At 35.8% G+C, this 72,089-nt stretch overlaps 4 protein-coding genes across 5 annotated transcripts; 3 read left to right on the forward strand and 1 right to left on the reverse strand.

Moving 5' to 3' along the window:
* The first annotated feature begins 20,098 nt into the window (after nt 1–20,098).
* Nucleotides 20,099–27,410, forward strand: LOC147504823 (protein ULTRAPETALA 2-like). 2 transcript variants are annotated; one of them, XR_015193141.1, is made up of 4 exons: nt 20,123–20,690; nt 22,092–22,413; nt 26,814–26,928; nt 27,031–27,169. XR_015193141.1 is itself a non-coding variant. In XM_086557543.1 (3 exons), exons 1-3 carry the CDS (start codon nt 20,474–20,476, stop codon nt 27,212–27,214), a joined length of 723 nt encoding a protein of 240 aa, XP_086413669.1. In that variant the 5' UTR covers nt 20,099–20,473; the 3' UTR covers nt 27,215–27,410. The 2 variants fall into 2 exon arrangements, 1 of the variants encoding a protein (XP_086413669.1); XM_086557543.1 differs by lacking the exon at nt 26,814–26,928 and having other exon boundaries at nt 20,099–20,690; nt 27,031–27,410.
* A 257-nt stretch (nt 27,411–27,667) lies between these two features.
* LOC147504824 (phytohormone-binding protein-like) lies at nt 27,668–32,181 on the reverse strand. The gene is made up of 2 exons (XM_086557544.1): nt 31,813–32,181; nt 27,668–28,154 (listed from the first exon to the last, which is right to left on the reverse strand). The coding sequence occupies exons 1-2, from the start codon at nt 31,991–31,993 to the stop codon at nt 27,871–27,873; spliced, it is 465 nt and encodes a 154-aa protein (XP_086413670.1). The 5' UTR covers nt 31,994–32,181; the 3' UTR covers nt 27,668–27,870.
* A 558-nt stretch (nt 32,182–32,739) lies between these two features.
* Nucleotides 32,740–35,334, forward strand: LOC147504825 (uncharacterized). Its single transcript, XM_086557545.1, has 4 exons — nt 32,740–33,236; nt 33,426–33,543; nt 33,643–33,795; nt 34,779–35,334. The coding sequence occupies exons 1-4, from the start codon at nt 33,226–33,228 to the stop codon at nt 35,049–35,051; spliced, it is 555 nt and encodes a 184-aa protein (XP_086413671.1). The 5' UTR covers nt 32,740–33,225; the 3' UTR covers nt 35,052–35,334.
* Nucleotides 35,335–52,837: 17,503 nt separating this feature from the next.
* On the forward strand, nt 52,838–57,130 carry LOC147504826 (uncharacterized). Its single transcript, XM_086605374.1, has 6 exons — nt 52,838–53,597; nt 53,775–54,034; nt 54,080–54,254; nt 54,688–54,950; nt 55,592–55,669; nt 56,006–57,130. Exons 1-6 carry the CDS (start codon nt 52,838–52,840, stop codon nt 57,128–57,130), a joined length of 2,661 nt encoding a protein of 886 aa, XP_086461500.1.
* The last annotated feature ends 14,959 nt before the right edge of the window (nt 57,131–72,089 follow it).

Raw genomic sequence — 72,089 nt, forward strand, 5'->3', positions numbered from 1 at the left:
ACCATGAAAGACTTTTGTGCATAACTTTGGCATAAAAGTCCTAATTGGTGGCATGATTAGGTGGCTTAATTAAGTGAAAAAAAAAACTCCTAATTGGTGGCATGACTAGGTGGCAAACAAATTTATTTGATTTTTGCACAAAAGTCCTAATTGGTGGCTAAATTAGGTGGCTTAATATTTTGATTAGGAAAAAAAATCAATATTTCTCATTTATGGATGTAGTTGGATGTTAGAATTCAAGTGGATGTAAAGAAAATGAGCATTCTCATTTGTTATAAATAGATGTCTTCATGAGCAAAAAAATAACTTTGGCTCCATAGTATAGCTTTTAGTCGAGTTTAAAGGTTTCCACGTAAGGTTTAAGTTTTGTAATTTGGTTAATATGTAGTTGTGAACAAAAGCTTTTTTTGTCTTATTATATGTTCAAATATTGTCTTTATATCTAAATTAGAAGTTATTGTCTTTTTGCTATTTTCATTTACAATCATTAGAGTTATTGATTAGGTTCACATTTTAGTAACTTGCAAATTAAGTCACTTTGGAAAATAGTTTTAAAATATTTGTAAAATCCTACTCACTAAATCTCCTCTTAGAGAAACCTCCATTTGGTTGTTAATTAGAGTTTTAGCCTTTTGGTTTGGAACGAAACCCTCACTCCAATTAAATTACAACCTGCACGTGTGTGAGGTCTTTGAACAAGTGTACTCGAGTGTGTATTAAGAATAAATTATTTAAAACGTGCAAAAGTGCAACTGTCAATGCTCTTTGTAGAGGTATGCATTATTTATCACAAAATAATCATTTAAGACCTCTTACTTCTATTCGAGGCTTTGCTGCTCCAACTCACCTGTTATTTGCAGACAATATTATCATTTTCTCAAATGGTAGTACGTAACATCAGATATTTGAGAAATATTATTACCCTGCTCGAATCCTATGAGAAAGTTTCAGGTCAAGCTATGAACAAAGCCAAATACAAGATTTTTATGGGTGGGTTTTCTCAAAGAAGAAAGGATAGAGTGGTGTTTGGGCATTGAAGAATGTACTTTACTTGAAAAGTACTTGGGAGTTCCACTGGATCAGAAGAAAGTCACGAGAGCCCTTGTTGCTCCTGTTTTGGATAGAGTAAAGAGGTAACTTACCAGCTGGAAAGGTTCTATGATATCTTTCCAAGGAAGAATTATCTTTATTAACTTGGTCCTTAACAATATCCCTGTCATCAAAGAAGCTGAGAAAACTATAAGAAACCTCTTATGGACAAGAGATCCATCTCAATCAAGAGCTACAATAGTGAGTTGGGATAAGGTTTGCAAACCACTGAGAGAGGGTGGTCTGGGCATCAGAAGATTGAAGGACATTAATTCCTCAATGATTATGAAGATGGCTAGGCGGATATTGACTAAAGAGGATGACTTCTCCACTTTTCTGAAACTGAAATATTTTAATAGAGATGGTGATATTATCCAATACTACAAAGCTTCATCTATATGGTCAGGTATTCGAGCAACTCTTCAAGAAGGAAAGGATAAAAGTCATTGGGTGATTGGAAATGGAAATAAAGTGGACTTGATTAGAGGTAACTGGCTTGGCACTACCTCCCTTCAAGCAGCTAGCTCTGAACCTCTCCACTTCTCAGCTTAGAGGTTTTAATGCCAAAGTAAGTTCTATTTTAGTCAATAATTCTTGGACCATTCCTACTATTATCCAAAATATGATCAATGCATCGGGCTTGGACATTTTGAAAGTGCACAAAACTGACCTAGAACAAGATGATTACCTGATTTGGTCTCCTGACTTAAAAGGTGTTTTCTCATGCAAGTCGGCTCACAATTCCATCTGGAGACCAGCTAACCTTATTGCTTGGGCAAAATATATTTGGAATCCTTATGTGCACCCTAAATTTGTAGCTAACACCTGAAAGCCTCTCAAAAATTGTGTGGCTACAAGTGTCATGGTTAAAAAAAAGGGCATCCACATGGTCTCTTCTTGCAGGTTTTGCAAATTTGACATCGAATCTCTACAACACATTCTTTAGGAGTGTCCCTTCTCAAAAGGACTATGGTTGTGGACCTCAAGTAGATTTCAAACTCAAATGAATTTCAACTCTTTTAATCAGGCAATGCAAATTGCCAAGTGGTAGAGCCCGAGAATCAAGAATTTATGGACTAATGCTGTTGCGAGTACCATGGTGTCACTTTGGCGACTAAGAAATAGTATCCTTTTTGACAACAAATAGCTGGACATTAACAAGTGTAGATACTATATCACCCACCAGATTTGGACCACTTCACACTTGTCATTAGCTCAATATTTTAATGATGCTAAAGCTATCCATGTAGCATTTGCTTGGAATGTCTCTCTTCGGCCCTCACTAGCTCCAAACATAAAACAAGGTGTATGGATTCCACTTGATCCACAAGTCATAAAGCTTAATACTGATGGGGCTGCAAGAGGCAATCCTGGCCCTACGGGTATAGGAGTTTGCTTCAGAGATCATTCTGGCACACTTAAGCGTTCTTTGTGGAGATCAATTGGAATCAACACCAACTATACTGCTAAATGCTTGGCAATCCTTGAAGGGACTGAACTAGCAATTGCAAAGAATTGGTTGCATATATGGATCGAATATGACTCTATGGCAGCAATACTAGCCTTTGAATCTCATCAACTCCCATGGGACATTGCACCTAGATGGACAATTTGCCTCAAGAAACTCCTTTTCATCAAGATAACACATATATGGAGAGAAGGAAACATCTCGGCCAACGCCCTTTCCAAAGAAGGTGCAAGACTTCAAGACTAACATTCTCGTTTATGGGAAGGTAAACCAGATTATGTAAAATGGTGGGAAGTCCCTTATGATACTTTCTATAGATTTACTTGAGAGCTTGTAGTGAACATATGAGCGTTGAAACTTAGGGAAGGCATCACTGATTATTCCCAAAACCCATGTAATTTTCCATTTTTAATTAAATTCTAACTTACCTAGCAAAAAAAAAAAAAAACTTTCTATGTTTTGCAAAATAAAAAATGGATTGATTGGACCCTCAAAATCATAGCCTACGATAAGGACATCATGATTTTGAGGTTTACCTAGGACACTGTCCACATTTATATTAGAGCCAAAAATGTCATCCTTTTTTTTATAAAAAAACACTAACTTTGTCACAATAGTGGATTATTCCAACTACAATTGGGTTCACCATGAGAGCCACTTGAATATGTTGATCAGTAGGTATTTATTTGTTTGTTTGTTTGTTTGTTTGTTTGTTTTTTTTTTTTTTTTTTTTTTTGAAACAATTACATTATTGTTAGTAACTGTGATGATATCCAAACTATGACACTATGTACTATAAGTTGTTATATATTTTGAATTTAGAATATTAAACTAATTTTTATCGTTCACGCTAATATTATCCTCGTTCGATCTCTCTCAACAACTGTCTTTCCATAAGACCTTCACTCACGAGTATATCACGTTCTTGTGAGGCCTGAACAAACATTTCAGAATCCAACTTAGCCAACTGCCCTCACAACAATTTCAAATATTATTATTTTTTCGTTATTTCAAGCGATATAATATTCACCCGTAAAGGAGAAATATTGAACAATCGTCATTTCATAACATTTTATAATCTTTGCCAATAACTTTAATCAATTCAAACTAAATTTGCTTTACCATTTACCATTTACTTAAAAAACAAACTTTTCAAATTTCCTCCACAAATTGTGATTGTTCCTAATTAATTACTATTTAAATGACCACTACTAAAAAAAAAAGACATATTATGACGGTTGTTTTTTATCTATCTTAACGGCTTTGCTAGAAACCGTCAAGATAGGTATTTTAATAATATTTTTATGACGGCTATTGCAACATTATGTTGTGTATGACACAAGCGTCAAGCAAATATAATAAATTTATGACGGCTATTGCAATATTATGTCGTGTATGACACAAGCGTCAAGAAAATATAATAATTTTATGACGGCTATTGCAATATTATGTCGTGTATGACACAAGCGTCAAGAAAATATAATATGTTTATGACGGCTATTGCAATATTATGTCGTGCATGGCCCAACCGTCAAGAAAATATGTTGATTTTTTTTTCTGATAATTTAAATATATATTTTATGACAACTATTGCAACATTATGACATGTATAACTCGTCACGAAAATATTATGATTTTATGACGGCCACCATAATAAACCGTCAACACCTTTCACGCTCTTGGACCATATTCAACCGTCAATAACTAGACAAAAGAAAAAGAAGAAAACCGAACATCATTAGAAAAGGTGAACCTTCACGATTAAACAAACCTAGCACTGCCCCGAAAACTAAAGCGTCAAAAAGAGCCAATTCGTTTTTTTCCGATTCAAAATGTCGTGAAACAAAAGAAAATGTTGAAATTTCAAACACCCAACCTCTCCCCTTATCAGTTTATACTCTTCAAACCTAATTCACCTCCTTCCTGTCCTGATAAGCTTTACAGTTTCGTCTCCTCCTTTTGCTCCTCTCTCAAAACTAAAGACTGACCACGTACTCTGAAATAAGTTAGCAAATTGACCAAGGAATCGAGAGATTCAGTCCACCAAACACAGCCGCTCTATTGCTCAAACCCAATTCCATTTTTTTTCCCGATCAGTACCCACCCATTTTCATTTTCCTCATGAGTTTAGAAAATTTCATTATTCATACTAAGTGCATCCATCCGGTCGTTCATTTCCTTCATTTGCTCATTTATTTCTGGGAATTTTGAACTTGAATTGAAGACATCGTAATATACCACTTGGGAACGAGGTGAAGGAGCGCAGAGAATGATCAAAGAGTGGGCACTTGAAAATGTTGAGGCCATCTTTGCCCTTCACACAGCTTATAGATGGCCTACAGGTGTTGTTGCATCGAGACCCGGTGAATTCTTAGCAGGATGTGGAGCCTTCAAAGCAAAAATTAGTGGTAAAGGAGGTCATGCAGCAATTCCTCATGACACTATTGATCCTATCTTGGCAGTGGCGGTATCAGTAATTAGTTTACAGAACATTGTTTCAAGGGAGACAGACCCTTTGGATTCTCAGGTAATGTTAGTACTACATTCAAAGTATTTACTGGTTTACTGTTATGAAGCTAGACATCTATCTTGAAAGGATTTTATACAAGTCAAGAAAAACATAACAATTCTATTATTGTCTCATACTAATTTGTTGTGGGACGGTCCAGAGTGATTCCAGAATCATTGCAATGAACTTATTTGGTTATATTCCAACATCATAAATTCATGAATTATGATGTGCTATTAGAGTACAGCTGATTTCCTTAAAACATGCATCTACTTGGTAATAAAAATTAGGCCAAAACGTACAGGCCAAAAATTAGTTGGACTGCACAAAAAATGTGCACAGTAAATCCACTATCTGGTGAGAGAAAGTGTTATTAACCTTGGTCTCATTGCTCGTGTATTCGTGTCTTGTACTCTTATGTCTCTTGTAAATTGAGAATGCGCACATTGGTGCTGCATGGTTTAAGAACTTGAGGTGCATTTCACACTTCAGGTTTCTAAAACAATTACAGTACCTGCCACAGAGTCAATGTTGTTACCTTGGTGTGGGGAGGGGTTGGACTTGTGCATGACTAAGATTATAAAATAGGAAACGGGGAGAAACCTCTTTATATTGAGGAGATTTCTGGCATACCATATATTGCCTACATAGGAAGAGTTGTAATTTGATTTGTAGTTTCAATAGGTAGTAAAACTGGCAAAAGTATAATGTTTATTCCCTCAAGTTAACAGATTCTCTCCTTGATGTATAACCAATTAATGTTTACATACTTAGAGCCTACGTAGTACGCACACTGCCTGTGTTATTTTTAGAGCTCCTTCCAAAATGGTTTTGAATGCAATCAACTACAAATTTCGTTGTTAACAATATTCCTCAACTATTTTTGACTTGCTTGTTCTTCATAATTTTCCCGTCTTCGGATGATGAAGGAATAACTTTAGGTACCTCTTGCAGGATCCAAAATTTCTTGAGAACTCGCAGACAAAGAAATTTGTTCTTGTTCATGGAGAAGGGTTTGGAGCATGGTGTTGGTATAAGAATGTTGCTCTGCTGGAGGAAGCAGGTCTGATTCCCACTGCCATAGATCTCTTGGGATCCGAGATCGATCGAACGGATACATACATTATATCAACCTTGGCTAATTACGCTAAACCCCTAATTGATTATTTACAGAACTTACTTTAAGAAGAAAAGGTGTGAGTGTGCTAGTGATGGTGTGATCCAGATTATTCTTTCATATATTTTGTCTGTAATCTTTTTGGACAGTATTGTGATATCTGTAGTTCTTCCTCGGGTTATTTTAGTTGGTCACAGGTTGTGGAGGTGCAATCATCTCATATGCTTTGGAGTGTTGCCCAAAAAAGATTTCAAAAGCAGTTTTGTCTGCATTACTACAATGGTTTCGGATGGGCGTAAGCCTTTTGATGTGTTTGTTTGAAGAGGTATGTTACCTTTAATTTCTTATGTCATCATAATTAAAACCAAAATATGGTCGTGAAGATGATACACACATCTTTCTCTTAGCTTGGCGTTTCACCAACCGGGTGACTCCTACTTGTGCTTTAAGTTAGTAACTTAGTACAGTCAAATGTCAATCATATATCTTTAAACTAAGAAATAAAATTTACAAACCCCTACCGGCTTTTGATCACCAAGTAGGAGACGAGGCTGTGGGACTCATACAATGATACAAATAATCGGGTGGCCTAGCCTAACGATGTATCGGCTAGTATGTCTCAGAGATGTGTAGTATCTATTGTCTTCCAAAACTTTCAGTCCAACTTGGATGGCGACACCGGTAATAACATATTGCTCTAGGAGTTAAATGTAATTCCAAGCCATAACAAATTTACCTCATGGGATGAGATCAAGGGATTGAAATACTTAAACTTCGTCATATTGTTAGGGTCGGATCATACACATAAAACCAAACTCCTTAGTGCGAAACAACTCACTCAAAAGAAGGTATTGGATCGGATAAGGCAGCCTAAAGTTTTAAATATCATACGATATTTAATATATACTTCTAAAAAATTTGCAACTGGGATTCTACTTTAAATTTTATCTTCTAGTGGGATTAAATTTACTTTGACGCACATCCTCCCCAAATTGTCGAAAATTTTATCGATTGTCTGTGCATGCATGGTTTGTTCTAGTTACTAATGCTAATCAGTTCATTCATATTAGCCTGAAGTTTTTCCACTAGACATTTCAAATTATGGAGAACACAAATTCAACACCATCAATGCATCTCTCCATAGGTCTAATTTCTTATTTTTTTTTGGCTTGGTAATTTCTTACGTTCTTTCGTTTGCATATTAGGTAAAGGGTTATTTGTGTATACAGATCAGATATCCTATAGTGGTGTACGTTTGGGGCTTAACCAACATGATTCTCTGTCATAGTAGCGTTGATTGTATCTATCTCTTTCATTTAGTAGTTATATGATTATATTTTTAGTTTACTTAATTAAACAAACTAACACATTCTTCTTCATATTGTTTTTTAGGTTACAAGTGAGATAGCATGGTAGCTTGATTAAGTTTGTTTGAGATGGATCGGTTGATTAGCAATTTGTTGGATGGGTTATATAAATTGCATTATTGTTGGATTATGACTTGATTTTGAATCAAGTGTTTGAGTTATTTAATTTTTTTTCTTAATTGAATAAATTATGTAATATGAACAAGTTCTTGGAATGATTTATGTTGGTAATAAAAGTATGATTCTTGTTTTCGTAATGGACTTGAGTTGTCAAGGTGTATGAATGCATTGGGTTTATAGGAATTTCAAATTTACAGGAATTTCCAGATTTACAAGAAAAAAAAAACGAAGAAGTTATGACAGCTTCCAAAGAATTGTCGTGTTACATACCAATTCTTGACAGTTTTTAATGTTAATTTATTGACGCTTTTGTTTCTCATGGTGACACTTAAATAAAAACAATCATAAAGAAAGTTTATTTCTTGACGCTTTTTTTAGTAAAACTATAACGGTTAAGTAAAACATGTCACGCAAAATGATCTAATTATGACGTTTATAAATGAATTTTTGGCATATTAAGTTCGAGCATTAATGTCAGCTTCTTCAGAACCGTCATCAAAATTATGACGCTTTTGGTTAACTTTTATGACGGGTTCTATAATGACGGTAGTTTTTTTAATGAAAAAATGTCATTAAACCTGTTTCATCACAAGTCATTTTTTTAGTAGTGGACACTATACAAAGGGATCATAATTTCCACCTTCAGACATTATATATATATTACCTTTAAAAGGGCTCCTCCAAGCTAGCCGAGCTGCACTTATTGGAGGTTTTTGCTAGCTAGTCGTGAGAGCCAACCGATTTTTAACACGTCGCCATTTTTAGCTATCTAAGCCTAAGGAGTAAGGACTGTCTTTTCGAACTTCTTAACCACTCAAGTGCTTAATTTTAAGAGGGCGACTACAATACATGGCCCAACACAAAAAATCACTTTCGAAGTCGGTTGTGATTGGCTGGTTAAGAGAGAGAATAGAGAAAAGAGGATAGAGAGAGAGAGAATTTAACTCATTATTTTATTGCACACACTCAATCAAAGTCTACCTCGCAAGTTTTTTTTTTTTGCTGGCCATGTGTGTTAGTTCTATCATATTCTTAACTACTCAAGCCACAAGTCATAAATTTTGGGGCTCATCTGCAATCATGATAAAAGTTATAATTTAATTTTGTTTTTTCTTTTCTTAATGGGGCCACCTGAAAAAACATATTCGTGCATTAGCACGTACTTTAACTAGTGTATATATATATATATATATATATATATATATATATATATATATATATATATATATATAATCCGGCTCTTAAACAAACTAGTTCGTTTACAGACATGTGTCTTGAACAACTTATGTAGTGTCGTGAACAGCTTATATAGTGTCTTGAACAACTTTTTTAATTTACATTTATTAACTTTTTAATTTATGCTTACATAAGTTGTGCAAGACATTATATAAACTGTGCAAGACACTATATAACATGTCCGTAAACGGATGTCCGTTTAAGAGCTGGGCTTAGTAAATAATTACCCTCCTCACTTAGTATCAAAATTAAAGATTTTGTTTTTCTTTATTTTTGTTGGTTTTTTTTTTGTAAATAATTAAATTATTATTTGTAACTATGATGAACCTGATGATATCCAAACTATCTGATATAAGTTATTATACTAGATTTTGGACCCGGGCATACGCCTGGGATCTATTAAATATTTTGTGTGCTGAAAAGGCTTTACAAAATGTCTCACACAAATTTTCAAATCAGAATATATTTTTATTGAAAATAAACCGAAATACGTTAATGAGCATCGATTATGGTGCATAAGTACTTGGAAACTAAGGAATCAAATTGATATAGCCTATTCACTTTGTGGTTTAGGATATTAATCCATACTTTTCAAATAAAATTATCTTAAACTCGATCTAGATTGTATAATAGTTTTCTTATATTTATGGTGATTTAGCGGCAAATTTTCGAATCATAATATATTTTTATTGAAAATAAACCGAAATACATGAGTAGCGATTATAGTGCATACGTACTTGGAAACTAAGGGATCAAATTGAGATAGCCTCTTCACTTTGTGGTTTATGATATTAATCCGTAATTTTCAAATAGAATTATCTTAAACTCGATCTAGCTTGTATAATAGTTTTCTTAGATTTATGGTGATTTAGCGGCAAATTTTCAAATCATAATATATTTTTATTGAAAATAAACCGAAATACGTTAATGAGTAGCGATTATGGTGCATAAGTACTTAGAAACTAATTGATCAAATTGAGATAGCCTCTTCAGTCTTCACTTTGTGGTTTAGGATATTAATCCGTAATTTTCAAATGGAATTATCTTAAACTCGATCTAGCTTAGTTTGTATAATAATTTTATTAGATTTATGGTGATTTAGCGGTAAATCATCACCCCTCGGCTTACGTACTAATGTGTACAAATCCCTAAAATAGATTGATTGTTTTCATATCCTCAAAGAATATACTACTTCTACTTGAAAAAATTTATCACATGAACGTGTCCTACGAACGGGTGTCATTATATTAAATTATTCTAAAAAATATTAGCAACTATACATAGCTATGAAATATGAAAATTATATTAATTACTCGTTTAAATTTCTTGCACCACTCTCTATAGAAAGAAAATATCAAACATTGATAAAACTCATTGACTTTTTTTTTTGTTAGGTTTAACAATAGAAGTTTGATTGAAGTTTTGTGAAAATGCCCAATGTGGTGAAGATAATATTGAAGCTACTTGAATAGCAAGACATTCTCAATCACAATAAAAGAATTGTGATAAACACTACTTAAAATGCAAAACTATATTTGTCGAGACATTTATTCCCCCTACATATAATAAAAAAAATATTTTAGGGTTATTTTTTTTTATTTTTATTTTTTGAAACATTTATGAGGTTTTGGCTGACCCCAACCTGTATTGATCAAACTCTTTGGTACAACTTACCTATAGCATCTTCCTCAACTATAACATTAAGCTCATACATAAGAGGAGGGATACTTACAACCGTTACTCCAGGATTTATAGTTCCATCCCAAGTTGTACTAGACTTAGCCATCAAATCTGCGCTCTCGTTACGTTCCCTATACACATGAGACACACTAACCGACTCACACCGGTTCATTAGCCTCCGGATGCCTTCCATCAGATCTAGACAAGCATTACCAGGGGCTTATCTCCTTTACGTTTATAACTTGGACTGCCCTTAGTGAAACGGATTCTACCTCGATCTTTTACAATTAACACCTAGAGCTGCCGAAGACCAATTCAATTCCTTTTAGCTCTTGGGTTATCACCGATCTTAAGTTCACTTGGCCCATGTATAAGAGAATAGGAGTCCCCTCATGGTTCCTCAAGATACCACCATAGCCGGTAGCTTTCTTGATCCACCAACCATCCGAATTCACCTTGACGAACCCAAAGGTGGTTTTGGTCCATCAACTTTTCGGTCACTCGCTGCCTTATAGTGATCTCAATCCCAAGTCTCGCGAATCATTCCTTTGTCGCTGGAGAAGAGTCATCGATGAACTTGATTATTCATTTGCAAGTAGGTTTTCATCCTCTCCATAATGTAGTCTTATTATCGACTCTGCAGAGTGTGCTCTATCCCCTGAACCTCCCCGCTATTCCTCTCATTCCAAATCCCGCATACACCGTTGCACAAATCATCACCCTTATTATCTCACTTGATATCAAGTTCGCTCTTGTCGAACGCAATGTAAACCGCCACTCTGCGGTAGATTCTCGCACCAATTCCCAGTTTCTCTTTTACCACAGCCCAAATCTTTTTGTAAACGCCTTAAATTGAAGTAGAGATGCTTCAATTTTCTGCGGTTTGTCGTCACACAAGCAACACTCGAGTGAGATAGGATTTTTCTATGAATCAGCCGATCTTGGGTAGCCGACATCCCGCAAATAGTTGCCGTGATGAAAGAATGTTTCAAAGACATTATATTTGCCCCACACCAGGTTTATACCAACCCACCTTTTCTCTCATCTTCTTGATTGACATGTAAGTCGACTTAGTGGAGAACCTACCCGAACTTGTAGCAGTCCACACGACCAAATCCTCGTGCCCATATTGACATTGATGGGAGTCGATAAGATTTTTTATTTCAGCTCACCGTCAGGCAAGTTGAGTACCTTTTCGTTCCAAATGCCGTTCATAATTAGCTCACTGACTTTTGCATCATCTGGTTCATGGATGATATTTCTAGCTTGTGCATTGTGGATTAGCAGCATCGAGGCAATCCAAGGATCGTGCCATAAACTTGTACCTTCTCCGTCAAGAATCAAGCATCTAATGTATTTCCGAAAGCAATCTTTACGTGTTTCAAGATACTTCTCCACACCCATGAGCAATCCGGACGGAATCTTCATAGTCCGAAATGTTTCGTCGAATGTGGTATGCCCAAGTCCACTTAGTCCACGAGTATCATCCTTAGTAGCAACCTTGAAGACCAACCCACGATATCTTTGCTTTGTTCCATACCCTAGGATCAATAATACTCACCCACCTTCCTCTTTCTGCAACCTCAAAGTTGCATGACTTGCTTTATGCATCTTCGCGCACCAAACCTCCGCACCACGTAAATCTGTTACGAGTTTTGCTACCTTGTCCAAGACACCAACGGGAATAATAAAAGTCTTAGCCCAATATATATGAAACGAGGGCGGGGTAGATCAGATCACCGGTGTAATCTTCCCGCGTAAGATAAAGACCGTTCTTCCAAATGGACATTCTCATAGTGATTTTTTCGATCGAGGCAAGCAATCCTTGGTGCCGATTCTTGCGTAGTGGCGGCCCCGATATTTTATGGGAGGAGTGACCGGTTGTACCCCAACAAGCCCGCAAAGAGAGCAAGCCCATCATCATATGTCATACTACCAAATGAGTATGGACGCGTCTTGAGTATTTATCTGTAGTCCCGTAAGAGAAGAGAACTCATTGATTGCCGACTTGACACCAATATAGATCCGGCTTCCCTTTACGTAAAAGTAGCACATCATCGAAAAAACTCAAATGAGTTATTGCAAGTCTCTTACATCTGGAATGAGGTTTGATGCTTTTCAATCGAAGCCCTTTTTCCAGCAGACCTCCTAATAGTTCCATTACCAGAACAAACAAATACGGAGACAGAGGATCACCTTGCCTTAACCCTCGTTTCCCTTCGAAGTATCCATACGGAGCACCATTGACAAGGACAGAATAACTTGGAGAGGAGAAGCACATAACTAGCCAACCAATAAACTTTTCAGGGAATCTGAATCGTTTGAGCACCACCTGTAGCGCTTCCCAGCTAACTGTATCATAAGCTTTTTGGATATCAACTTTGATAGTACATCTCTGCGGCCCATGCTTTCTGTTGTATCCTCTGAGCAATTCGTGAGCCAATAGCAGATTGTCCTGTATGCATCTTCCAGGAACGAAAGCTGACTGATTAAGTGCTATCAACTGTTCCATATAAGGCTTCATCCTATTACTGAGGACCTTTGCAATGCATTTATACGTAATATTGCAGCATGCAATCGGGCGAAATTCATCAACCTTTGATACAATAGGCTTTTTAGGAACCAGACATAGAAATGTTGCATTAGTGCCTTTATGAATATTGTTTTGACTGAACACTTCCTTGACTGCTCTTAGGAAATCTTCTCCCACTATATCCCATGATTCTTTGAAGAAAAACGTTGTATAGCCATCAGGCCCTGGGGATTTAAAATCCTCCATATCAAATAAAGCTCGAGTAATTTCCCCATTTGTTACCTCTTCTGACAGCTTTTCTGCTTGTACCAAATCCACCACCCCCCTAACTGATATGTCCTCCAATAACAACCTAGAACTCGTCGTCTGAGCCTCAACCCCCAGTAGATCCTGAAAGAAACTGATGAAAGCATTTGACACTTGTGCTACACCTTCATGTTTTAACCCTTTCGAATCAAAAACAGTCCACACAAAGTTACGGTTCCTTCTTTCTTTTATTGCTTGATAGAAAAATGCATTTCCTTTATCCCCGTAATCTAGCCAATCATTTTCAGCTTTAGCCTTAAGTTCCATATACTCCATATCAATTAGTTTACACAGAGAGTTCTAGCTTTTCTTTCCTTTTCACATAACCGAGATCTGTGGGGACCTTTGTAGCTCATTCTATAAACCGTGAAGCTTCGGCTCTTTGTCACCCCTCGGTTTTATATGAATATCGGACATATGCACTCTTGCCCAACCTCGCAGCTTTGGACTTATGAATCTTCAATTTTTGACCCGGTTTATATAGACAACCGCCCGACACCTCTATATCCCAAACTTGTTTGCACCAACTCTTTGAAACTGTCATGGAGGGCCCATGAGTTGCAAAACCGAAAGGAACTCTCCCTTTTTCAGCATCACCAAACAGACTATCATGGGAGAGTGATCCAAATTCCTTGCGTAAGGAATTCAGGTGAGGCATGTACAAAACAACGGCGACCGAAGATGTTGGTAAGAACCCCAATCGATCTTAGACCATTTCCTATTTACTCCTACTCCATAGTTAGTCCACGTAAAATAACACCCCGATGCTTTCAAATCCATCAACCCCTCAGATCAACTAAACAAATCCCTAAAAGGAATTGTTTCTCGCGGATGAACCTCGCTCCCCTATCCTCTCATGAGAAAAAAGCACATTATTAAAATCTCCCCGCACACACCAAGGTCCCAAAAGCTACCGGAAGCTGCCGCAAAATCCTGCCCGCGGACCTAATCTCTCCGCTATTATTACTTTCGCATAGATGAGCGTGGGACGTGAAACTTGGTTTGAGGTAGGGACGAATAGTCACCCCGCAGTGTACAAACCGAAATGACTCTTGAATCTTACTCACGCCCACAAAATTTGGGTTCCAAAGAATCCATATTCTACCCCCGTGATTGCTATTATAATTACTCTCAAAATGCCAATTCGGGGCACATATATCACTAATATTTTTCCTCTTCCCTCCTTAACTTTCGTTTCCGGAAGCACCAACAAGCAAAGATTATTCTTCCAATGAATTTATTAACTTCCTTAGCTTTTTTTATTTCGTTTAGACCCCGATATTCCATGTACCGATCTTAATCATTTTACTTAATGTTTTTGTTTGCCCGACCCCTTTGGTCTCCCTTTTTTTCTTCCTCTCACTACTTGATCATACTTACCCCGAGCTATACTTCCATCCTCTTTGTTTTCCTCCCTTGTTTCTCGCTCTTTTTCGAGCCCTTGTTTTAGCTTTCACCACATATTCCTTAACCGCTCATGATCTCGTGAAGAATTCGGCAGATTTCCTTCAAATATCGCCCTCAATCTCTTCGCCACCGGGTCGCCAACACTGAACGCATTTTGTTCCTTCCGAAACTGTTCCTTTTGGCTAATTTCCGTGTTTTTTCGATGGAGCTGATTAGCACCAAATTGAGACTCTTGATGGATCACTAGTTCTAGTCCCCACTTTGGTTTGGAGCCATACTATCCCTTCTAAAAACGCCGGCCACGCCTACTTGTCGGGTCGCTTGCATAGAACTTCCTGTTCCTTCCTTTGAAATTGTGACATAGTTTACTATGCTCAATCCATTTCCCTCGCTGTTCTCCTGCCCTTCATCCTCACATTCTGCATAGTTAGAGCCCCCATCGGTGGTATCCTCCCCGCTCTTGAACTTCCTCATGTATTTTCTCTCAGACAGCACGGGCTTAACACGCCAAACTTGTTTTGGCCGGAGGACGACTTTGAAAGCTTATGCCCAAACATATGACACCTAGAGCATGACAGAGGTACCCGGGGATATTCAAGTTTTATGTCTACTTCTTCATCTCCCATTTTCACTTGAATCGAGCTCTTATATTCATAGTCTATAGGAACCACAACACGATCTTTGCAAACATCAACCTAGTTCTTTCAATGGTGGCCTCATCGGTTCAGTAAGGGTTCCCCAATTAAGCTAGCTATATATCCCAAACCCTTCAAATTGTCCACAATTCTTTAGGCAGATCCATAAGTTTTACCCAAATTGGGATACTCGTTATCTTGGTCTTTTGAGCTTCGACTTCACGAGACCATTGATTTAATCACAAATAGCTTGCCCGCGCTATAAATATCGGTCCGCTTCCAAAACCTGTTTTTGTCTTCTTCCCCGATTAAACTTGAAGTAGAAGAGCTCACGATCTGTGTGGATATTGAGTAACGCCTTTAACCTTCCACCGCCGAGCCGAGTCGCCTTTAACCATTGGGAAAGGTAGCCATTTTTCTACAAAACCCAACCACATATTCACTCCACAAAGAGACACCTTGCTCTACTATGTTTGCTGGAACTTCGCTATTCCATCCACTGATGAGTCTCATACCTTCTCAGAGAAGTATTTCGTGAACTTGTACCAGATGAGAACAAAGCTCTCCAGGAGCCCTGTCCTCCCATGTCCGAAGGACCATCAACAACCGATCCGAGACCAGCCATAAGGAAACCCCCGAAAAGCCTAATAACAAAACAAGCCAAGAAGAAACAACCTTTCCTACTCGAACTAACTCTGTAAACCAGAGCAGGATTTTACCGAAATAGGAAAGAAAAGAGGAAGAGAAGGATAAAACTATCGATACCTACTTTTTTTTTCCTAAAAAAGGAACTAACAAGGACCACAGGATCATGAAGCAAACTAAGTTAAGTCCCTACTGGTCGCCCACAAATAAGACTCCATTAGTTTATCTCAAACCTTTTTTCTCCTTTTTTCTTCATCTCAAACTAAGTTTAGGGTTATTAGTTCAATGCAATTGCATCAAGTTTTTTATTTTCCATTAATTATTCTTTGAGTTTAGTTTAATGTAGTACGTTGCATCCAGTTTCCAATTTCTCATTAATTATTCTTTGAGGTTAGTTTAATACAGTTGCATCAAGTTTCCGATTTCCCGTTAGTTATTGTTTGAGGTTAGTTCAGTGCAATTGCATCCACTTTATGATTTCCCATTAGTTATTCATTAAAGTTAATTCAGTACAGTTGCATCCAGTTTTTGATGTTTCATTAATTAGTATTTGAGATTAGTTCATTGCATTTGCATCCAGGTTCTAATCTCCCGTTAATTACTCTTTGAGGTTAGTTCAATATATCTGCATCCAGTTTCTGATTTCACGTTAATTGTTTTTCTAGGTTAGCCCGATAGTTTACAATTTCTATACAGTTTGACATATATGTAAGAGTCTGTTTTTATAAACTCATTTTCGTTTTGGGTTCCTAATTACTCATGTGAAAAGGCTAAAAAAACAGATATTTATGTTTTGAGGTTAATGCGATGTAGTTACATCCGACTTCCGATTTCCAGTTAACTATTTTTTTTAGGTTATTTCAAAGTATTTGCATCCAATTTCTGATTTCCTGTTAGTTAATCCCTAATTTTAGTTTAATGCAGTTGCATCTAGTTTTTAGTTTTTCATTAATTATTCTTGGAGGTTAGTTCAATGCAGTTGCATCAAATTTCCGATTTTATGTTAATTGTTCTTTGAGGTTAGTTTAATGCATTTGCATCAAGTTTTCAATTTCCCGTTAATTATTTTTTGAGGTTAGTTCAATGTAGTTACATCAAATTTATAATTTTCCGTTAATTATTCATTTAGGTTAGTTCGGTCACGGTTTCATCCATTTTTAATGTTTCAAGCAATTAGTCTTTGAGATTAGTTTGTTACATTTGGATCCAGTTTCTGATTTTCCGTTAATAACTCTCTAAGGTTAGTTCAATATATTTGCATCTAGTTTCTGATTATTTATGCTTTGAGGTTAGCTCAATGCAATTATATCCGATTTTTTATTTCTCGTTAATTATCCTTTGAGATTATTTCAATACATTTGCATTTAGTTTCTGATTTCCCACCAATTATTCTATGAGGTTAGTTCAATGCAGTTGCATTCGGTTTTTGATTTTCTGTTAATTATTTTTTGAGTTTAGTTTAATGCATTTGCATCCAGTTTTTGGTTTCCCATTAATTAATTATCTGAGGTTTGTTTGATGTACATACCGTTTCCAATTTCCCGTTAAATATTTTTCAAGGATTTGCATCCAATTTATAATTTCCTGTTAGTTATTATCTGACGTTAGTTTAATGCAATTGCATCCAGTTTCCGATTTCTAGTTAATTACTTTTTGAGTTTAGTTTATTGCATTTGTATAAAATTTCCAATTTCCCGTTAATTACTTTTTGAGCTCAGTTATGTATTTGAATCCATTTTCCGATTTCCTTTTAATTATCCAATGTGGTATGTAATACCAACTTCTACTGATCTATCTGTAGTGTCCTTGCAAACATGGCATAAAAATAAATTATGTTTGATTTACTATGTGGGATCATCGAAGATTATCCAGTTCTTGATTTCCCATTAATTATTCTTTAAATTATGCATGACTCACTATGTGGAATCTTCAAAGATTATCTACGAATAGGTGTTGTTATATTAATTATTCTTAAAAATATTTGCAAATATGCAGAACTATTATATATTAATATTATATTGATCACTCATCTAAATTTCTTATAACGTGAAAACCTCACTCTCCATTAAAAAAAAAAACTCACCTTTGATAAAACCCTTCAACTTCATTTTGTTGTTTAATAATAGAAGTTTGATTGAAGTTTTGTAAGATTGCTTAATAAGGTGAAGTTCATATATATTGAAGCTACTTGAATAGCAAAAGTTCCCAATCATACGGAAAGAGATAAGATAAACATCATTTTAAATACAAAATTATACTTATCGAGACATTCCCACAACATATAACCCAACTATGTTTTGAAGCCGGTTAGTTCAATGCATTTGCTTATAGTTTCTGATTTTTCGTTATTTATATTTTGAGGTTAGTTCAATGTAGTTGCATCCAATTTCCAATTTCCATTATTTATTTTTTGAGATCAGTTCTATGCAGTTGCATCCAGTTAGTTTATGATTTCTCGTTGATTATTATTTTCGGTTAGTTCAATACATTTGCATCTAATTTCCAATTTCCTGTTAATTGTTCTTTGAGGTAAGTTTAATGCATTTGCATCTAGTTTCTGATTTCCGTTAATTATTCTGTGAGATTAGTTTAATGCATTTGCATCCAGTTTTCGATTTCTCATTTATTATTTGATAAAGTTGCATTTGTATCTAGTCTCCGATTTCTCGTTAATTATTATTTGAGGTTAGTTCAATGAATTTGCATCCAGTTTTTGATTTACCGTTAATAATTTCTTGAGGTTAGTTTAATGTATTTGCATACAGTTTATTTTTTGAGATTAGTTCAGTGCAATTGCATCCGGTTTCGATTTTTAGTTAATTATTTTTAAGATTAGTTTCACGATTTGCATCATGTTTCCAATTTATAATTAATTTTTCTTTGAAGTTAGTTCAATGCAATTAGATCTAGTTTTCGATTCCGGTTAATTTAATCTTTGAGGGTTAGCTCAATGCATTTCCATTCATTTCGATTTTCCGACAATTATTTTTATGTTAGTTTGATGTATTTGCATCCAAATTTTGATTTTCCGTTAATTATTCTTTGATGTTAGTTTAATGCAGTTGTATCCATATTCTAATTTTCTATTAATTAATTTTTAAGATTAGTTTAATGCTTATATTTGCATACAGTTTTCGATTTCCCGTTAAATATTATTTGAGGTTAGTTCGATGCATTTGCATCCAGTTTTCGGTTCCCCATTAATTGTTTTTTGACATTAGTTTCATTACCTTTTACAAATCACCTATTTTTTAGCTATTTTTTTTATTTGATAAAATATATAAGAATTGAAAATACACTTAAGCTCTCAAAATATAAGAATTATAAATACACTCAAACTCTCCAAAGAGATTCCATATATATGAGATTGTAGGTTATTAGAAAGACTATTTTTTATATTAGAGTGCATATATGAATTTAGAGTATCAAACTGAATATATTCTTAATCAAAATCTGTCGTTCATACTCATATTTTTCTCGTTTTCTTTCAACAATTGTCTTTCCGTAAGAATATCACTCGCGAGTATTTTCTATTTCTTGTCATGCTCGAACAAACATGTCAGAATCCAACTTAGCCAGCTGCATTCCTCACAACCGTTTCAATTATTATTATTTTTTTCTTTCTTTTGAGCGATATGATATTCACTTCGTAGAGGTAAAATATCGAATAATCATTTTGTAATATTTACTAAATCTTTGGCAATAACTTAAATCAAACTAAAATTTCTTTAGCCATTCACCATTTACTTAAAAAAACAACTTTTTCAAATTTCCTAATGAGAAATAGTGATTGTTCCACATTAATGACCCGAGATCCAATTTTTGGTATTTTGGGCTACACATAAACATAAAAATTGTAAAAAAAAGAGTACACAGTACATGAGAATCGAAAGGGGTTAAAAAAGTACAGTCGCCTACTCTTTTTTTTTTTTTTTTTCTCTCTTCATGTCATATCATGCAAACTAGGTCCCACAAGAGCCAGCTTTATTTTTGACTTTTTTGACATATTTACCCCTCTTCCCCAAATATCCCATGACAACAAGTCTTCCCCTATAAAAATCATTTTTTTTTCTCTCTCCTCTTCTTCTACGTTTTTCTCCACTGAATCACTCACTAGTTGTGTTTTTTCTCTCTTGGGGCGTCCTCATTTATCGGTTTTTTTTTTTAATGTTTTTCAGCTTTTAAAACATTCAAAAATGGTTCTTTGAGGTTAAATGCAGCATACCCATCCCATTTTTTCCATGTGTTAGACTTGCGTTTGGTGGGCATTTGTTAGTTTTATATATATATATATATAATAAATAAAATTTGTTTTGAGGAATAATCTAGAAAGTGGTAGAGAGGTGAGAGGGAGAGAGAAAATGGAGAAGAATGGGTTTGAGAATAAAAATGGTGTCTTTTTTATGTTTAGTGATGAACAGTTGAGAGATTTTGATGGGTTTAAAAGATGTGAAGATTGTGTGGAAGTCACTTGTGGTTGTACTAGTCAACGTTATGGTGATGCTATAGGGAAGCTTAGTGTTTATCCTAATGGTGAACTTTTCATCTCTTGTCAATGTACTCCTGGTTGTGAGGAAGGTTTGTTTACATCTTTTGGACTAGTTATTTTTTCTTCTTAGTTTGGAGTTTTCGATGTTGGGTTTGTTAGTTTCATGCATTGCTTGGTTTTGTTGGTTTTGATTCTGTATTGGAGTTTATAAGCTTTTTGCATGATGTCTGTTTTCTTATATTTTTTGTACTTGTAAGTGTATGTAGTTTTGTCTCAGTGATGAAGATTCTTTTTTGAGAAGAAGCGGTATAGAGTTGTCTGGGTCATATGTGATTGTTTCTGGTTCATTTGCATGAACTTGGTTTTTTATTCAAGAGAGCTTTTTTGTGTCTGTTTAAGATATGTGAGAATGTGAGATGTTCTGTTGATGAAAAGAGGTCCTGTTAGGTCTTTTTCCTGCTCTGGGTTATCTAGTATGAGTGAACAAGTGAATAGCTATGCTACATTTGGGCTGCATGGATGTTTTCTTTGGATTTCATTAGACTCTTCAAGTCCACCTTGAAACTTACCCTAATGCAAGATTCTATTGTTGAGTATGGTTGTTTGTACTACCTGTGCTTCTTGATGAATTTTTATGTGTTAATTCTCTTCTGTTATGCTTTTTTGGGTGGAGGATTGTTGATAAAACTAAGAAAGTTCATCCTTGGAGGCATGAGATACTGATTTCTGGGAACTTGATGAATACACAGGCTTTTGGCATGTATATGTTGTTGTTTCGTTTTTTCATCTGTGCATCATATGGGTTCTCCTATAGATTTTTAGGCTGATGGTTTGAAAATTGGACGAGTGATAACGGGATAACCATATGCTGTCTGTAAGATTCCATAAAAAGAGAAGGTTTCTTAATGTTATATATACTTTAGAATTCTGATCTATCATAGTGGCTCTCTGCTAGACTGATACTTTCAGAATGCACAGAGATATTTCCTCTTACCTTCACTTTACAAATGCGATTCCATTTTAACTGAAAAACTTGCAATATCTAAAACCTATTGATTACTGTAAACAAGGAAGATCTCTTTTCTGTTAATAAACATCTATTGTGAACTAGTGATTGTTAAAGACCCTATATTTTTCAGTAATCTAGTTTGATGACCATTTACTTTTTATTATTTTTACAAAATTAATCTCAAAATGAAAATTTTTCCGGCATGATCTGTCTAAGAGTAGGACACACTACATGCTGATTGGATACCTCTGCATTTATGCCCTTTGTACTGCAAAGGTAGGGGGAATGCACACTTTGTGTTGTGGTACATATTGGGGCTCCAGATAATAAGAGACACCATGAAGTGTTGCATCTGTATGTTTTATGGATTAAAATTTACTAAATGTTCCGATTGTATTTATATGTATTCACATAATATACTACATTGCCTTGAGTTAAGCATTCTTCTATGTTTGTAATGAATGATGTTTCTGATGTCTAGATAAGTTGACTCCTGGTGCTTTTGAGAAACATTCTGAACGAGATGGTGCCAGGAAATGGAAAAATTATGTTTGGGTCATAAATCAAGGGCAGAAGGTTCCAATCTCAAAGACAGTGCTGCTAAAATACTATGACCAAGCACCAAAAACTGGTAAAGGGTTTCGCAAGCCACATACTGGACCGGGTCACCGTGATGAGTTTGTTCGCTGTATGGGGTGTAATAAGATGCGCAGGTTTCATCTTAGAACCAAAGAGGAGTGTCGTATCCATCATGATGCAACACTTAATAGCAATTGGAAATGTTCTGACATTCCAAATAACGAGTAAGCTTCTTTTCTTCGCTCATCACTTGCTACCTGCTTCATTTTTCTAAAACGAACTATATTCATGTTAGTATCAACAAGTTATGAGTCCATGTTGTAGACTTTGTGAGATTCTTGCTTTTGTCACGACTTGCTACACGGTAAAACGGGATTTCCCTGTTTTTCCCATTTCTGTGTTACTCACGTCACCAAACTTGTTTTACTTATTGTTGTAGCATCATTTGTTATCCTGTATTAGTTCAGTGCTGTTTTGTTTCTTCGTCAGGGCTTAGGTTCAGACATATATCTGATTCACCGTGTAATACATGCATCACAAGTAACGTCATGTATGACTTGTATAGTCAAATGGGAGTCTAATCACAATTTGTAAATAGCACTATGTAAATAAAAAACTACTATCTGGAAAGGGCATTCTTTTTACTTTTGTGTCAGTTTATAATATTGATATAATTGGATCCATACTAGAATTTAGTTAGTCCTTTGGTATACCTTTATGGTGGATATTTGATGTTCAAGCTGTAAGAGGGTTAATAGATAAGAAACACCAGGGAAGACATGCAGGATACTGTAAATTGGTTACTAAATAGAGAATGAAAGTTCTGGGTATTGGCAACTTCTTGATTTAGAAGGAAGTAGTTTCGACAATCCTGCTTTGTCCATAGATCATAGTCAATACTAATATGTGCTGTTGCAATGCAGCACAGATGAGTATGAGAATGATGGTGGTGCTTTATAATAACCTGAAGGAATCTGTGTTCTTCCTCTTCTAGTGGACATCAGCCAATTAACTTCAGTGACATCACTACTGAGCCTTACCGTCTAGGATCTAATAGCTCAAGGTTGTTTAATAGTTCTCATTTAAGACTGCATCAACCTCTGTGAAAGTGTCTTTATTGGATAGTCTAGTACTCTAGTTATTTGATCTTGTTCCTCATATTGTTTATGATAAAATCCAACTTAGAATTGGGTTCCTAGTCCTTTCTATGAGAGAAAATTCTGTTTAATGATCAGAAGGTAGTTGGTTTCTTAGAAACAGATTCATCTTCTGGTAACCACTAATTAGCGATACAAAAAAGTAACTCCGAATAAGAGGTGGTTCAAGCTTGCCACTTAGCAACCTAAAGCGTCCAATATGGGCACTGCTCCCGTCCCCAGGTCTCACTTTAACGCTTTTAATGCTTAATTGGCAAAAAAGTGCGCACTCAGAATTTGAACTCTAAGTACTAAGCTTATTTAGTGTACTTAAGGTGGCATTCTAGATGTTTTCTGTGTCAAGTATGACTCTTTCCATTGTGTTTGAGACAATAATAGTATTAAATAATAACAAAAAAAAAAATTTAGTGCGTCTAACATAAAAATACATTTTCCCATACATTGTAAATGTACGTTTTAGACATACATGAACTTTAATATGGCGTAAGGTCTACGTGTTTATTGATAATCTCCTTGACGTAGAAAACAGAAGCATATACTAAAAACAATTCTAACTAAAATAGGACCATGATCTTCCTGTGGTCGAACTTTTGACAGTGGACGACACACAGTTAATGGACTTTATGTTCAGATGGGATTCCTTGCTCAGTCATCCATGGAGACAGTTTCTTTGTTATAGTTTCTTCTCAGCTGTAGTTTTTTCATGTATTGCTCATGTTCGACTTTCCCCTTGTATTTTGGTGAGATATCTCATCCTACAGAGTTAGACATTATGTTTATATACATTGTTCTAAAAGTCGGCCAAGGCAGCTGCCTAGGCAGTGCCCAGGTCTAAAATCAGAGAGAAAATCGATGGGCTAATTAGTCGGGAGTAGGAGGTCGTAGGCGGGCCCAATTTTGTTTTGTTTTTGTTTTTTCTTTTCTGTTTTGTTTTGCTTTGTTTTTAAGTCTTTTTGAATGTGTAAGACTATAAAACAAAGCGAAACAGCCAATATGGTACTAAAACCCACTAGCGCTTAAAAGTCTAAAAGATAAAGAACAGACCATTCTTTTATCCCTTCTCTGTCTCTCTGTTCACTCACTTATTGTACTACTGGTCTAGTTGATAGCTTCATTTTTGTTTGTTTGAATTATGATAAACGTTGGTTTGGAGATTCCTCTTCCAATATAGTGGTTTGCAGTCCACTATGTTTTCTGTCCATCTCAATACCATAGTTTGGTGCTCTATTTTACACCCTGCCCCCTTCCTCTTCTCCAGTGGCATCTCTAGTCATCGTCTGTCCGTTATATATTTCAAAGAACACAAAAGGCAAAAGCGGTAATAAATAGTGCTCCGAACAGGTGTGTAATTTGAAATTGAAATTATCAGAAAGTCTCATATTCTCTTCTGAAGAAGGGGTTAAGAGCTCAAAACTAAGGTTTTTCTAGAAACTTGAGCCCATTTGGGAGTAAAACCATTTAAACGGGGTTTTTTTTTTGTCTCATACTCTTGTGCTTCATTTCATGCAATTCCATGAAAAGTAGATAATATCTTGTGTATTTTCCCTAATTTCTTTTCTGTCTTGAATCTATCTCTTATTAAAGCCTTGTTGCTGACTGACACTTGGTGAAAGCTGCCGCACAGTATTGTTCCGAAACCTTAGAAGCTCAGTGCAATATAGACCTCACATTGAAGATTTTCACCGAAAAAAATGATTTTTTTCTTCTTCGTAATAGTCAAGCGAGGTTGTTAGAGAGGTTCCCTACCTCTTAAAAAAAATAGAAATAAAATAATAATGATTTCCACACAAGCTTTGGAGCTATGGATTGATTTCCCTTTTGTTGAATATAAATTGGTAAATAGAAACATTTCTATGGATATAATGTATTTATGCTTAAAGCATTATGGTAGAACTAAGCTAGGAATGTATTCAGTGTGACCCTGTAGGAAATTTAGTTCAAGTGTCATGATTTTAAAAGCGAAGCTTCATTAGAAGTGATAATGTGGGACTGGAAAGGAAAAGTAGTCATATTGAGGGAATTGTGGCTTCTTTGGAGGAAGTAATTTTGTCCATTAAAAGCCTTTTATTCTTCTGGTCTTGGTCAAAGATCTTGAGGAAACTAGTAACATTCCTCTTTAGCAATTTGTGTGTAGATGGGAAGACTTTTTGAGTTGAGGCTTTTGTGTTTCGGAGCTTTGTACATGCTCTTTTTTTTTGGTGGCCGTTTCTCTTGGAAGGATACCTCATCCTACTTTGTCTATAATTAATAACATATCTATTTAGTGAAAGAAAAAGCATCATTAGAAAAGGGATGGTGAAGTATTAGCTAGATGGAGTTGGATTGTAGCCTTTTAATATATGCTATAGTTGATTCTGGATTCCCGGGATCACAGGACGCATTTCAATTTTAAGCTACATTTAGATAAAAGGTGTCCAGGGTTGAGACTTGGGAGGTTGGGCCCAAGGTCTTAGTACCGATTCCCATCTTTACCGGGGATAAACAGATTTAAGGGGTTTAGGGAGGAAAAAGTTCTAATTATCAAAAGAAAAAGACACTACATTTTGTTAGTTGTTGCTTTATTGTGCTGCTTCTCTTTCTTTTGAATGTATAAATCCGTAAAATGTTATTTAAATGTGCTTTTTTGCTTGTCAATGATGTCATGCTTCGTGTGAACTAGAATATGCATCTCTATCTTCGTTGCTCAGGGAGCAGGAATATATTAATATTAAAAATTCTCTAACTACAAGAACTGGATCTTACTAGAGTCTTAGCTCCCTGAAAGAGCACGTAGCTACATTCACCAGTCATTAGGAATCAAATCTAAAGTATGCTAAGTAAGGAGACTCCCGTTAAGGGATTCATGGAAGTCTCCCTTCATACATCTCTAGAACATCCTAACCTCATGGAAGTCTCCCTTCATACATCTCCAGAACATCCTAAACTAACTCCCTATAGACATGTGATAGTAGTAGACTATGTAACCTCTTTGTCATCACCTCCACCTACTACACATTTGCCAATGTATCTCACCAGAAGTAAATGATGCATGAGCATTGATGACATCATGCTGATGTCATCCTAATATCAAGATGGCTGCCTCCTATTTCTTAATTAGTTATTAGTTGAAGAATTAGTAACTAGTTTCTATTTCATTAGTCTTAATTAGTACACCATATTCCTGAGTAGCCAAATTCCCACAGTGCCACCTAGTACCGCACCTCCACACAGATCTTTAATAACTGAACTTCTTTTCTTCACTAGCTTTACTTCATTTTGTGTGTCCTGTGGGTCCCATTTATTCTGAATTTGCTAGCTGCTAAGCTCCAGAGTTGCTTGGCAAAGGGATACTGCCAAAGCAATTGTTTAAGACTATCAGAATTGTTTCTGCTGACACAACACATAGCTGCAAGTGCAACTTTTCTTTGGACATTATCTTTCTTTTCTTTTCTTTTTGTTCATATTCTGTACTCTATTCTATATTCTAGTGAAAACAGAATAGGCATCTCTAGTTTATGAGAGTTCTTCATGTTTTGACCTGGGATGTGGGCGATTGAATTAGTCACTGAATTATGCTGACTCCCATTGATTAATTCATACCTGGTGAGAATAATTGCTTTCAGACACCATCAATATATTTAGTTCAGTTCTCATTTCCTGCAAAAGACACTTATGAACAACACTTGACTATTCTTGCCTTTCCAGGATGACATGTGACCATGATGAAGAGAGAGCAAGTCGCAGAGTGTACAGAGGTTGTTCTCGGTCTGCAACGTGCAAGGGCTGCACCACTTGTGTTTGCTTTGGATGCAACATCTGTCGATTCTCAGATTGTAGCTGCCAGACTTGCATGGACTTCACAAGCAATGTGCAACCAAGTCCCGCATAACTACCATAAGCAAGGTATTGCCTTGTTTGACATTATTTGGTGGCTGTCTCTCATTTGGCACTTATTAGGGCCCTATATTCCATCCACATATCTTTGGACATTTTGTTTCCATATTGACATTGGTTCCTAGTCATGGGATTTTTTTCGTGTTCTTGTGACTGGAATTTTAATTCAGAAATTAATTTTCTTCTTTCCATTCTGGATTTATTTGGGTGTCTAATGTGGTATTCATCTTATTTACAAGGCCTTAAGGTTTTGCAAGTTTCTGTAACTGTATTACTATAGTGGTGATTACTGATGACTGATGACCAAGGACCAAAATTTCCTGATGGTAGTTCAAAAGCCAGAACTTGTAATTGTTTTGCTTCAACTTTTAAGTGACGTGGATTTTCCAAAGAAAAGACTAGAGACGTGTTTCTGACACAAACCAAAGAAGAAAAGTTAGATTCAATATCAAGAAATTGATGAGGTTCATATTATTGATCCAATTTCTTGTCAAAAGTTTTGTGTGAACCCACATTCAGCACAATTCAGTTTGTAACTTCGTACTGTTACAGCAAATGTTATGGCGAACATTCCATATATCATACAGTTCAGGCCATTGTTATTCCCAATAAAAGCACTGTGCCAATGAATTGAAATTTGGGGTTTCAAGTTCATGCATCATTATGCAATAAATATTTTTCAAAGCATTCGATCACAGCCAGAGCTGATCGTGTCGTCTCTAGGGCCATTGTAGCCTTCTCCAATTTTGTATCATATAGCACGGATATGTCGACTTGAGTCTCAGTGTCCCCGATTTCAGTGAAGTGAAAAGCTGTCTTGTATGAAGAAAAACCCAAGTCTAAATGGCCTCCTCCCAATACTTGTATTGCAATTTTGTGATGTGCCTCGTCGAACTCCACTATTTTCTCTTTCTGGTAAGTCACATTTTTCACATCTGCAAAGGAAATTTAGTTATAAATCCTAAAGAGAACTTAAAAACCAACTCTATTACATTGTTTAAGCTTTAAAGGTTTACGTGAATTGTAATGAGTGATGAGAAGCAGCTGGCTGACGCTTCTACTAATTTCTTTAGACTGCACTAGATTTTGGTTGGGTTTGATAGGTTGATATATTCATCATGTACAGGGCTGTCAATGGATAGGTTTGGGTTGGATTATGGAAAATTGGAAACCGAACCGATAAGATAATTGAGTAACCAAACCGAACCGAACCAATTATATATATTACAAACTGAAATTGAAATCGAATTGAACTGAACCGATAAGATATATTATAAACTGAAACCGAACTGATCCGAACTGAAAACTATAAATCTCTAATTCTAAATCAAATCAATTAATTTTAGACAAGCAATTGATAAAACCTATACAAAATTAATCATAAATATTACTAAAATATTATTTTATTGGTTCGGTAGAAGACAAACTCGAAACCATACCAATATCTTATCGGCTCAGTTCAACTTCGGTTCAGTGGAGACCAAACTAAATTTCAAAAACCCAAACCGTTTTTTATTGGTTTGGTTCGGTTATTAGGTTATTGAAACCATTGACAGGTCTAGTCCTAGTTGTGTAACTTAGTAAATATGCCAATTTTCAATTTTCTTAGTAACTGTGTCAAGTTTATTAATACTCTGCTATGCTATCAATATCGGGTTAATTGGTGGATTATTCACCGATTAATTGCGTATCGCTCGTAAACCGATTAGTTTTTACTGATTTTTTTACTTTTTCTTACCGAACTGATTTAATCACTGAATTGACCGATTAATCGGTCGAGATGACCGATTTCTTGCTAAACCGAGAAAAAAAATTATTGAAAATATCGGTTTCCCATCCAAAAAAATATGTAAAATTAACAAATTAGATTCTTAAACCGTATTAATAATAATAGAACCCAATCAATACACAAAGCTAAGAGTTTACTTATTTTCCCCTCTTTAATGAAAGTTAAATATACAAATTATTGTATTATCTCTCTAATAAATATTATTTCTTTTCAATCCTTTTATTCCTTTAAATATTTAACGTAATTTTTGTATTTGACATATCTGTAGTACTCTAAAATTGAGCTAGTTAGATGTGATTATGAGAATTTGATATTTTTTGTTATATCTTGGATCACTGTTTAGAAATATTTGGTATGATTATACTAATATATATTTTGAAAACATCAAATATATACATCCAATGTAATCGATTAAATCACCGATTAACCGATTAATCGCATATCGCTCCTCGACCGATTAGTTTCGAAAACTGATTTTAACTGCTTAGATGCTCTAAGGATTCTAAACTTGCTCCTGTTCTTTTATCTCTATCTGATAAACATCATCATGACTCATGAGGTCTACTCTGATCGTCAGCCTTGTACTTGGTTTTCCTACAAAAGTTTGTCACTGTGACTGTTTTATTATATTTTTCTAGTTACCTACTCACCAATGTTGCACTGACGCGGACGCGGACGCAGACACGACGACTCAACTATATCTCAAAAATATAGGATGCGGACGCGGTAATTAAATAATATTAATATATATATATATATATATATATATATATATATATATATATATATATATATATATATTGTAATAACAAAACAATATAAACTAATTTATTTATGTATTATAAATTCATGAGTATTAAAAATTAACTTTAACAAAATTTCACGTGTCTTAAATCTTAAAAACCAATAAACTCCACAAAGAAAAAACAAAGTAGTGAAAAGGCCTAAAAACGTACAACTCAAATTCTCAAAACTAAACTGACTTGATGACAAGTCAAACACGTTCCTCAGTAAACTTACAAAAAAGAAAAACGTGAATTCCAGTTTCTCGTCTTCTTCTACAACAGTTTACTTTCGTATGAGCTCACCTTCTTCTACAATAGTTTCTCGTCAATGGATTCTAAAGCTCTATTTGAATTACTACATCTAAACAACCTATTGATTATCTATATTAAGATGAAGACGCGTCTAATCAAGAAAGTGTAGCAAAAACTATAAAGAAATATGAGAAGTTGTCTCCAATTCTCCATATTAAGATGAAGAAACCTTTTATCAAGAAAGTGCAGCATGAATTCTTGATTTAGTTCTATTTTCTTTTTCTTTGTCTTAACTATTTAGATCGAGAATTCCAGATTTCCAGGTTCAATTTTAGTTCGTTGTTGTTTGTTTTTGTTTTTTTTTTGTTGACTCTGCGTCCTGACCTGCGTCCATTGCAGTTGACTGCGTCTTGACCATGTTGACCACGTCGGACATGCGTCCATGCCGCGATCGTCCCCGCGTCCGCGTCCGACGCGGACACAGTCCCTTGGTAGGTGCGTCCGTGTATTAGAGCTACTCACATACAATTTTTAAGACTTCCCCTCCTGTCAAGTTTGCTAAAATGACTTCCCCCTAGTTCTTCACTATTTAGACTTCCCTCCCAAGACTCACAGCAGGACCGAGTCAACTAGTGTTGACCGTGATCTTACTGTTTGAGTCATGTAAAATACCCTAAATACCCTTTTAGACCTAAAATTATCTAAATACCCCCTTGACTTCATAACCACATACGAAACACACAAAAACTTTATTAGTAGTCCCCCACTTCATTTACAAAAATTAGTAGTACTCCCTTGCCTTCCCAAAACCAAAAGAAGAGTTAGTGACATGTGTCTCCATCCTATCAACTCAATCCAACGACTTAAACAAAGGGGGAGTAAGGGACACGTATTCCCATCCTATGAACTCCATCTAACGGTTTAAACAAAAAGAGAGTTAGTGACACGTGTCCCCATTTTATCAAGTTAATCCAATGGCATGAACAATTACTTGAATTTACTATTAGTTTGTATCACTTTTTAAGATGTGTAGTTGGTGGTACTATTAATTTTTGTAAATATGAGGAGGGGGTACTAATAATAAAGTTTCTCCGTATTTTGTATATGGTGAGAAAGTTAAGGGGGTATTTAGGTAATTTTAGATCTGAAAGGGTATTTAGGACATTTCACATGACTCAACATTAAGATCACGGGTAAGTCTTAAAAATTGACTCACATGATGATCTCTGAAAGTATCATGCATTGAGATGTGTCCAATTATATCTTTTTCGGCAAACTGGATCATTCCGGTCAAAAAGGTTAGTACATTTTTTACCTTTCTTGGAATAAACAGGGGTTTAAAGTTTAAACACCATAAAAATCTGGAGAATATTGGTGATATTTATCAATACTTTGGGAACCTGATACTGATGTATCCCGATTCCCATTTACAGCAGTGGATTCATTATCTGTTTCTCAGTGACATATACCGAAGATATTGGAATATCGACAGTGGATTTTTAATATTACAATTATTGAATACAATATATATTTCTATGGATGATATACTGCATGAAGTTTTCGGTTCAAGGATTCATAATTATCATCATTAGTCAGCCTTTTGGCCTTGAACATTCTTGAAAACACGGGGAAGAACAACTAGAATGAATTAGGAATGGATATGATGCAGCATGGACATCTAATATATATATATATATATATATATGTGTGTGTGTGTGTGTGTGCGTGTGTGAAGGGAGAACCCTCTATTAAGTAGCTTGGACTTACCAGAACCAAAATTGAAGAGCATGATAGTACCAAGACCCCCATCTCCTTCAAGTAACTGAATGTCTTTCACCATGTTCGGAACAACTTTTGGCAAAATAGTTGTCATATCCTGGACAAAAGCTTTCCATAGGACTTGAATGCCAACTCGGACCATGAGTTCAGCTTTTTCTTCCTTACTCATGGTTCTAGCTTCCTTGTAAGACTTTCTGAAGGGAAAATGTGGATTATAGGAGTTGTTCCACAGCTTGACTTATACGGTTTGGAATTGTGAGAATAGATATACAAGCATCTTTTCGTGTTTAATGAGGGCATACGCTCATAACATTTTTGTTGTTTTTATCTAAAGAATGAATGGAAATGAATTTGGGGCCATGGAATAAAAAATGGAAATGAATTCACTATTGTACAATTTGTAGTTATTTTTTTGCATGAAAAATGCATTTCAATAGGATAAATAGTCTGGAGATTTCTGTCCTTGATCTTAGCAAGTTATTACCATGTAATGCGTAAACACAGAAGGTCGCAACCAAGGCCCAATATTTCCATGTAAGATGATATATTGAAAATATCACTGATATATATCGAAAATTTTAATATAAAAAAATTAGTCAAAGATTGTCAAATATTGGTCAAAGTCAACTAAATCAACAATATATATCGGATCTATCAGTCGATACATATTGATATATTGAAAAACCTAATATATATCGGTTTGAAATTGTGTTAATCAAAGACCATTAATACTGAGTAGTTGAGAATGCTCCCAGTGACCCACGTCAGCCCCACTTTTTTCTCTTAGATTGACACATCAGATTTTATCTAAAAAAATGAATTCTACGCTCTTTTTTGCGATTTCAATTGTTCGTATCCCAAAATACATAAAAACCCAAAATAGATAAGTAGATAAAAACCTATTTCCTAAATCTTATCTCTATTCCTAAATCTTATCTCCATTCTTAAACAAAACGAAACCTATTCTTCCAAAATTAAACTAAGAAATTGTTCTATCACCCAATATCCCCAATATCATGTAAGTCTGTAACAAACTTCTCTTCACAACCAAACCGATCCTTTAGATCAATCAACCTTGCCAATAAAAATCAAAGAAAAACAAACAAACAAACAAAAAAGCCGAAAAGCTAATCAACTCTTTCTCTCATCTCCCATTGCATCTCTTTCTCTCCCATGTCAACAGAAATTCTCGCCTCCATTCTTCACAACCAAAATTTCTTGGCCACACTTCTTTACTCTAATAATAATAAAGGAATATAAATTGTGTTTTGAGATTTTGTTGAGAAGGAGAAAAATTGGAATTGGAAGTAGTAGTTATAGTTGAGGGTCTTCTGTGAAGAATTGGTGTACTGTGAGAAGTGTTCTTCAATGATTTGATGAAGAATATTAAAAGGAAATCTGATGATTCTAAGGTACTATTTCATTACTTCAACTCACTGAAGATTGTGTACTTTTATTTATTTATTTTTGATGTATTCGTTTGTTGTATGAAAGTACTATGAGAAGTAAAGTTATTGGGGTCCTACTTTCGGTCACTTCACTTTCACTGTGGTTTAATAAGTTTGCTTAATTCTCAAAGTTTCATCTACACATACATGTAGATTGCAAACCAATGCTGGGACACTTACAAATTTTGAAGTTCTTGATTTTTTACGATCTAGAGGCGCATCAACGGACTCCACTCGAGTTATTGCCAATGTAGCTCCATCTGAGTTCCAGGTGTGTTTTAGATTTTATGTTCAAATAATAGTACTAATAAGAGTTGTTTTTTGTGATTTTGTTGTTAATTAAGTTTGTTTTAATGGTTTTTCATGTTAGGTTTATGATTATTTGGTTCAAAGTGCTGCTCGCAATCAAACAAGAGAAAGTATTGATGAATTTTTGACAAGTTGGGTAAAATTTGATCCTGCAAAAGCTGAGAAACTTAACCTTATTAATATCAAACCTTCTCCTGCGATTGAAATCGACTCGGTAAGCTAATTCCGATAGTGTGCAAGTTTCTTTTCTTTTTGTCATATTTGTTAGTGTGTTATTGTTTTGCAATATTATGGACTAAGACAATTTTCATAATGCTACTACATATGCTGATTCACCGTTGCTCAAGTTCAACATTGACCACTTCTAATTCGCCTTTCACTTCAACTGATTTTATTCAAAAGTTACCACTTACTCCTATAAACTCAGGGAAAAAGTCGAGTTCTAAGGTGTTACTTTCTTTGTTATGAGGTCAGCAAACCGCCATCAATTTTTGTTCAAATTGTTGTCACTTGGAATTTAGTTGTTCATAGATCCAAGTTTGTCTACACGAGTGTGGTGAAACTTATGTTATGTTATTTGGACTTGCTGAGCATACTGTATCTGTAGCTTAGCTATTCATTGTATTGGCCAGAAAATCCTGATGACCTGCAGATTATATAAAAAAGTACTGTTTGTCCTGTTTCAAGTAGCCAAAGTCAGTCTTAATTAGTGATTCCTAATGGTGTTTATCAGCATAAGCATCTGATTGTAAGGTCATAGTGTATTTTACCAGTTAGGATCTAATGTAGACTTTAGAAGTTCATCTGGATATAAGTAGGGACTTTGCGGTTGCTAAAAATTTAACAGAGAGTACATGTTCCATAGATTCATACATAGTACTAGCTTAATTTCCATTCGTATTGAGACTGACATGAAAATATAACAAGAATTGAAAAGCTGAAGAGTTTGACAAGTCTTTTTATATCATAGCCCAATTAGGGGACATCCGATTCAACCAGATTTTTCATGTTGATAAATTAGGGTATTTAATAGGAGAGATGGTCTGGTATGTTGTTGTTGTTGTTGTTGTTGTTGTTGTGGTGGTGGTGTGTGGTACTATGTGTGTTCAACTATGTGGGAAGCTTACTTTCACCGAGTTTGTGATCCTTCCCTGTCTTCATATAAAATTTCTGATATGTTTGTGTCCTTGCTGGCAGATTGTAGAAAACTGTGAACAACGTATGGGAAATGAAGATGAAGCTTTGGTGAAAATGATAATTGAGATGTTGCCTGCTCCAGGGAAACCTGAAGGGACAAATGAGGATCCTACAGAAGTTGTTGCCGATCAGGAAGCAATGGAAGCAGTGTTGCCCCCTTCAACAAAGCCTAGAGGGACAAATGAGGAGGAGACTGTAGAAACTGTTGGGGATCAGGACTCAGTGCAGACTCTATCTTTCTCTACTGTTACTATATATCTTTATGTGGTGTGAAATTATCTCCACACTTGCAGTTGATGTGAAATGTTTTTGTACAGTTTAAGGGCGATGAAAGTGAAAGTCCCAGACAATAAGATGGTTCTGAGAACGAAGGTCTCATAAATAATAGTTAGACGAGATGTTCTCTTTAATGTTTGTTTGTGCGTTTATTGTATGTATGTTGGAACCTATTGTTGTAAAGCTATGTGTTTAAATATGCACTCAGCATACTCTTTTAAGTATTTTTGTTGATCGAACTGTGTGTTGTTCAAATGTAATAAAATGTTTGTTAGTGCAATTTGTCGGGATTTTGTTTTTCTGTCTTCCAAGTCTTTTTAGGTTTTAACGATTACTGAGTTGACCTTTCTTTCAAGTATCAGTAGTTTCTCTTCAAATTTGTTTTTTCCATGAAAAGGGTGAGATCAGCTGTTCGGGCTACCATTCTAGAGGGTGCAATTTGCCAAATCAAAACTCACAGATAAAATTGTGCAAAGTGTTGAGTTGCACTTTTACATTGTTTGATCTGACCAAAGTTCACTTCACTTTTGGCGATCGGTGCTGTCTTTACATTACGAGGGTTTCAAGCATATAGTTGTTAAATGTGTATGGTCCACACTCCACAGTGATCATGCAATGACAGCGGTTTTGAGCTTTTACGTACAGAGTATCTTTATAACCCATTTTAGATGGTGGTGAAGTGGAGGGCTAAATATTGTCTAGGTTTAAGGCACAATGTTTTGAACACTAGCTATCCCTTCGTATTTTGCAATGCAGCTTTAGCTTCAGGAACAACCCAAGGGCTATTATCTCAACTATGGCAGCTAAATGCAATTGCACATTTAAAAGCCATTAAAAGGTCTGTTTTCCACTGTCGACATGATAAAAGTAAAAACCAAAGTTATAAGAAGCTTTTTATGAAGTTCTCAGACCATACAAAGATTCCTTTGGTTAGGTCGTATTTATAAAATGGGGTAAACCCGATAATTTTATCATGATCAATTTTCACTCATTGATTTAATTTATTGTCTATTCCAATGTGTACGACAATTTCCTTGAATCAATTTCAGTTGTATCATTTAATCCATGTATTGGGGATTTAATTTTAACATTTTAAAATGATCTTTTAGGGCATATTACGAAGGCAAGCAATGTTTATGTTCCGAGTGATTTCACAGAGGAAGTTGTTGGATGACCATTGGTGCTTTGTCTAAGGTCATAATATGTGACCTCTAATAGGGTTCGATTTCAAATGAGCATCTGTCGGTTCCAGAAAAATAAAACATGTGTGTGGGGAAATTATATAGAAGAACTTCCATATACTAAGGCTAGGTTTTTTTTTTAGCTAATATTTATCTTTTGTTTTTTGTTTTTTCAGACTTCCGATTGAATTTTGGATTTTCTAAAAACTGCAAGTAGTGGTTGTATCTAAAACTGCAGCAGTGCGTGTTTCATCTTTGTATTAATAATTAATGTGATCTTGGACCTACGGTTTCTTTTTATCATAATAAACTTGGTTACAAACCTGACGCTTTATTTGATTTTCATGAACCATGTCCAACTTTGTGATTTAGTGTACAAGATCTATCTTGCATTATGATATAGAGTATAGACACACATTTAATGGATTAAAGCATTTATTCTTTTATATGCATAGGTGCATGTTCATTCTATGTGCTACTAGAATATGATCTGAGAGTGAGACTACATTATGATATTTAAGGTTGTAAATAATAATTGAACAACACGGTCTACGAATTAGTTATCCTAAACTATATAATGGGAGTGTTGGACCAGAACAAATGTTTTTCTTTAAATTTGCTTTGGCAAGTCTTCAATTGCTTTGGCCAATATTTCCGTCTACCTTTTGAAGCCTTCTAGCTCCGCATGGTCTCTGTGTAAAATGCATTCATGCGATTCATGGTGATCAGTCCGTGACATTAATTGTGGTTTTTGGGTTTGACATATATATAATAGAATGGAATGTCCTACTTTGGACAGTTACGTTGGACGCTGGATGGCCATGGGTAAGTGTTTTTTAAGTTCTTATATGATTATTTACTGTAGCATACATTTTGGAAGTTATATTATCTATTACATGTTGATCCTCCAATTTGTTGCAAGCAGTAAAGATTGAACCCTAGATTTTCTGTACGTACTAAGAACCGAAATTACTGTTTGTATTCTTTGGGATAAACTTATATTTAGTTTTTATCTCGCATTATCAAGTCCAATTTGGTGGGGTTTTTTTTTTTTTTTTTGCTTTGCAAGGATTTCCTTACTACACCCTGTTTCTCGAAATAGAACAATATATGGATTATGGACTATGGATGAAAATATTTTTCTTTATTAGATGATGCACCAACATGGGTTATTTGATTTTATAAATAAATTAAAAAAAAATAAAAAAATCTCCGTATATATAATTGCAAAATCTACATATATATAATTGCAAAAAAATATTGGTCAATTTCTTTATACTATTCGTCACTTGGTTGTAATTGCGCATACATGAATTCCACCTACAACTCATTTACTCATTCCACTTTTCAGCCATGCACAATTGGATTTTAATAATCTCCATCCTTTGTTGATTATATTTCGTATCTAGCTTAATCATAAGATCATCCACTATTAATGTAGTAAGCCTGGCAATAGCCGGGCCAATTAGCTAGTATATATCAAAATTGTGTTTATTTATTTCATGGACTTGGACTGGTTAACACTTAACACTACTTCCATGCCCTCAACCAACTTGCGGGTACCAAAGCTTGGACGTGGTCATGCGGATTATATCATTCACGGGTCACGGCCTTTAGTTGGCCGAATTAAAGAGCCATACAGTATAACTGGGCCAGCCGGCCAGACAATGACATTATGTCTGAGCAACAAAATCTGCTTTTTGTCTCTTATTTATTTATTTTTCGATAAAATCTTGTTTTTGAGTTGGCTTTTTGTCTCTTATTTATTTATTTTTCGATAAAATCTTGTTTTTGAGTTGGCTTTTTGTCTCTTATTTAGGTTCGTGCATTTATGAATCATATAATACGGGCTACAATCAGATTCCCTCCTTTTTTTCTCCTTTCCAGGATTTCATCACCGACGCCTTTGTAAGTGGGGCAATGGACTCCACTATCTCTTGAGCCGTACCACTATACCATTCGATATATTACATTATTACTTTTAGACCATGCAAAAGTTTTGATAATTGGAAGAAGATCTCTCAATTGAGTCTTTACTTATATTATTTGTATTTATAATTATACAGAATATTACAAAATGAAAATAATATCTCACAATAAGAAAATTTTTTGTTACAGAATATAAATCTACTAAGAATGGATTCAATCATATATTATCGGTATCTCCAGAATTATATTGTGCTCTATTACTCCCCTGCAAATTGATTGTGGAAGGCAGCATTAGTTTGGACCGATGATGAGAAAAAGTGTCTCGGGGCCGCTCTTGGTGAAAATGTCGGCCAATTGTGCATTAGATTGGACAAAGCGAACTTGAAGTTTTCCGTTAACCATAAGGTCTCGCACAAAGTGATAGTCAACTTCGATGTGTTTGGTACGTGCATGTAAAACTGGGTTGGCAGGCATATGAGTCGCACTTATTATGTTGTCACAATGTAGAACTAATGGCATTTGAAAAGGAACACGAAGGTCTCGAAGGATATAGGAAAGCCATAACATGCATCTCAGAAACCGTGATAGCTAAAGCTTTGTACTCAGCTTCAGCACTAGACCTTGAAACTGTAGGTTGCTTCTTTGATCCCCAAGATAGAAGATTTGGTTCCAAATATGTGCAAAATCTAGTAGTGCTACGACGTGTATCAGGGCAACCGCCCCAATCAGCATCAGCATCTGAGTAGGTAGCCATAAGAGAAAGAGTGCCTGGGCGAATAAGAATTCTAAAACCGAGAGTGCCTTTTAGATATCAGAAAATGCGCTTAACCGCTTGAAGATGTTCAGTCGTGGGGTTATGCATAAATTTGCATACTTGATTAACCGAATACGACAAGTCTGGACGAGTTAAAGTCAAATACTGAAGAGAGCCAACAATTTGCCGATATTCACTTAGGATCAATTAAAGGTTGCCCGTCATGTAAAGATAACTTGGAGGCAGGAGCAGCGCAAGAGTACTGTTACAGGTTTACAACCAACCATGTTCATGCGATTAAGCAGATCGAGTGTGTACTTCGTTTGAGTTAAAGTGAGCCCTTGGGAGGAGCGAATAACTTCAGCACCCAAGAAATAATTTAGTTCACCAAGATCTGTAATGGCAAACTCAGAACTAATCCGTTGGATAAAAGAGCTTAGTAGAGCAGGTGAATCACTTGTGAGTATAATATCGTCGACATAGACAAGGAGGACAAGCATACCGACTTTAATTTAGAGTGATGTATGAACATTGACATATCTGCAGAACTTCAAGTGAAGCCAACATGGAGAAGAAAAGAGCTGAGTCTTTGAAACCAAGCTCGAGGAGCCTGTCGAAGCCCATATATGGGTTTATGAAGACTAGTGTGGGTTTGTCTTGGCAGGTGAAACCGGGTGGTTGGCACATGTATACTTCCTCAGTAAGGCTTCCATTGAGAAAGGCATTTTTGACGTCAAGTTGTCTGATGGACTAGTTCCGAGATAGTGCAACAGAAAGAACAGTCTGAATTGTAGCTGCCTTTACAACCGGATTTAATTGATGTCCATGGATCAAAATGCTAGCCTGTAGTTCATTAAAGGTAATGGGTGGGTATCTATTCTCCATAGCAGTAATGAAAGAAGCATAATTAGAACCAAGTCCATTAAAAGTATGACTAACAAGGTCAGAATCTTTCACTTTTTTACTGATTACAGCTAAGGAATCTGCAAGAGTTTTGATACGTTGCAAGTAGGTAAATTGGCATATTTCACCCTCGAACTTGTCAAGTTTTACCACTTACCCCTAAAGTTCAGTTTAGGCAATTTTAACCCTATACTTGTAAAACGTATCCACCTTCATATTTCCGGTACATTTCCGGCACCTGAAGAGTGATGTGGAATTATATTTTATGACGGAATTTCTATTTTTATGGCGTGTCAAATTTTGCCACCACGTCGAAAAATATAATTCCACGCCACTTTTCGTGCCTAAAATGAACTGAAAAAATGGAGCTGGATACGTTTTACAAGTCCAGGGTTAAAATTGCCTGAAGTGAAATTCAGGGGGGTAAGTGGTAAAACTTGACAAGTTCGAGGGTGAAAACTGCCTTTTTGCCTTGCAAGTACTCTGTAGCTGAAGATCCTTCTTTTTGTATATTTTGTAATTCAGTTTTGAGATATGTTTTTCGTGCTGTAGATTGTTGTTGAAAGAGCTCTTCGAGAGAATCCCATGCCTCCTTGGTAGATTTGAGACCAAGTATTTGTGTTGAGAGTGATTTAGTTAAGGTTGCATTGATATAAGCCTTAACAAAGTGATCAATTTTGTAGACATCAATCTTACAGCAAAATTTCAGCCGTTGGATCCAAACAAATCCATATCAAAATTAAAAAAATGAAATTTCAAAATTGACCTCACAAAATACGAAATTTCAGTTTGAAAGCTCACAAAATACGAAATTTTGGTGGAGAGCTCACAGAAACTCAACAAATAACAAACTCACGAGGGTTTTGAATTCTTTCCTCTCTACTCCAAATTAAATAATTTGTGCTGACAAATTAAACATAGGTAAACACAAAATCAAATAACCTTCATACAATTCGTCCAAATCATCTCCAAATTCAAACCACCGAAAATTCAAACCCAAAATCAAGAATTCAAACTGAAAATTCAAACCCAAAATCAAGAATTCAAATTGAAAATTCAAATCACCCCTGCTAGATTTGCCTTTTCCCTTGCTAGCTAGCATTTGAACTCAAACCCAAAATTTAGAAATGGAGTCAATGGGAGATAATGTAACAATCAATATCGACAAGGATGTAGTTGTTGAGTCTTCGTCGAATAAATCCCCGGATAGAGAAACACATAAACTACTTGCTCCGTTTGTAGGTATAGTTTTTAGTAATGTTGACGACGCAAAGACTTACTACAAATAGTATGGTAAACAAAAGGGATTTGAGACTTGTGTTCGGTCGACAGATTGGAAAAAAGGCAGTGTGGCTGGATTTGGCTAGGGGCTGTTTAATAGTTTGTTCACGTGTAGGGGTCCATAACAAGAGAGAAGTGGGAGAAGTGGGTGTTTCTAGAAACACTAGCACTGTCAAGTATAGTTGCCCCGCTAGAACACATGTTACAAAAAGAAAACACGAAGATATATACTATGTAAGCTGCGCTGAAAATGACCATAGCCACGGTTTGGTTAGTCCAACAAAGAGAAATTGCATGAGATCGAACAAAAATATGCCTGAAGCGGGGAAAAGGTTGACTAAGATTTTTGGTGAAAATGGTTTACCTGTTGGTAAAGTTGCAGTTGTTTTTAGTGGGGAAGAAGTTGGGTTTACAAAGAAGGATTGCTGGAACCATCATTATGGTTTGACTAGAAAGATGCCTAAATAAGGTGATGCAACTGCGGTGCTTAAATATTTTATGCAGAAGAGTGCCGAGAATCCCCAGTTTTACTACGCTATTGATCTATATCAAAATGGGACTGCAGTAAACTTTTTTTGGGTTGATGGGAGGTCTCGAGTGCAGTATGAGTATTTCAGGAATGTTGTCTCTTTTGATACCACATATTGTACGAATGCATACTCTATGCCTTTTTCCCTTTTTACTGGAGTCAATCAACATATGCAGTCAATTCAGTTTGGTTGCGCACTGTTACTTGATGAGACAAAAAATACATTTATATGGTTATTTAAGGCCTGGCTTATTTGCAGCCATGGGTGGTCGTGCGCCAACTGCAATCATCACTGACTATGATAGAGCTATGACTACAGCCATTGCAAAAGTGTTCCCTGATACTCGTCATCGTTACTGTCTTTGACATATTATGAAGAAATTTCAAGAGAAGCTGTCCTTTACTAAAATTGAGACACTAGTAACTGACCTGAAAAATACTATTTCTTACTCGTATAAGATTGGTGATTTTGAAAGAAGATGGTGTACAATAATAGAGAAGAATGAGTTGTCTGAAAATCCTTGGTTGACAGAAATGTATAATATGCGGGAGAAATGGGTTCCTTGTTATCTTAGAGACATATTTTTTTGCTTCTATGCATACGACTAGGAGGAGTGAATCGATGAATTCTCATTACGACCAATTCGTAAATTCAAGCACTATATATGCTGATGGAGTTTGTACATGGTAATGAGAGATCTTTGGCTTTGATTGCTAGGAATAAAAGAGATCCTAATTATCGCACTGAGCATAGTTCACGAATTGTGGCTAAAGATGCTTTCCTCCTTATGCATGTTGCGAAGGTCTATACGATTAATGCATTCAATAAATTTAAGGAGCAATTAGACAAGGCAAAGATGGAGTACAAAATTGATGGGGAAGAGATTAAGAACAATGGAACCGGAAACTACATGGTGAAATGGAGATACTCGCAGGAGAAGTTTGTTTGGATGGTGAGTTTCAATAGAGGAACCTTAGAGGGAGACTATGAATGTAAAATTTTTCAGTTTATGGGGTTACTTTGTGGTCACATGTTAAATCTTTTTCTGTGTTACGACATCAAAGAGATTCCAAGGCATTTTCTTTTGAAGCGGTGGATGCAAAATGCAAACACGTATAGAGCGGAGTTTCATACTAGATTTGTGGTCGGCCATTAAAACCATGAACTTTTGAGAGTGGCTCATTGTATCAAGGTTGCTTCTCAAGTGGCTTACGATGCGGGGAATAGTGTTGAGGCTTATTTATATTTTATAGAAAAGATGGATGAAATGGCTAAGCATGTTTCAAAGTTGAATATAACTTCCAACGAAGGAGATGAAGATAATGAAGATGATCTATTTGAAGAGTCTTTGGTTGATACCTCACAGGTTATGATTGTGATATTAATGTTTAATTTGATATAGGTTTAGTGTTTAATGTTATACCGATTTGATTTATTTTAATGTTTAATTTGATATAAAAATTTATTTGATTTTGACTTCCAAATCTTTATTTTAGATATTGATTTTGAATCCCAACATTTCTCAAACAAAATGGAGGAAGAAGAAAGCGAAGAGATGGAAATCCCCCAGAGAAATAGCCCTAAACAATCTAGGAATAATGTATAGAAACTGTGGAAATATTGCTAACCATGACTCGAGAAATTGTCCGGAGAAAAATAAGACGTAATTTGTGAAATGTAAGTATTTTTGGTTGCTAGGTTGCTTGGTTTGTTGGTTAATACGTAATCTATATATGATATGTTAGAGGGGTGCACATGCCGTGCATTTTGGTATTTTTTTGACCATCTACTTGATATATGAAAGTGATTATGTTGTGGTTGTGATCCTTCGATGCTTCTGAAGAATTTATTCTTTGCCATTTTGTGTAAACTGATCCATTGCTTATGAATTATTTAGGTTTTAACTCGCTTAAAGAGTATCAGGGCTTCTAGTTTGTTAGAGATGACATTACTTGCATACCTACAGTTTTGCAGTAGCTTTGGATTGAATCTTGCAGTTTTTACTTGTTGGGAAGACTTCGACACTTACGATGAATGCAGCTGGTGTTGTGAAGGATTGGTTATTGATGTAAGCTGAGTTCTGTCAGAGTTAAGGGTGTGTTCTGTCAGAGTTTTCATTTTCAGCTCTGTCAGAGTTAAGGGTGTGTTCTGTCATAGTTTTCAGTTCTGTCAGAGTTAAGGGTGTGTTATGTCAGAGTTTTCAGTTTCAATTATGTTAGAGTTAAGGGTGTGTTCTGTCAGAGTTTTCAGTTCTGTTAGAGTTAAAGGATAGGGTTTTGATGCTGTAAGGAGATGGGTTATGTTATTTAACAATAAGAATGTACTTTTGCCTTTCATATGTGCATATCTTTGTTGCCATTCAAATACAAGGAATACAATACCATTGTAATAACAACTTTGAAGTGCTAATTAAACCCGAGCAATTTGTTTTCAATGGACTGATGCATGATTGACTTTAGGATGTATTGATCTATAACCTGAATTCCTTTCTCTGTCAGAGTTTATTTTTTTGTTAGAACATTATCAAAGATCATTATAGTTGTTCTAGTCCACGTTCGCTTGACAGAACATGGCATACCTAACTGACCATCTCCTTGTCTCTTTTCTTTAGATGATCAGTTGTGGATGTTCTCCTAGATACTGAAAACGAATTTAAATGAAGCTTTGGATTTGATAGGATATACATTAAATTTCGGAATATAAACACATAAACTATAAACAAGAATCCATATTTCGGAAGTCAAATTAACCAAAGGCTTAAATATAAAAAATATGCAACGTACTTAGGTCCTATTAACACTTGTATCAACATAGATTTTTTTCCCACAAATGTATCAATGTACTATGCCCAATTTCACAAAAATAGCAATCTGTTAGCATCCGTCAGTTAAGTGATAATGTGTCCATTTATTTTCAATTTTCTTTTTTTTTTTTATTTTCCACTCGGCATAATATTAGGACGTGATGTGGCGAAAATAATACACCTAATATAATGGGTGAGATTGATAACTCTTAAAGCCCAAAAAGAATAAGGACCCAGCCCCCAAAAATGACAGAACCCGACCTATGCAACAAAAGATTATAACCTGGCCCAACAATCTAACCCAAATTCTTATACTAAGCAACGACCGGGTGTACAAGATCACCCTCGCCCTCATCTTTTTCCCCAACCATCGAACCAGCAAACCCTAAAATCAAAAACTCTAATTTTAGGGCCGATTGATGGTACCAACCCTGCCACAAGAACTCATCACCGAGATAATTTCAAGACTCCCCTCGAAATCACTTATCAAATTCAGGAGCGTAAACAAGACTTGGCTCAATTTAATTTATGATACTAACTTTACCAAACTACACTTTGATACAAGGAATGATGGAAACGAGGATGTCAATATTTAACTTGTAAGCCCAAAAGGTATCAGAAAACAATGATGATGAGAGATTTAAAGATTACAAGTTCGAATGGAATTGAAAATTTTAAGGGAAAAATGGTTGGTAATTTTCGTAAGATGGAATTATATTGCGTCGGAGGAGATTCTTTTGATAAATCGATTGTAATTGGTGTTTCGTTCCACCAGGTGGTATCGATATTACGAAATGGAATGTAGCTTAGGTTGCACATTTTGCCACATCATGTCCTAGTGTTATGCCGGGTGGAAAATACAAAAAAAAAAAAAAAAATTGAAAATAAATGGACACATCATCACTTAACTGACGGATGCTAACATATTGCTATTTTTGTGAAATCGGGCATAGTACATTGATACGTTTGTGAAAAAAATTCTATGTTGATACAAGTGGACCTAAGTACGTTGCATATTTTTGTATTTAAGCCTTAACCAAAAACTGACCCAATATTCAGTTACATTCTGCTAATTAACTTGCAGCATCACCCGTCCCCCATTTAAACTACCGATTACAGTAACCACACTAGGGGGTAACACCCCATATTATGCTTTGTGAAGTTTCTAATATTGATACCCATCCATCCCTACTACAACATAATTGGCAAAATATTGAGCTTGTAAATCACTTGCAAAGATTTTTGACTCCTCTATTGTTCTCCCAACAGGTCATAGACATGCAATCTCCAAGTATGCAGCAATTCTTCTACCTGTAAAAGTAACTCAACAAAACCTCATTTTCAGATACAGTGAAACTGTTGTCTACTGAAAACACCAATTTTTTTTATTTATCTTGGACTCTAATTATCCATGGTACAATCAAATATGACAATTGCTAAGTAATAATCAACAAGGCAATTCATAGATATACACAAACAATTACAATTTGCAAACTCCGTTCTTACAAACAAGACTAACTTATGAATTATGAAAATTCAATAACTTCAATATGTGGTAGCTATATGGGATAGGGACAACCATGAAACAAGAATCCATAACTCCAACTTCTTTAGCCTTGAAGATAGCAAGATCACCAATTGTAGCAGGGGAATCAAAAGAAGCAGCAGCTCTATTGTTTCCAAACTCAGCAACAACTGGATAAAGATGTGGAAATGTCAAGAAAATACTGTGGACTGCACTCTTGACCAAAAAAAAAAAAAACAAAATTAGTTAGTACAATACAAATAGTTGTTCTCAGGGTACACTACAAATTAATAAGAAAATGAAAAAGGGTGTCAAGGTACACTACAAACGAAATGCCCAACTTTAAGCCAAATTGAAAAAAAAGGTATAACATAAATGCAAACCTTAGCAAATTCTACGATCGACTAACGAAGTCTTAGGTGTTTTTATGCATGTAACCAAGAGGTGAATGTAAGAAATGAAATATAAATTCTAGAAATAAAAAATACAATGAGAACCATTGCAAACTTACCTTCTTAGCTAAGGCATTAGAAAGTGCTCTTTGCCCAATCTACACATAACCAACTTAACTAGGAGAATAACACCTTAACTAGGTACTTAATCAAACACATAACCACTAAGATAAGACAAACTAACAACAATTTAAATATTATACGAATGCCGATAAAGTTAATCTCTGAATTAATCGTTATCCTCCTTGCGTAAATAGAAACCGGACTCTCAGTTGGAGCTGGAGTAGATTCAACATTGATATTCGACGACGAACAACTTCCATAATTGTCCTCGTTATCATTCCACTTGAAGAAAGTACATCTCATTTCTCTCAGAAGACGATACGAATGTTTCTCGTAGACGATGAAACGATGTCTAGGCTTTGCTGATGTTCTTGAAATTCTCTTAAACAATGCACTTCCACATATTATGCACCCCATTTCTTGATGGAATTTCACTATTTATTAAAGAGATAAAATTTTTTTTAATCAAATGAAAAAACAATTAATAAAAAAAACACTAAGGTAAAGCGTTTGTTAATGTGTTTACACTCAAATTTCCCACGATTCCACTGGGTGCCAATATATACCCTCAGAAAAACTTACGAAAAAAACCTAAGCAACATAGGTAACAAGCAAAGCTATACTTGGTGAAAAACAATTTAAACATGGACTCACATTAAGTGAGTCAGATTTCCTATACTTGGTGAAAGTGTGCAGGGTAAAAGCTCATACTAGCCAATTCTCTACAAATCATCAATGCCCATGTCAACCAAATAAAGAATAAAGTCCATTAAACAATAAACCTTCAAGTGATAAAACCTTAAGTACATGAATCTATTGAGTTAATATCCCACACATACAAACCATCAATCTATCATACAAACTTTCTAATATATAAGATTAACATTTAGTAATTTCTTGCTTTCTCTAATTGTCCATTAGAGAAGCATCACTGAATAACAAAATGTCAATTTTTTTTTTGTATGGCATTTAAACTAATAAATATCACACACTTGTAATGTTCAAGAGAGTTTCTCTAAAGAACAATGATGCTTATGATGTGTTTGAAGGATTTGAGATGAAGTAATTCACGCTTATTGCTTAACAATGGTGGTTTACAAATCGCTCAAAATTGCTAACTATCGCTCTGGTTTTTACAAGTTTTGTGGAGATGTATCGAATGGATCTTCTCTCTCCTGATCATCACTTTATATAGTCTTCCAGCTGTGGTCTAGTCCAATTGTGTCTTGACACGTGTCCATTCATTTTCTTCTTCTTCTCCTTCTTTCCCGTGTTTCTCTGTAACACATGAACGTAAAAGCAAGATATCGACAATCATGTCAATATCTCAAGTTATTTATGAAATTACGGGTTGAAATATCGTGTTGACGATATTTGCCCACGACATCACCCCCTCTCGAAACTTCTAAATTTTGAATTCAAAATTTGGAAGTTTCGAGAATCGACCGCGAAAATAAAAGATTAATTTGAAAATATAAATTTTAAAATTTAAAATATCAAGCGGTTACTGTTGGAAATGAAAAGTCATATCGAAAACGTGAGTATAAAAGCTTTCCTTCACTTTCTCTCTCTTAAATTATTTGCAAACTCACACATCCAAAACCCCACCACCATTAACAAACCTGAAAAAGCTTCGGTTTGTATTTATTGTTGTCCTCTTCAACAGATCTTCCTACAAACTTGACAGGTTAGTTAAAATAACAGTTTAATTTGTCCATTTATTATTATAGATTACTTTTTCCTCTGTCTGTGCATCACCAATATCGCGTCTGTTCAATAGATTAACTAAAAAACGGCTAGGGTTAGGGTTAGAACTCGAGCCTTTTAAAATTTTCGATGCTATGATGTTTTAGAATCTTGAATTATATGCCTTTATTGTTTTTAGTATGGCTAGGACAAAAGATTGTGTTAACTTTAGGTCAACTGTCTCAAAATGATTCTAGCTTCGACGTCAAGAACGTATGCTCTTGAGACAAAACCCACCATTTCAAACATCGTCACCACCACCAGGAGATTTTGACATGTGTGTAATAAATAATATTATATATAATTGTACTGAGTATAGTGATAGTAGTACCGATAAGGGATATGCTTCTAATAAAAAATTTATTGTTCCTAGTGATACAGATATGTCAAGTGAAAGTACCGAGTCTGAAGCTAGGGTCATATCATTTTCCTCAGCCTCGACATCGCAAAAGGATGTTCCAGATGAACTAACTTGGCAACCCACTTATCTTGCTGATGGCCTACCATGCCATCCTTTTGAAATCGTAACTTCTGAATCCGAACGGGAGATAACCGAAGACACCAGTGTCTGGAGTCGAGGTCTGAATTCCCATTTCCCAAAAAGACCCAAGTTAGATTTGGTTAGGGCTGCATATCAGATACCAGATAATGTCACTTTTTAACACTATGCTGGAACTAGGAGAGGGACCAGATGCCTACCATGCCATCCTTTTGAAATCGTAACTTCTGAATCCGAACGGGAGATAACCGAAGATACCAGTGTCTGGAGTCGAGGTCTGAATTCCCATTTCCCAAAAAGACCCAACTTAGATTTGGTTAGGGCTGCATATCAGATACCAGATAATGTCACTTTTTGACACTATGCTGGAACTAGGAGAGGGACCAGATGCCAAAGTGGTGATGCCCAGTCAATTATTATTACTGTTGAGCAACTAGCTGCTAGTCTACGACTCCCCTTCACTGACCTCGACCGAGAGGTATTGAACCATTTAACTATCTCTCCAGGCCAAGGCATGGACAATTTTTGGAGATTGATGTATATTTGCAACTACTACAATGCCCAGCTTGATCCAAACATGCGGAGATCCCAAAAAATTAGACTTGATGATATTCTTAACCATTACACTTTTGTGGAACGTACTGAAAAACCCAAGAATGGTCCATCGGAGCCTAGTGGCTATTTTTATCCCAAGAAATGGAGTAACCGACAAGGCATCATAAGAGTTACATATTTATACCAAAATCTGTATGAGTTAGTCTATTTATCTTATATATTTTTCGATTGATTACCGTGTTTTATGGTTTTTGCAGAAATTGACTTGATTATGGGAAAGTGCTAAAAAGGACGGGAAGTTGATTGAAGTTAAAATTGTGAGGCTTGCTTTCCATCAAATAGTTAATGAGCCACGCCAAGGATCTGTTTGTGGAATATGGGCCTAAGAGTTGGCCCATTAGCTAAATACCAAGTGGGTTAAAGACAAGAACCGAGACATAAAGACTGGACCAAACTAGTTAGTAACTAATGGTTGTACCAGTTCAAGTCCACCTGAGATGCACCGTAGTAACACTTATATTTCTCTCCCATTTCTCACGAACAAGAGTACCGAATAGAGAATAAAACATCCCGATAATTCCGGTGATGGAAATGGAATACCGAATGAAACCAAACCATCTGTCTAGCAATCCATACATCCAATCCCACCCGATCACCGACTATGATTCTTACGAAAACAGAATCTCAATAAGACAGCAACTAGTTATTCTCCGAATGGATCGAAGCCGAAACTCTTGCGACCGACTTCGAATTCCATTCGAAATCAAACACTGCTCTAACCAAACCTCTATATATACAAGGGGAAACAAAGAGAAGGGGGCGCTCCAGAACACTGAAACAGAGAACATGAGAGACAGAAAAGTGGAGTTCGAGTTAGTATGCGGAAAAGCTTGGGAACAGAACGAATTGGAGGAGAAGACTTCAACGCGAGACAAAAGTTTTTGCAATGATTAATTCTTCTATTAATTTCGTTTTTCTGTTCATTGTTATCTATAGCTAAACTCCAAGTCTAGGGCAGATGAAACCTTAGGCTAATGTTTGTGTTTTTTGGGATTAATTTCGATGATTACCAGTTAGTTTAAATTGCTATATTCTTCTAGTTTCATGTATTGATAGCTAGCTTATATCTTTCATATAGTATGTCATGCATGCTTTATAGTTCAATATTCGTTGCTATTAGTTAAGCCTGTTTTAACTGTTGACGTCAAATTTAGATATTATTCGTGCCGTAAAAAGACGAGTAATCTTTTGAGTTTGATATGTAGTGCCGAAACTTTAGAAGATACATGTTTAGTTAAGATTATCATGATCATATCATCGAGAAAGCAATGGTTACCTTTCCCTCGTGCTACTCGTATTAAATCTGGAACATTAAAATTACTCTTAGAAATATAAACAGAAGTCTACGGTGGATTCTATAGTCCTAGAGTTCTCTCCATTTGATAAAACCCAATTATTTAAGTTATAGTTTTTGTAGTTTAAATAGTTTAGTGAGTAGTTAATTCCAACTTTCTCTAAAACAACATTGTTCGAATTAGGATAAGTAATATTTTAGTAGTCAATTGTCCCTAAATAGCAATCCCTGTGGGATCGACCCGTTTGCCGTCGCAACTATTTTCAACGATAGCTGCTGCGCTTGCGGTTTAACTAAGGTTAGATTAGTCTATTTAATTAGACTGACTAAATTCCTATCAAGTTTTTGGCTCCCCTGCCGGGGATTGCATTGGTACAATTGAGTTTTAAAGTTTTATTTATCGTGATTCGTAGTTTAAATTTAGTCGTAGTTTTATTATTTCTTAGTTTTCGTGTCTAATTTTGATTTTCACAGGCAGTAAGCAAAGATTTCTTCTTACAAGGTTGATAGTCGTGATTTTGTTATGGACTTTGTGAAGTTGCTTGCTTGTCGTCACCCGGCGTCGCAAGTAGCCCTCGAAGGCTCACGCCGGAGGTACGTCTCTTTCCTTTGTGGGTTGAATTTTGTTTGTTTCGTGTGCTTTGTTTGTTTTATTGTTTCTTGCATTTAGGAAGGTTAAATCACATTGACCAGCCTTAGACATCTTGCATTAGGACAGGCTTTAGCCCGCTCACTAGGAAAACCCTTTTTACACGTGGATCGAGTGATGGTGCTTTTGCACAAGAACTGGGAATCATGTTATTTGGGTTTAGGAGCAAATATATTAAACAATATTTAAAATTCAATCTGGGTTGAAATATTTGTTTGGTATTGTTTGTGTGAGCATCGTTTGTATCATTTATTAGAGTCTTAGGTTTTAGAAGTGGTTTATGATTGAGACTCGATCCGATAATCCAGAGTTAGTACCATTTGATTTAGAAATTGAACGGACACTCCATAGGAAGATTAGAAATCTCGCCGAGTTAGAGATACCCATAACCTTTGTCGACAATACACCAATTTTTGCTGACATGGCTGACAATAATAATGACGTTGTTGCCCAAGTACCTAGGTCCATTAAGGAATTCATATATCCTACTAGGACGACTCGACCGTCTTGCATCGTTCCCCAGCCGACCAATGCTAATCACTTTGAGTTAAAGCCCAATCTGCTTGGGCTACTTCCTAAGTTTAAGGGGACTGATGAGGAAGATCCATATCTTCATGTAAGGGAATTTGAAGATATTTGTGGGACTGTTAAACTTCAATAGTTTAGCGATGAGGCTATAAAGTTGAAACTATTCCCATTTTCTCTTAAGGAGAAAGCGAAGAGTTGGTTTCACACTCTTCCATCGAATTCCATAACGGGTTGGGAAAAGTTATGCGTTGTGTTTTTAAAAAACTTATTCCCTAATCATAAGGCGACTGCTTTTAGAAAAAGTCTATCATCGTTTTGCCAAAATGATGGAGAGTCATTATGGAAGTGTGGAGAGATTTAAGGACATGCTCTTGCAGTGTCCTAACCATGGCCTAGAGAAAGATAGGATAGTCCATATTCTCTATGAGGGTCTTGATTTTAATTCTAAGGCTATGATTGAGACCATGAGTACTGGAGATTTTTGTGATAAGACTGTAGATGAAGCATGGACCTTTTTAGAAGAAGTCTCTGAAAAGGTCCAGCAATGGGAAACTAGCTGTGAGCCTAAGAAGGTGGCTAGTAGCACTACACAGAATGGTTTGTTCCACGTTGACAAGGAATTTGACACGAACGCTAGGATGGCCGCTTTAATTAGAAGAGTTGAAGTCCTCGAGCTAGAAAAAGAGACAAAGTCTCCAGCTTCGGTTAACAATATCGAGGCCCCTGGTTGTGTTTTGTGTGATAGTCTTGATCACGTTATAGATAATTGCCCTGACATAACTGCACAAGTTAATGCTTTTAATTCATACCAAAAACCAGGCAATAATCTTTTTTCTAACACGTATAACCCAGGGTGGCGTAACCACCCCAATTTGTCTTGGTCTAAGGGTATACATCAGGGAGGCCCCGTGGGTAACTCAAACCCAGTACCACAGTATGCACCTCAACCACCTAAACTTTCACCTATAGAAGAAGCCATTGCTTAATTATCACAAAACACCATGAAATTCTAGGAAACAACCCAGCAGTTTATGCAAGCCAGTCAAACTGCTACTCAAGATAATGCTCAAGCCATTAGGAAGATTGAAGTCACCATAGGTCAAATTGCTAATACTTTGAATGAAAGGGACAATGGTAGGTTTCCTAGTCAACCAGTGGCTAATCCAAAGGGACAGTATGAAATAGGCTCTAACTTGAGCCAAGAGCACCACCAGGAGCAAGCTAAGTCTATTACCATTCTTAGAAGTGGTAAACATATTGATAATAGGGTTGAGATGCCTAGGGATGGTGAGGTCAGATCTGATCCTATAGAGTGTGAGGGCGAGAAGAGTGATGTAAGTGGTTCTAATAGTCGTGATGCTTCTAAGAAGTGCTTAGAGCCTCCAACATCTTTCGAGTCTAGTCATGTACTATCTTATATACCAAAAGCCCCTTTTCCTGAGAGGTTAGTTCAGGCTAAGAAAGGAAATACTTTTAATGAGATAATGGAGATATTTAAGCAAGTTCATATTAATATTCCGTTATTGGATGCTATAAAACAAGTTCCTTCTTATGTCAAGTTTCTTAAGGATATGTGTACGCAAAAATGTAAGTTGAACGTGCATAAGAAAGCTTTCTTTATTGAGCAAGTGAGTTCAATCATTCAAAACCGCACTCCACCTAAGTTTAGAGATCCAGGATGCCATACTATATCCTGTGTTATAGGTGATCATATGATTGAGAAGGCATTACTTGATTTGGGGGCTAGTGTTAATTTGTTACCTTATTCAGTTTATTTACAGCTTGGTCTTTGTAAATTGAAACCTACGCCGATTACACTTCAACTGGCGGATAGGTCTGTCAGGGTTCCACGTGGTATTGTTGAAGATGTTTTGATTCAGGTTGATAAATTTTATTTCTCAGTTGATTTTATTGTTCTAGAAACACAACATGTTCAAGATCTTAAACACCATATTCCTGTCATCTTAGGTCGTCCATTTTTGGCCACATCCAATGCCATCATTAACTGTCGTAATGGAGTGTGGAAGCTTTCTTTTGGTAATATGACTACAGAACTTAATGTGTTTAATGTGAGTCAACAACCTCTTGAACCTGATGATCTTTGGGATATTAATCTTATTGACAGTGTGGTTCACAAGACTTTCTTGGAAAGTTATTCTGATGACCCTCTTGAGTCTTGTTTAACTCATTTTGGTGGCAATTTTGATGTGGATAATTCTATTTGTGAAGTAAATGCTTTGCTTGATGCCACCCCAATCTTAGATACTAATAAGTGGAAAACCAAGGTAGAACCTCTTTCTCCTTCTGAGTCTAAACCAGTTTCTTCCATAGAGAGTCCTCCTAAACTTGAGTTGAAACCATTACCTGACACTCTTAAGTATGTCTTTTTGGGGCCTGATGGGACCTTGCCTGTTATTATTGCTTCTAATCTTGATAGTGAACAAGAGAGTAAATTGCTTAGGGTTCTTAGATACCATAAAGACAGACTTTAGGGTGGACTATTCTTGCGATATTAACGGATAAGCCCCACTGATTGTATGCATCATATTCATCTAGAGGAGAATGCTAAACCAACCCATGAATTCGAGAGGCGGCTTAATCCTAACATGAGAGGTAGTAGTGAGAGCCGAGGTTCTCAAGTTGTTAGATCTTGTATCATTTATCCCATCTCGATAGTCAATGGGTGAGTCCGGTTCAGGTTGTCCCTAAGAAGTCTGGTATTACGATAGTTAAAAATGCGAATGGCGAGTTAGTTCCTACCCGTATGACTACTGGGCGGCGTTTTTGCATTGACTATCGTAAGTTGAATCTAGCCACTAGGAAAGACCACTTTCCTCTTCCTTTTATTGACCAGATGCTTGAACGGTTAGCCGGTCATAAGTATTATTGTTTTCTCGATGGTTATTCGGTTATTACCAAATATGTATTACACCTGAGGATCAAGAAAAGACTACATTTACTTGTCCTTTTGGAACTTTTGCCTACCGTCATATGCCATTTGGGTTATGTAATGCACCCGGTACCTTCCAGAGATGCATGCTTAACATTTTTTCTAACATGGTAGAAAGGTTTCTTGAGGTGTTTATGGATGATTTCTCCGTATTTGGTGATTCTTTTGATGAGGGCTTGCACCATTTGGAATTAGTGTTAATTAGGTGCAAGGAGAAGAATCTTGTGTTGAATTGGGAGAAGTGTCATTTTATGGTTCAACAGGGTATTGTTCTTGGTCATATTATTTCTACTAAAGGAATTGAGGTCGATAAGGCTAAGATTGATGTCATTTCTAGTCTTCCACCACCTAAGATTGTGAAACATATTAGGTGTTTTTTAGGTCATGATGGATTTTATAGGCGATTCATTAAGGACTTTAGCAAGATTTCTCGTCCCTTATGCAATTTACTTGGTAAGGACGTCGATTTTGTCTTTGATGATGATTGTTTGAAAGCTTTTGAGAAGCTTAAGCATTTATTGACTACCGCTCCTATCATACAACCACCTGATTGGAGTGTGCCTTTTGAGTTAATGTGTGATGCGTCGGACTATGCTATTGGGGCTGTTTTAGGTCAATGGTTTGATAAGTTGCCCCATGTAATTTATTATGCGAGTCGAACTCTTAATGATGCCCAAATGAATTACACTACAACCGAGAAGGAATTGATAGCTGTGCACTTGTGGTTTAACTAAGGTTAGATTAGTCTATTTAATTTGACCGACTAAATTCCTATCAAGTGTTAGCTATTGTGTTTGCTTTAGACAAGTTTAGGTCTTATCTCATAGGGTCTAAGGTTGTCGTATTTACTGATCATTCGGCTTTGAAGTATCTTCTTTCTAAAAAGGATGCTAAAGCGCGTCTTATTCGTTGGGTCCTCTTATTACAAGAGTTTGACATTGAGATTAGGGATAAAAAGTGTACAGAGAACGTGGTCGCTGACCACTTGTCTAGGCTTATAGTAGAGTCTTCTACCAGTCTTTTGCCTTTGAATGAGTCCTTCCCTGATGAGCAACTTTTTGTTGTCTCCCAGTTGCCTTGGTATGCAGATATTGTTAATTATCTTGTTATAGGTCAGTTTCCTTCTCATTGGAGAAAACAAGATAAATCTAAGTTTCTTGCTGAGGTTAAGTATTTTTTCTGGGATGACCCATACTTGTTTAAGTCATGCCCTGATCAGATTGTTAGGAGATGTGTTTCTGAGAGTGAGTTTCATAGTATTCTCTCCTTTTGCCATGACCATGCATATGGTGGTCACTTTGGTCCTAAGAAGACGGCTGCTAAGGTTTTGCAGTGTGGTTTTTATTGGCCTACTCTCTTTAGAGATGCACATGAGTTTTGTTTAGGATGTGATCGATGCCAGCGTACGGGTAATATTTCCCATAGGAACATGATGCCTCTTTCCCCTATTTTGGTTATTGAGCTTTTTGATGTGTGGGGTATAGATTTCATGGGTCCTTTTCCTCCTTCCTTTGGCTATCTTTATATCCTCGTCGCGGTAGATTATGTTTCTAAATGGGTTGAGGCGGTGTCATGTAAAACGAATGATCACAAGGTTGTAGTTAACTTTTTGAAATATAATATATTTTCTCGTTTTGGTACTCCTCGTGCAATTATAAGTGATAATGGTACTCATTTTACAAATCGTGCGTTTGAATCTTTAATGAAAAAGTACTCTATTACTCATAAACTTGCTACCCCATACCATCCCCAAACTAGTGGCCAAGTTGAAGTATCTAATAGGGAAATTAAACGGATTTTAGAAAAGACGGTACGACCTGACCGTAAGGATTGGTCTCAACGTCTTAATGATTCCCTTTGGGCTTATATGACTGCTTATAAGACTCCCATTGGTATGTCTCCTTATAGGCTTGTGTTTGGGAAGGCATGTCATTTGCCTGTGGAATTAGAACATCGTGCTTTTTGGGCCATTAAAACTTTTAACTTTGACATGCGTAGAGCAGGTTCACAACGTAAGCTCCAATTGAATGAGTTAGCTGAGTTAAGGAATGAGGCATATGAGAATGCCAAAATTTACAAAGAGCGGACTAAGATTTTTCATGATAAATCTATTCTTCGCAAGTCTTTTGAACCTAATAAAAAAGTTTTGCTATATAATTCTAGTTTGCGTCTTTTTCATGGTAAGTTACGTTCTAGGTGGACTAGTCCTTTCATTGTTAAAACTGTTTTTCCTTATGGTGCTGTTGAGATAGAGGATCCTACGGATGGTCGTGTGTTTAAGGTTAATGGTGAACGCTTGAAACCATATCTTGATGGTTTTGCTAATAAGGATGTGGAAGAGGTGGATCTTATTGATCTTGTTTATCATGATTGAATGAGTATGCTTGTTGTATTTTAGTAGTTTAGGTTTTGTTTTTCTTTTGTAAGAGTCGCTTCGCATTGTTCCCAAATACTTCATTCTAGCCCCTAGTCTCCATTTGGGTTAACCAATGAGAAACATATTATTGTGATTTTCAGGTTATGACAGGTGTTATATTTATGAAATGTCAAAAATACAGAGGAGACTCTGTCGATTTTTTTTTGAATTTTAGGGCGTTCATTTTGTGTTTAGTTGGTAGACAAAGTGCTAATCTAAGAATTGGGTGTCTGAAAGCATTAAATGCGCTAGAGACGTTAATCTGTAAGCGCTTATGGGAGGCAACCCATGTTTTTATTTTTGTTGAGTCTTTTGTGCACGTGTATCATGCATTCCACTCTAGCACCTTTTCTCCGCCTTTTTGGAGACGTGTAACTCTATGGGATGAGACACGTGACACATTTTAGTCATTGTAGTAACTTGGTCCTCTTTTCTATTATCATTGTTATATCTTTTGTGAGGTACTAATTTCTACAGGTGACTCAAAGATATTATTTTTCGTTTTTGGAAGCTCTTGGTAACCTCTTTCCTTATATACTTTTACTTGTCCATATTGTTATCTTTTAAATTACGCATCTATGTTAACATTGAGGACAATGTCTATAAAAAGTTTGGGGGTGGGAACAAAATGTTTGTTTAGCGAAAAATAAATATGTCTAACATGGCATGATTAATGGTGATTTTCTATGATGAGAAATTTAAAAAAATTTGATTTCTAAAGCCACTGATTTTCAAGGAATCTATGAAGTTAAGAGTCACTCTTGAAGTTGTTGTTGCTTAGACTATTTTCTACCTCTAGAAATAGATTTTATTGATGAAAGTCTAAGCCAAAGTGAAATTTGCACTATTAGCCACCTGATACATGTCAAATTGAAGAGTAATTTAATCTCCTAGTGAACTAGAAGAGGAATATAGAGACTTAACCCGTGAGACTTGAGCCTTTGAATTTCTTGGAGATTTTTTATGTAAATTCAGAGTCCAGGTTGACTCATTCATTCTTCTGTGCTTAAATTCGTTGTATAGTCTCATTTTTTTCATATTTTGGTTAATCACGAAGTGACATCAACTGGGGAGATAGCCATTAGGTCTTCTAGTCTATTCGAAGCGGAATATCATACTGATAAGTCAAGTAGTGAACCAATTAGCCTTTATTTATACCACCTAGTAGGATTATCATGTTAACCCCTTTTGAGCCTTAGATATTAAGCTTTTTTTTCTTAAACCAACTATCCTTAACCCAACTCCCGATAAGGAGTGTAAACCCATATTATTGGCCTTACCCATATTTCTGAGAATTTCTAAAGGACTAAGGAGAAAGCTAGAAGAAGAAGATTCTAAAGGGAAAATTTACTAAAGTCAAATGAAGAAAATCATTCCTTTTGCTCAAAGTGATTCAATAGAAAAAGAATATATATATATATATATATATATATATATATATATATATAAAAATATATAAAAAAAAAAAAAAAAAAAAAAAAAAAAAAAAAAAGATTGAGCAAGTAAGTGAGAAAGTCAAAGTCAATAATGATCTACAAAGTGAAGAAATTTTCCATGAAGGTCAAGTACAAGATGGTCTTTAGTTTATTCTCAGAAATTTTTGATTCCTTTTTACCATTTTCTTGTCAACCTATCCTAAGCCCCATCTTAATACCCAGACTTATCACAAAAGTATGATATGAAGTGTAAAATAGGTGAGAGGATGCTAAAGTGAAGGACCCGACACTTCACATGTGATTGATATTCTTTTCATGAGACTAATTTGTTTTTGAAATTTCATATGTCCGTCTTTCTGGCTAAGTATGTGGGATGTTCTACTATTTTACTCATTTCCCTGCATACAGAGGTAAAATTAAAACTTATCTAAGAGAGAGACTTTCTTGTGAGTGTATGGATGGTGAGGATTGAGGTTGATATATTCTTTGGATAGTAAGTTAGGAATTCTGTTACTTGTATAAGAGATTGTATCAGTTTGACTAAACACACACACGCTTTGGTTTGGTGCAGTAATCAATGATTTCTATCTTTGGAAGTAGTGATGTGTCTTGGTGATAATGACGTAAACTGTGGTGATTGATGATTTTTGACCTTGTTTATTAGTTGGCAAAAGTTTTCATCTTTGAGAAAAATTATATCACCAATGGTTATGCTATGTTAATGTTTGTGGGTACCGTTTTTGAAAACCCTCACGAGACTAAACTCGTCCACTAGGGGTAACCTATGGGTTTAAAGGCTTGTTACACATGCTAAGTGTAATCGTGATTCCTATGAAAGTGAGTTAGGATTTTTGTTTTTCTTATCAGTTTAATTTTAGTTTTGCTCGAGGACTAGCAAAATATAGGTTTGGGGGTATTTGATAAACGTCTAATTGTTACATATTTATACCCAAATATGTATGAGTTAGTCTATTTATCTTATATATTTTTCGATTGATTAGTGTGTTTTATGGCTTTTGCAGAAATCGACTTGATTATGGGAAAGTTCTAAAAAGGACGGGAAGTTGATCGAAGTTAAAATTATGAGGCTTGCTTTCCATCAAATAGTTAATGAGCCACGCCAAGGATATGTTTGTGGAATATGGGCCTAAGAGTTGGCCCATTAGCTAAATACCAAGTGGGTTAAAGACAAGAACCAAGACATAAAGACTGGACCAAACCAGTTAGTAACTAATGGTTGTACCAGTTCAAGTCCACCTGAGATGCACCGTAGTAACACTTATATTTCTCTCCCATTTCTCACGAACAGGAGTACCGAATAGAGAATAAAACATCCCGATAATTCCGGTGATGGAAATGGAATACCGAATGAAACCAAACCATCTGTCTAGCAATCCATACATCCAATCCCACCCGATCACCGACTATGATTCTTACGAAAACAGAATCTCAATAAGACAGCAACTAGTTATTCTCCGAATGGATCGAAATCAAAACTCTTGCAACCGACTTTGAATTCCATTCGAAATCAAACACTGCTCTAACCAAACCTCTATATATACAAGGGGAAACAAAGAGAAGGGGGCGCTCCAGAACACTGAAACAGAGAACAGGAGAGACAGAAAAGTGGAGTTCGAGTTAGTACGCGGAAAAGCTTGGGGACAGAACGAATTGGAGGAGAAGACTTCAACGCGAGACTACGGTTTTTGCAATGATTAATTCTTCTATTAATTTCATTTTTCTGTTCATTGTTATGTATAGCTAAACTCCAAGTCTAGGGCAGATGAAACCTTAGGCTAATGTTTGTGTTTTTTGGGAATAATTTCGATGATTTCCAGTTAGTTTAAATTGATATATTCTTCTAGTTTCATGTATTGATAGCTAGCTTATATTTTTCATATAGTATGTCACGCATGCTTTATAGTTCGATATTCGTTGCTATTAGTTAAGCCTGTTTTAACTGTTGACGTCAAATTTAGATATTATTCGTACGAAAAAGACGAGTAATCTTTTGAGTTTGATCCAGTCTTTGAAACTTTAGAAGATACATGTTTAGTTAAGATTATCACGATCATATCATCGAGAAAGCAAGGGTTACCTTTCCTCGTATACTCAGATTAAATCTGGAACATTAAAATTACTCTTAGAAATATAAACAGAAGTCTACGGTGGATTCTATAGTCCTAGAGTTCTCTCCATTTGATAAAACACAATTATTTAAGTTATAGTTTTTGTAGTTTAAATAGTTTAGTGAGTAGTTAATTCCAACTTTCTCTAAAACAACATTGTTCGAATTAGGATAAGTAATATTTTAGTAGTCAATTGTCCCTAAATAGCAATCCCTGTGGGATCGATCCATTTGCCGTTGCAACTATTTTCAACGATAGCTGTACGCTTGCGGTTTAACTAAGGTTAGATTAGTCTATTTAATTAGACTGACTAAATTCCTATCATTAATCCTCATAGATAGGATGATTAAGTAAAAGTTTTTAGCGCTCCAGCTTCGTTCACTTCACTTGCTGCTTCAAAGGCTATGTTTATTCGTTTAGGATTTGGAATAGCTTGTCCAGTGAACACACCTTTCTGGGTTTTCTCTTGGGCTAACAAGTTCAGAGATTGTTGCATGGATGTTAGGATTTAGGTTTGTTATTGCATGACAGATAGCATTATTTCGTTAAGCTTATCTATTTGGACACTAGTTGATTGTGTAATAAGAACTAGGTCTCTTTGGTTGTTGATATATGGGTTTTGGTAGTTCTGGTTGAAATAGGATGGAACCAATGCTCTATTTTGATTGTTATAGGTACCTTGTCTTTGTCCATGTTTGAATGTATTTGTTGGTTTGTTGAAACCTGGAGGTGGTTGGTTTTGTGAAATGTTGGTCCATGTGAAGTTTGGGTGTTGTCTCCATGGTGCATTTGGTACATTGAAAGCAAATACTTCTTCTGGCTGAAGCGATGATAGGTTTGTGATCAAGGGACAATTGGCATCTATATGATTTAAACTTAAACAAAAATTGCATGGTGAGGTATTTATGTTCATGACAAGATGAGGAGTTTGGTCTTTTTGTTTGGTTGTGAGGGCATCTATCTTTCTTGTGAGGGTTTCAATTAAGGTTTTGATTTATGGATCTGGTTTCACCTCAAAAATACCGCTAGCCTTAGATGTATTGGGTTGGGTTGTTCTGGAATTGTTTAATTCTCCCCAATGGGTACTCTTTTTAAGAAAGGTTAAGGCTTCAGTTGTACCTCTATCCAAAAAATGACCATTACTCATGATGTCGAGGGTTACTTTGTGTTATGGGAGAAGACCTTTGAAGAAACATTGGACAAGGGTGGATTTTTCTAGTTTATGGTGAAAACATGAATGGAGTAGGTAAGAGAATCTATCCCATGCTTCGGAAAATGTCTCACTCGGATTCTGTCTGAAAAACTGTATCTTTCTTCTTATCTCTTCTGTTTTCTTCGGCGGAAAATACTTCTTCATGAAGGAGAACACAACCTTTTCCCATGTATCAAAAGAATCAGCCTTCTATGAAAGAAGCCAAGCGTGACTCTTACCCGCTAGAGTGAAAAGAAACTGTCGTAGCTTAACCTAATCGTCAGTGACGCCCGGATGGTTAAAAGTATTACATACTTCATGTATCTGGCGTAGATGCTCGTACAATAACTCGTGTTCTAACCCATGGAAGATGGGTAGATGATTGAACACGTTCAGTAGAATGTAAAAATTGCTCATGAGCGGTGTGAGTCGTATACAAGATGGAGGCCTATCTTGCAACGGAGTGTAGAAGTTGGAGAGGCTCTTCAGCTTGCACTACTTCATCGTCCATCTTACTAGGTGGAGGACTAGAAACAGGAGATTGTCTAGGACGATGTGCTCTTCTACTTGAGTAAGTTTTATTCTTGCTAATACTAGTAGTCCTTGAATGCAGTATCATGCACTTTTAGCAAGACCTTAACACTATCTTAACATGCGCAAACGGTGTAATGTATGCTCAAGAAATCAAAATTCATTTTTGCAAGTATGGAGTTCTGAAAACTTTGCTTTGGTCTATATATTACTATGCCCTGTTCAAGGGAACAATTGGGCACGAGACTAGGATGGCTCTACTACATATCTCAGAAGAGTAGGTAGTTACTTCACCAAATGGTGTGTTACCAAGAATCTCACTCACGATGAATCTGGGGGAGGGGACTGAGGAAGGTAGTTGCACAGGAATCTGGTAACTGATTACTCTAAATCCCCATGGCTATATTTTTGTCCTTTTCTAGAGGAACGTGACTACTTTGGGCTCTAGTTGATTGATTTTATTTCATTTTTTTTGTCTAGGGCTTCAAGAATCAAGCAATGTCCAATTTACCTACATTGGGGAATGACTTCCCAATGGTTGTTATGTAGCTCGGGTTCAGCCTTTTGCGTGAATGTAAATTGGAGTGTAGAAATTAAATTTTAAACAATCACGTAAGTATGCCTAAACACACAAGGTATCCTCTTACTTGGGCTTCGAGGAGGTTTAGAATTTACCTCGCCGCTCTCAACTGTGCTTACACGCTACTTGAGGAGAAGGCAACGTCAGTTGGCGCGTGATCTGAGAATCAGGCCCAACCTTTCGAGCTTTATCCTATTTTAAGTTACAATAAATGTCCACTTAAAAAGCCTATAAGTTGGGTTTTTGATAATTAAACAAGTTTGCCTTTAAGGGCCCAATACTTAAAACTAAACTAATACTATACTAATCTAATAGATTAACTAGTTTAGATTGATAATCTAGATTAACTAGAGTTAATTAGACTTAGAGTGTTGATTACCAAGTTGATTCAAAGTGTGTGAGCTATGATTCACAACTTGCCTCACACACTTGAACTTCCTAAGGCAATGAAAACTTCAATCCCTTGGTAAGTATACAACTTCAACAAAGTTAAACTTTTGTTCATCCACAAAAATCAATCAAAAACCATTTTTCCTAATTTTTTTTTTTTTTCTTTTTATCTCTAACTATTACAAACAAGTTCCACTGGTTTATCCTACTTTATTACAAAATCTAGGCTCTTAGATCAACTCAAGATAAAAAAAACATCTGGATTTGGAAAAAACTGGACTCTGGTGTACAAAGGTGGCTCGGCGGTCACGCACAATGCCTAGCACGGTCGCCCCCTGGCTCCGGCCATGTTGCATCGTCTCCTGATAGTCACTTCAGCTACTCTCCATATTTTTATTTCTAAACCTGGTATTGCAAAAAAGTAAGTTAGTAGAGAAAAATAACGCAATAAAACAACGTAAATGAAAATAAGAAGTGAAAAGATGAGAAAGATTCTACCTTCCTTAGATGCTCAACCAAACATTCTCTCTCCTTCAATCCATGATGGCGACGCCATTTGAAGCTGTAGTTAGTGTTAGTAACTTCAAAAGATTGTAAGAAGTGAGGTTCACCATAGATTGTTTAGAGTTTGAATGGTTGGGAGTTGAAGAAAGGAAGGTAGGATCTTAGTTAGGACAAGTTTTTGGTTCTAAGTTATGAAGAACATTGAAAACTAAAGTTGTTTTGAAGATTGGAAAGACATAAACTTGAATGCAAATAAAAGGAAATGATTGATTGAAGAAATAACACAAAGAAATAAGACTGATTGATTAATTGAAAATGTAAAAACAAAAACAAGATTGAATTGAAAAACAAGAAAGTAAATGACTTAATTGAAAAAACTAGACAAGAAAATAAATCCTACATGACAGTAGATTAAGTCTAGGTGCATTCTCTCTCCCTAAGTTTTAGATTATATACCCCTACTTTTTGCTTTTTACTGATTTGCCCTTCTCCATTACTTTTGAGACACCTCACACTTCACTTTTTGCTTTTCCTTTTCCTTTTGTTTTTTGATTTCTTCTTGACCAAGGTAGGTTTTTAAGAATGCCATATTTTGAGATAAAGGCTTCCAACTCTGGTCTTCTGAGTTGAGGGCTTTGACCTTTGATTATGACCTTTGACTTTGACCGTTGACTTTGACTTTTTTAGCACTTTTTCATAGCAGCTTCTGGTCTTCATAATAAGCATGATTAAGGCTGCTTTTGGTGCTAAGATGCAGCTTTTATGATAAGTGGCCTGAATTTCTCTGTAACCTGAAAAATGCAATAAAAGCTATGAGTTGTCTTTTCATTAAGCGTAAGAATGGCTGTAATACAATAATATAAGAGTAATAAAATGCACATTTGGAAGTTGATCACGTATGTGGAGGTGCCTGTGCGGTCTCTCGTCCTGTTCTGGTGAAAGTTTGTCGGTTTTCTTCTCCAACTTTAGCTCCTATCCAGTATGTTGATCCTGAACCCTGATTTGCAAAAAAGTAAGTCAGTAATGAAAAAACAACGAAAAAAAATTAGAAATGGAAAGGTTAGAATGGTGCTTCCTCCTTAGATGTTAAACCAAGCAGTCTTGCTCTTTCAATCCATGACGGCGACACCATTTGAAGTAATTTTATTTAGAGTATCTTCAAAGTTGATTTGAATTTGGTTCATCCTAGATTGTTTAGATTTTGAATGTGGGAGTTAAAGAAGAAGGAAGGTAGACTCTTAGTTTAGAACTTGTTTAGGTTTTAGCTAATGAAGAACATGAAAACTTAAGTTGTTTGAAGATTTAAATGACATGAAAACATTGAAAGGAATTATTGAAATGAAGATTGAAACAAAGAACAACAAAATAAAATTGATTGATTGATTGAAATAAGCAAAATAACAAGATTGAAATGAAAAGAAAATAAAGAACAATAAAGTAAAAAAACTTGAAAATAAATGACTAGAAATTAAATCTTACATGACACTAAGTCTAGGTGCATTCTTTCTCCCTAACTTTTAGATTATATACCCCTACTTTATGCCTTTTACTGATTTGCCTTTCTCCATTATATTTGAGACACCTCACACCTCACACCTCACACCTCACACTTCACTTTATACTTTTGCTTTTTCTTTTGCTTTTTGGTTTTTTCTTGACCAAGATAGGTTTTGGAGAATGTCATATTTTGAGAAAAGGGCCTCCATCTCTGGTCTTATGAGTTGAGGGCTTTGACCTTTGACTGTGACCTTTAACTTTGACTATTGACTTTGACTTTTTAACACTTTTTCATATCAGCTTATGGTATTTATAATAAGCGTGATTAAGGCTCTTTTTGGTGCTAAGATGCAACTTTTATGATAAGTGGTCTGAAATTCTCTATAACCTGAAAAAGGTAATAAAAGCTATAAGTTGTCTCTTCATTAAACATAAGAAAGGTTGTAATGCAGTAATATAAGGGTAATAAAATGCACATTTGGGAGCTGATCATCTTCCGAAAAATCGAATGGAGGTAGATCATCCCAGGCTCCCACTTCATCCAAAGAAAAGCACATCGATACCACCCTGCATTTGAAGAAAAGGAAACAACCCTCGACCACCGAAGTGTTGGAAACTGTCGAGGTGTCAAAAACCGTGAAAATTACAACATCTATAACACCTGCCTTGGTGCCAGTTAGACCTCCAGCTACTCTATCAACTGTTGATACCACTGCTCCATCTAAATCTCATGCTTCTTCCTATTTTTCTACAAAATTTGTACATGCATTGCTTTTATCCAATGGTGATCCTATTCTTGTTTTTGGTTCAATTTTTTGCTGAGTACTCGTTACCTAGACTCGGTGAAGCACTTTTCTTGGATACTATTCTTCCTCGAGATAAAACAGCAATGGCTTGCCTGACATCTTGTGATCGCTTTAGTATCATGTGTACTTCATTTGAGAAGGTATATGCTTATGTTTTACTTCTTATTTCTTATAATTTATTATCGCTTACCTCCATATACCTATTTTCGTAATTTAAGCTCAGATGAAAGCTGCTGCTGTGAGCCAATTCAAGTTCGACACAGAAAAATTTAGTTACTTCAAGAAAGAAAATGAACAATTGATTAAAGAAAAAGATACTATCCAGAAAACCCTTGATGAAGAAAAGAAAAACCATGCGCTCGTGATTACAAAACTTGGTTCTTCATAAAGATTTAGAAAGGTTGCTATTGATGATCTAAAATTTTTTGTTGAGGAGAATGCCAAGTTGGTGAACCAAATGAACAACTCGTATGAATAAATGGAAACTAAATATAAGAAAGAAAAAATAGAGCTCATAGCCCAGATATCCCAGGCCGATGTCGAGCTAGCTAAAGCTGATGAACAAATGGAATATTGCGTCACCACCATGAAAAGTTTCAAGCCTTATCTTCCTCAACATCTTATTGATCAGTATAAGCTTAATGTTGGTGATGAGAATGCAATTTCTTCTGAGGCTACCATTGAAACTGACAAAAAGGTGGTCGAGGCTGATAAAGAAGTTTTTGAGACTGACAAGGAAGCTAGTGATAATGAAATTACAGAAATTAATCCAGCTGACATCACGACTACTCCACCTCTCAACCCTGAAGCTTTACTCCTTGACCCCGCCTATCTAGAGGGAGTCAATATGCATGTTGATATCGATTTCACTCTTGAGGCCAGAGCCTACGACCCAAACCAGACCTAATTTTCTCTTTATGATTTGTTACTGTTTGTAATATTGATACAATGGCTTGCTTATCTTTGAAACAATTACTTAGAATTCTCTTGAAGTATGAAATACATCTATTTGCTTTTTATCTTCATCTATGCTTATATTATGTATGTTAACAACATTTGACACTTAGAAACTATACTCATCCATTTATATGTATCCAACATCTCTTGGTACTTATACTTAAATAAAAAGAAATTTCGATACTACTCCACTTAAAAATAGTATCAATTGATATCTAGAAATATTTGAAAAGAAATTGGAATTTCGATACTGCTCCACTTAAAAGTAGTATCAATTGATACTTAGAAATATTTAAAAAGAAATTTGGAATTTTGATACTACTCCACTTAAAAGTAGTATCAATTGATACTTAGAAACATTTGAAAAGAAATTTGGAATTATGATACTACTCTACTTAAAAGTAGTATAAATAGAAATACATACCTTCGATTATTCTTGCTTAACATTGAGGAAAATCCACAAACACCATAGATGACTCTACAGATGCCAGTGTCCTGTGAGCTTCTTTGATTTTGGTGTCAAAATTTTTGACATGAACTCAACATTGCTGCTAAGAACAGGATTTTCTTACTTGAACTCGACATTGCTGCCAAGAATCGGATTTTCTTTGACTTGAACTTGACATTGCTATCAAGAACAAGATTTTTCTTTAACCTGAACTCGACATTGCTTCTAAGAACTGGATTTTCTTTGACCTAAACTCGACATTGTTGCCAAGAACCGGATTTTCTTTTACCTGAACTCGACATTGCTGCCAAGTGATCAGTCCCTAAATGTGCATTTTATTACCTTTACAATGCTTCAAATATGCCCTTCTTATGATTAATGAATAGACAACTTATAACTTTTGCTACCGTTTGCAAGATACAGGCCATTTAGGACGTATATTCCTAATACGTGCATTTTAGCACGAAAAGGATTGCTATTGACGCTGCTTGGTAAGATTCCAGCTTAGGAGCAAAAATGCTAGAAAGTCAAAGTTAACTCTCAAAGACTCAAGGACATAAAGCTAAAAGCTATGGACTCAGGGACTTAAAGCCAAAATCAAGAATTCAATTGCATGGCTTAGGTCAAAAGCCCACAAAAAGCAAAGATGTAATTGGTGTCCTATATAAACCAAAGAGATGTAGAGAATTAACCATCTAATATTTTAGGGTCCAAACCATTTGGTTTGTTAAAAGTAGAAACCCTAGAGCTAATCTTTGGTCATTAGGAGTAGATTAAATGTTTTAATTTAATAGTGTAATTTGTTATTTACTTGTTTTCCATTTTTAGGTTCTTTAAGCTTTAAGTGATTTAATACAAGTTTTCAATATTAACTTTGATACAAGTTTTCATTCTTCTCTTCAATACAAGTTTTCTCTACTTATCTTCTTCTTTGATTCAACCACAAACACAAGTCATACTCATTTGACAAGTTCAAATGAGTATCTTTGTGAGCAAGATAATCACCAAAGCCAATTTCATTCCATGTTTTGATTCAACAACAAGTTAAAAACAAGTTTTAATCCATATACAAATCAAATAAGAGTTTCACATTAAGAAGTAATTCTAAATAGCCATTAGAAAGTAGGAGAGAAGAGTTACAAGTCTAGTTTTCCCAACCATCAAAACCATCCTCCAAACAAAGAATTCAAGATGAACAACACAACCCTCAACACCACTATTCTATCATTATAAAATGGTGTCGCCGTCATGGATTCAAATGGGAAGAGGAAGATGGAGAAAAACAACACTCATTGAACCCTTCTTCTCAATCTTAATTTCAATTTCTTTTAGTTTTTTTTATTGATTTCGTTACTAATGTTTCATTTTCATATGTTTCCAGCGCTCTTCTGCGCAAACGGAGCTCGAGAATAGCACGAGACGAATCACCAAAACTTGTTGTAGAAAAACGAATACAAAAGGAGAAAAAGAACCCGAGCTGTGCCTATCACAAGCACGCCCGCGCACGGAATGCGCTCACATATGTTAGACACGCACCCGCAAACTGTTCACCTGCATCCACTTATGACACGCGTCCGCGCCTTATTTACCCGTGCCGCACCTCGATTTTCTCAGACGAAGATTCCGTTGGCCCAGAATCTTCGTGTGTAAGTCTACTTTAATTCCCTTTGGTCTTTCTAATTAAACTGTTGGTAGATAAAAAGTAGATAGGTTTGCAAAGTTTTTAGATTTCAAAACCAAAAATTCAATTAAAAAAACAATTTAAAATTTAAAAGTTTTTATTAATTAAAATAAATTAGTAATCCATCAGCAAGGTTAAATATTAAAATTAGTTTAGTAGCATGTTTAGGTTTTAGTTTTTATTAATTGTTGTTTATGCATGATTAGATTAAGATAATATCATATAGTTAAGTCAAAACAAAAAAAATTAATTAGGATAAATACAAAAGGGTTTAAGTTTTGAAAGTTTAGTCTTTTGGTTTAAGTTTACTTACCAAGAGTTGGGGATTCAACCAACTTGGACCGGTTGGATGTGCGAGGCAAGAAAGTGTAGTACCACAATCGCGCATCACAACCCAACTTGGGGGTTGAAGTTCCAATCTTTGACGAGCACTTTCTAATCTTTTACGTATTTTGTTTAATTAGCTAAATGTAGTTAAATGTAGTTAAATTTTCGTGTTTACTGCTTCCATAGTTTTAAGCCCATGAAGGCAAATTTGTTTTAGGCCCATAAAGGCAACCAATTGTAACTTATTGGCTTTGTTAACATTTTAACCAGACTTGTGGGTCTTAGTTAGATTAAACTTGTAACCGTAAGGAAAAGCTCGGATGGTGGGTTGACACGTAAGACACCAAACACTTCGTCAACCCTACCACGTCGCCTTCACTCCAAGGGTCGTGAACGCACACCTGGGGCGTTAATTTATAAACCTCCTCATTACAAAGTGTAATAGAATACTTGTCTGTTACTAAGCAAGCTTAGATGATTGTGTGATTTACGTTTCAGGCTCGTCTTTACATTAACTCTAAGGCTAAACCCGAGCCTTAAAAAACAAAAAGTGGGATTAAGCCCCACTTTAGAATGGACGTTACGTGAAATGTTTGTTACATAGACCAAACTTAAAAGATAAAATCAATCAAGCAGAGCTAATTTAGTCATGTCCATCAGGACAAACATCTAGCACGAACAAAGAGAGTAGTGAACTACCAGATTCCAGTGGACAAACCACCTCTTCACTCCCCTCCCTCAGAAATACCGTGGGTGAGATTCTTGGTGGCACACCATCTGGTGAAGTAGAGATCTTCTCCTTCGATGCGTGTAGTTTCCAAAACCCAGTTTCACGCCCAATGTTAAATTTAAACAGGGCATAGCATCTAATTTACAGACATTGCATGCATACTTTTCAAAAACTTCAAAGGTACAAACGAATTTGGCTGTTTGAGCATCCTATACATTTGTGTGCGGATATAAGTAGATTATAAATAATCTTGCAATCGTGCTTGAGACTACGATCAGGCTATGCAAAGCTTAGCACGTTTAAAACTTACCCACGTAGGAGAGCACATCGGTCTCAACATACTCTTATTTCTCATCCCCCAACTACTAGGATGGTGGATGAAGTAGTTCAAGCTGAAGAGCCTTTCTCTAGTTTCTACACACCATTACAAGATGGACCTCCATCTTGTATATGACTCACACAGCTTAATAGCGATTTCAGCATCCCACCGAACGTATTTAATCTCTTACTCGTCTGTCACCGGTCTCAAACACAAGTTACCACACGAACACCTACGACGGATACATGAGGTCTGTAGTACATATAATCATCCGGGTGTTTATGATGTTCAGGTGAAACTAAGAGTGTTTCCCTTCAATCTAGCTAGCAAGAGCCATGCATGGCTTCTATCGCAGAAATCCAATTCGTTCGATACATGGGAAAAGGTAGTGTTCTCCTTCCTGAAGAAGTACTTTCCACAAAAAAAAAAATAGAAGAGATAGTAGGCAAGATACAACCCTTCGAGACCACGGTCCGAAAGTGAGACATTCTACGAAACATGTGATAGATTCTCTGACTTGCTCCATTCATGTCTTCACCATAAACTAGAAAAATCCATTCTTGCCTAATGTTTTTTCAAAGGTCTTATCCAAGAACACAAAGTCACATTGGATATCATGAGTAATGGAAACTTTTTAGATAAAGGTGCTACAGAAGCTCTAACCTTTCTTGAAGACCAAGCATAAAAGAGTACTCATTGGGGCGACATAAACAATTCCAGAACATCCCAGCCAAATACTTCTAAAGTTAATGGTATCTTTGTGGTAAAATCCAATCCAGAGATGAAAACACTAATCGAATCCCTCACAAGAAAGATAGATTCCCTTGCAACCAAACAAAAAGACCATACTCCCCAACTAGTCATGAACATTGATATAACACCATGCACTTTTTGTCTCGATATTAATCATATATCTACCTACTGTCCCTTGCTCAACAACATAGCATCACTTCAACTAGAAGAAGTTTGTGCTATCAATGTACCAAATGCACCATAGAGGCAACACCCAAATTTTCAATGAAATACTAATCAACAAACTCAACCACCACCAGGGTTCACAAATTATATCAAACCACAAAATACATTCAATTTGTTCAGACAAGGACAAGGTACCTACAACAATCAAAATAGAGCACTGGTTCCATCTAACTTTAACCAGAACTACCAAAATCCACTAAACAATAACCAAAGAGACTTAGTTCCAGTTGCCCAACCTACTAATGTCCCATTAGACAAAATATCCGAGATGATGCTATTCTTGATGCATCAATAATCTAAAATCTTGGTGTCCATACAACAATTTCTAAGCTACTTAACTCAAGAGAAAGCCCAGAAAGGTGTGTTCCAAGGTTAAGCAGTTCGTAATCCTAAACAGGCAAACTCAGCCTTG

This window comes from Coptis chinensis, chromosome 4 (genome assembly GCF_015680905.1).
Source record: "Coptis chinensis isolate HL-2020 chromosome 4, ASM1568090v1, whole genome shotgun sequence".
In the NCBI taxonomy this organism is placed as follows: domain Eukaryota; kingdom Viridiplantae; phylum Streptophyta; class Magnoliopsida; order Ranunculales; family Ranunculaceae; genus Coptis; species Coptis chinensis.

Coding starts and splice junctions, on each gene's coding strand:
- LOC147504826 (XM_086605374.1), top strand. CDS start 52,838: ATGCAAGCCAGTCAAACTGCTACTCAAGATAATGCTCAAGCCATTAGG. Junction 53,598..53,774: donor TTATTTACAGCTTGGTCTTT/GTAAATTGAAAC, acceptor CTGTCATCTTAG/GTCGTCCATTTTTGGCCACA. Junction 55,670..56,005: donor AAGCGCGTCTTATTCGTTGG/GTCCTCTTATTA, acceptor TCTGAGAGTGAG/TTTCATAGTATTCTCTCCTT.
- LOC147504823 (XM_086557543.1), top strand. CDS start 20,474: ATGGAGAAGAATGGGTTTGAGAATAAAAATGGTGTCTTTTTTATGTTT. Junction 20,691..22,091: donor TACTCCTGGTTGTGAGGAAG/GTTTGTTTACAT, acceptor TCTGATGTCTAG/ATAAGTTGACTCCTGGTGCT. Junction 22,414..27,030: donor TCTGACATTCCAAATAACGA/GTAAGCTTCTTT, acceptor TTGCCTTTCCAG/GATGACATGTGACCATGATG.
- LOC147504824 (XM_086557544.1), bottom strand. CDS start 31,993: ATGAGTAAGGAAGAAAAAGCTGAACTCATGGTCCGAGTTGGCATTCAA. Junction 28,155..31,812: donor GCTCTTCAATTTTGGTTCTG/GTAAGTCCAAGC, acceptor TTTCCTTTGCAG/ATGTGAAAAATGTGACTTAC.
- LOC147504825 (XM_086557545.1), top strand. Junction 33,544..33,642: donor TAGCTCCATCTGAGTTCCAG/GTGTGTTTTAGA, acceptor TTTTCATGTTAG/GTTTATGATTATTTGGTTCA. Junction 33,796..34,778: donor CTGCGATTGAAATCGACTCG/GTAAGCTAATTC, acceptor CCTTGCTGGCAG/ATTGTAGAAAACTGTGAACA.